The sequence below is a fragment of the Polyodon spathula genome, chromosome 3 (assembly GCF_017654505.1).
Source record: "Polyodon spathula isolate WHYD16114869_AA chromosome 3, ASM1765450v1, whole genome shotgun sequence".
Lineage (NCBI taxonomy): Eukaryota > Metazoa > Chordata > Actinopteri > Acipenseriformes > Polyodontidae > Polyodon > Polyodon spathula.
In genome coordinates, this window is record NC_054536.1 from 35,231,633 (window position 1) to 35,303,721 (window position 72,089).

A 72,089-nucleotide genomic window follows, 5' to 3' on the forward strand; every position below is an offset into this window, starting at 1 on the left:
GATGGATGGTCACAAGCCATCAAACAAAGCCGAGCTGCTTGAATTTTTGCACCAGGAGTGGCATAAAGTTACCCAACATCAATGTGAAAGACTGGTGGAGACCAGACATGAAAGCTGTGACTGAAAATCAGGGTTATTCCACCAAATATTGATTTCTGAACTCTTCCTAAGTTAAAACATTAGTATTGTGTTGTTTAAAAATGAATATGAACTTATTTTCTTTGCATTATTCGAGGTCTGACAACACTGCATCTTTTTTATTATTTTGACCAGTTGTCATTTTCTGCAAATAAATGCTCTAAATGACAATATTTTTATTTGGAATTTGGGAGAAATGTTGTCAGTAGTTTATAGAATAAACAAAAATGTTCATTTTACCCAAACACATACCTATAAATAGTAAAACCAGAGAAACTGATAATTTTGCAGTGGTCTCTTAATTTTTTTCAGAGGTGTATATATATAGGCGGACCAGAATGATGCCAGATTTGCTTTGTTAATGAATTCAGTTTTCAGGAACGACGGTGCCTGCAGATATACTGCTAGTTCTAGTTGCTGTTTCGTCGATTGCAGGAAGCACTTGCTTTGCATGGGATGAGAAGTATTTTAAGTGGCCCGCTCTGTGGCTGCCCACGGGTCATTTGGCCCGCCGTCAAATTTAATTGCTGACCACTGCTGTACACCATTCCCTCCTACTGAATCGTCTTGAAAGCACAGTAGGACTGTCTGGCCTTGTCCTATCCTGGTTCAAATCTTATCTTTCTGATAGGTTTCAGTTCGTCTAACTGAGGAGGTAAAATCGGCATTATCGGAAGGTCTATGGTGTTCCACAGGGCTCCACTCTAGGTGCCTTGCTGTTTTCATTATATATGCTACCATTAGGTGACATTATCCAAAGACAGAAGGAACTTCCATGCTGATGATAACCAGCTACATTTGTCCCTAAAACTAGAAATATCTTCTGCCTAGATATTATTAGCTACTTGCCTTACATATATCAAGCATTGGATGTCACAGAATTTTCTAATGTTGAATTCAGATAAAACAGAGGTTATACTAGTGCAGAGGTGGCTAAACCGTGCCTTGCAAGCCACACGCGGCTCTTGCAGTTCAAGTGCGGCTCCTGGTGAAATGCTGGGTGACGCACACTTTGCAGCTCGAATGAACGTTTATTATTTGTGTTCTCTGTATTCATTTGTGTTAATTATTCTTTCTTCTCTTTCTCCTATTTCTTTGATCCTGCATGTTCACTGCAAGGATATTTTGTCTCTTGTTGACTCTCGACACCGCTCGCTGGCACATGCGTATTTCGAAGCCAGATGTGCAGTTGAAAGTAAATTTCATAATTTTGAATTAAGCGCTTGTTCGTTTCGTGGAGACAATGGCATTGAGAAAACCATCCATGAGTAATAAACAAAAGTAGGAAGCTTTAAACCAGAGAAAGAGTTCACTTTCACTGAAAACAGCGGTAAAACTGTGTCTCATCTGCAATAAATTGCACACACTGTAGTCTGTACAAGGCGAGTAACAAACTTCATTATGAAACACAAATCAAACCATTTTCATCTGACTATCCTCCTGGATCAGACTTATCACAGATGCTGCTTTCGGCGTTCAGTAGGGGCGTGCACAAGGAGGGGGGTGGGAAGCAGGGGTGCTGGCTTCTCCAATAATAATTTCCAAAATATTGATTTCTGCTTATCAATGTATTGTGTTTGCACTTTCTGTCACTGACACTCATAAACTGAACGTATTTCCTCAAAGCAAGCAGTTATGCATGCGTGTGTACTCAGTTTACACACCTTCCCCTATAACGTGCAGTTAAGGACTGGCACATGTGTCCCCTTAATGTCCCCATGTGGCCCCCTTAATTAAATTAACCTATTTTATGCTGAACTGAAAACTGTTAATATACTAAAGGGAAAGTGCTTGCAAAGCTGAATCAAGAATTTCAATGCAGAGTTTTTGAAATGCAGTACGATTTATTTTTTCTGATACAGCTTTCAAGTCAAGACTAAAAATGCACTTTTATAAAATGGCTCTTATCTTAGTGGGTTTTAATGTAACTTTAAAATTGATGCTTTTGTATTAAGTGTATACTATTATTTAAATGGTCTGACTGGGCAGGTGTATGTGTGACATGCTATACAAATGTGTTGTGGATTGTTCTTTTTTTCTGCTATGTACTGTACAGAGCTTTGCAATACTTTTGTATAAAAAGCGCTATATAAAAGCATGAGCAGCGCATTCATTACCCCAATTCTCCCTTGCCTGTGTGTTTCTTCCGGGTCTGTTACGTCATCCACCAGCCATCCAACTCACATGTGATGATCAGAAGTGGGATTACAGTGCCACGGTCACAGGCCAGGTGGGAGAAAGTACTGCGGGTACACTTTTTTATTTTTCTGGATTTTTGTGTGAGGAGTAGGGAAAAAAATATATGGACAACTGGATCTGGGGGAACCACGACACAGCCGAAATTATGAGGGATGACGGGCTGGAGGACCTCCTCCGTGGCCTTAAAGAGCGAGTATGGTGACTTGCATATAGCCAGTACAGGCACATGGTGATATGCTGCCCCCTCCAAGAGGAAGAGGAGCTACCAGCCCAGAAAAGAGGGGAGCATGAGCGTCCAGCACACAGAAGGGCAGAGCCCGAGCATCCAGTGCCCAGAAAGGGAAAACCGGAGCATCCACAGCCAAGGAGAGAGGAGGCAGGGCGTCCTCAGCCCAAGAGGGGTAAGCCCAAGTCTCCGGTGTCCAAGAGGGTGGCGGCCAAGTGTCCAAAGTCCAAGAATGGGAACCCCACATGTTCAGAGCCGCACCATTCTCCAGTAACCGAGGGAGAGCCGCATCAGTCTCCAAAGATAGAAAGAGACTAACCTGATGCTACCACCTCCAACGCTAGAGGACTACCTGCTGCTCCCATCTCCACTGCCAGAGGGAGACTACCTGCAGCTCCCATAACAATTGCTACAAGTTCTTGTTATACACCAGCACGATAAGCACAATACTTTTTGGTGTGTTCCGTGTCTGTTGTGTTTATATGTTTTGGCCATCGTGCCATTTATTATGAGTTTTGTTTTGTTAAAACCTTTTGTTTATTTATTATTAAACTCACGCACCAGCGCTTTCGTTTATTCCAGTGCTGTCTGTGTGTGCTGCTTCTTCTGGGTCTGACGTCACCCAGAGCCATCTTGTCACACACTGGAATCTGTATAGTCGAGATATTGACTGATTACTGTCGGAATTTCACATTGGGTTGAAAAATTCTAGTCAATATTTATATATTGTTCACTGCAACATGGAAAAAAGGGTATAAATATCCATACAGAAAATGCAGCATATTTTTATTCTCTACTAAAAGAAAAATACGGTATGCAATTACTGTACTCTTTACATCTACAATTAAAGCATACCCACAGAACAGATGCTTTAATGTATCACACGTTTCTCTGCCCTCCACTGACACAAAATAATGTATAACAACCTTCCCATGTTGGGTGTCCCTGTCTCCTAGGTAACCTGGCCATGTGGTGGCCATGTTTGAAGTTTTGGTAATTCTCTACAGTGTAGTTCGTTCTATTAATATTCTGTTAAACAATTATTTACAAAGCTTGGTTAGTGCTCTTTTAACACAATACAGTCTACTAATGCCACATGAATTTAATGTATAAGCAGTTCATAAAATGTCTATGCAAATGTGTGTAAGGTATTGCTTTTATTTTTGACATACAAATATCACATACTCAGGACACATTTACCATTTTCCAAAGGTGGTATATCATTTTTTTTGTGACACGTTTTTTTGTTTATTCAGATAAAGCAGAGGCAGAAATAGCTGATTAAATATAGTGAAAGAATAACAGAGTTTTACATTTGCAACAGTTATCCAATTCAGACCCTGCGTCAAAGACAGCCACATTTTGGTTATATAGCCTTTTCTCAGCATCCACTCTTGTGGTTCATACTAGACACTGTATTGTGCAATATTCTTGGTGAGGTTTTACTGATACACAACCTGTAAGTACCTAGTTTATCAGGAACTTAGTTGTTGGGTTCCTGAGGCATGGCCATTTTGAATAGATACACAAGTTTACAATAGCCCAACATCTGTACAAGCATTTGATATTGTTGCAATACAATGATGAAGGAAGCATATATAGATTTTACTCAAGTTTCTTTATACACCTAAGAAAATACCACACATTCAACAGTGTTGACCATCATCTTTAAAACTACTGTCAAAAGTGTCACCATACAGTACAGCATGCAGCACAGATTATCATTTTCCACTGTGTCACAATAATAGTCTTGAATCTAGCGAGTCACATTTATGGGTTTACTTTCAATCCCAAGCAGAGCGCCAACTCGTTCTTCTGGATTTTACCATCCTTGTTTACATCGCAGTGACGGAGCAGAATCTGGCGAAACTTATCCAAATCAATTCCACTGATACTGGGCTGTGAGGAAAAAAATAACATTACAGGAAAATCCATGTAACGTCTGCCTTATGCTACTATTGAAAAAGACCACTGCCTGATTCAACATAATTGATCAAAGGAAGCATAACAAAGAACCGATAAGCAGCAAAGCCAATTATGCCATGAATCAGTGGAATGTAGAGGGTTTTACAGCAATATGGATTAAGAAAGGAATATTAGTAATTGGAAGCCTCAGAACTTTCATCAGTGGATTAGAAAGATATATTCTAGGGCACTGTCACACAGTAGATGTCCTTGGATCAATCTGCCATATTTTGTTTTTTATTTTGACGGTAAATAAGTGGTTGACGTGCGTTACTGTTTGTGAAATCATTATTTTGAATTGACTAAGGAATTGAAAGTAATTCAAAGAGGTGTCAAAGGCACTGTACGGTTTTTCAAGCAGATAATGTCAACTATAACAGTATTGAGAATAAAGCACAATTAACACTCGATAAATAAGACATGCTTGTATAAAACAGTGTGCTATTTCCTTTTTTATTTTCGAACTTGGCTGTTACTGTTGTATTGTATTAAAGGCACAGTTGTTAAACAGACCTTAGAATGGTTCGACACTATATGAAGATGCTGATTTCTACTGTATAATGTTGCAGACGCAATACACTGACGGTGATCAATCACGTGAGCAGGTGAGTTTGTATTTTCTTTGGTGCTCTTGAAACATGCTAGTTAAGCAATAGAAGCCATAAATTAGGGCTTTACGGTTGTTAGATTAAATGGTTAACATAACGAGAAGGGCCTTACCAGACTTAAAGGGTTTTATTGCTATTAGAAAATGAATACTTAAAAAAACATTTAAAGTTTTTCAGGGTTTTTTTTTTTTTTTATGGTTTTATGAAGCACTAGGTTTTGTTGATAATGAATAAAAACATTTTCCTCAATATTCCACCAATAATGCGGTTTGCTCAGAATTTCATCTGTGGTCTGGTAGCCTTCAGCCTTAATTATTGCAGTGGTGGAGTATGTTGTGTCGTGGGTATTTCCAATAGACCTAAATATTACCTTCATACTAAAAAAAAAAAAAATCTTCTACTTGCATGAAGCTGTTCTTCAGTTCAGGTACCTTGTACACAAAATCGAACATGGGTTGTGAACAGTTTGTAAAACACGTAAAATAATAAAAGTACAGCTAACCATTTATTTTTCAATTAGGATTTGAGTGCAGGTTCATGTATTTGTGTTGGTTTCAGTATTTAAGTTACTGTTAGGTCCTAAAATATATTGGCGAAAGAAACAAATTAATTAGTTAGTAATTAAAAATATCTAGTAGTCTACATGTGTTAATGCTGATCATGCTTTTTGTTCAGTAACTTGTTCACATGACACTAGTTGCTATTGTGGTTACTGTATTGCCCATGACAGCAAACACTATTCTCTATATTTATTTATTTTTTGCTTTATTTACTATACTAAATTTAAATAGATAGATTGAGCATATAGGACAGCGAGGAGGCTAGAAAATATATTTTCTTTCATCAAGCAGATATTTTTATTTTGATATTGATATATGATTTGATATATGAATACCGTATTTATGTATTTTACAGCGTATTGATTTGGAACAGTTTGAACGATAACATTTGAGGACCTCATATTGACTAATTTGCACATTAAGAATCAATTTTCTGTTTAATAATTCCTGTTTAACCATACAGCATGGATAGCACAGGGTGTGGAAATGGAACCTTCATCCCCATACGCACCCATTTCTTGTTTAGACAGCCTATGTTGTATATTTTTGTGAGGACATCGATTAGAAGGCCATTACACTGAAATAACCCACAATCTCATCTCGCCCCTGAAGACCAACAGCTTTAACAAGTGATTTATGATTTATGAAAGTAAACAAAACCTACTCTGTGAAGTGGAATTTAAAGTATGATACGATAATGCCTGTTGTCGATATAAAGTCTGTCTGATAAAGAATAAACAGACAAGACATTGTTTCACATGTGTAGCTCAAATGTATTTATGTTTTACTGCTCAAGTTTTTGAAATACAGTAAGTCTCCTCTGAAAAATGTTTAATTTGTTTCTCCAGTAATGGCTTGAGGAGATACATTTGGGAGATATGAGAAGTCTGTGAAGTGAAAGAGATATACCTGTGGATGAGCAGTACATTTGCCCTGTTGTTCATTTACAAATGCTCCACCCTCAATCATTTTGCATTTACTCTTTTTGGTGTGTCGTGTACCAGGAACCAAATCCTTTTACTTACCTTTACTAATTCCATCATGTCTTTAACAAATCCATCTACTTCTGGCCCTTCTAAGGCACCTGTCTTACTCTTAAAACATAAGAAAGGATATTAGATATTTGATATTATCATTATTGTTATCAATTCTACTAAGTAGTTGTAGCTCACAAAATAATAAAACAAATGAATAAAACAAACTGTTTTTAAAAAGGAAAAAAACATGAAATAATTAGCCCTTTCTTTTCGGAACTTAATACATATTTGGTTAAAGCAGTTTAGTCTGACCCAATAACTATTGCAGTCTTTCCATTTGTAAAACATGTGGCATTAGATGACCCCTTACAACTAATTATAACTTTGTTACACGCCTTTGTAACAAATCTTTTTTGCTTTCTTTGCTCTTAACCTACTAGCTGCTAGCTATATCGACTGGCATGCTTTGATTTATGACATTATTTTACTAGATATTGCCACAATGCCCTCACAATATCATCAATTTAGACAAAAAAAAACCTCACTAAATGTTGTCTTTGTTTTTATTCTTAGAACGCAATCAGTTCACATTAACTTGTATAGAAATGTTTCTCTGTACACATAGGCCATTTGGCACTGTATTATTGTGATCTCGGAATCTGATTATTAGGCTCTAACCTTTTCAGAAATTCTAACAACATGGGCATTTAGCACTGGGCCCAGTGTCAAAATGATTCTGTATGCTAACATCCTAATAAAAAATGTCATTTGCTATAACTGTAAAAAGTAATAAGTCGATAGCAAAGGCTAAATAATAATAATAATAATAATAATAATAATAATAATAATAATAATAATAATAATAATTAAAACAGCTCTGCTTTACAGCGTGGAAAGTTTGATTCTGTGGGCTACATTCACAAAGCTTTACCTCATGACCCTGCCAAAAAAGTTCCACAGTATACTGTACCACTACTAAAACTATTTTTAGCAGCGAGTTGTTTAAAGAATGTTTTTTCAAACACTGTTCTATATCATTGTTAATGAACCTACAAACAGTCAACATTTTCAGTAATCTCCAACTTGATTTTAATTAAAACAATCCTAAATGACTAATGACAGCTAAAGCTTTGTGAATAGAGCCCTAAATTCCTCTCTAAAATAGGGAAATAACACAGGAACTTTATTTATTTTGTTGAATCTACCCCTTAGAAGTATTGTACTTACTCTCTCTTGAATACTGTACTTTCACCTTGGCTATTTCAGCATGGGATAAAAACAGATTATAAAATGGCAGGCAGAGATGAGACTCCCTGATTTGGTCAATGGCACATTCTACCCATTGAAAAATGTCACAACAACACCACGGCTGTAGCCTCATCACCAAATATTGGTAATGAAATGCTAATCCACTAAAGCGTAAAAAGAAACAAAGAGGAGGAAACTGAAGATAACGGGGACTCCATGCACCCCTCCCTTTACAGTAAAGCATGTCCTATAATTGACAGATTTTAAAAAACAGACGAGGCAGGGAAAGACATGCAACACTAAGAACAAAAATCACAGCTCCCAAAATGAAGCAAACAAAGAAATCGTAGAATGATGTACGATGGATTTAATGATTCATTACATCACAAAACCCTGTCATACTAGAATTCTTAATTGGAACATTCACCCATATGGTTCCATCTCACGAGCTTGAACATGTAGCTACACCTGTGTGCAGTGTGGTGCAATCTAAAATATGTATTAATTTAATACTTACAACATCATAGTGCGCAAACATTTTCTCAAAGTCCCGTTTCCGATCCTCCTTACTACAGGCCTGAAATGCAAAAACAACACAAGCTCACCAAGTCACTGCTGTTGGTGATTGTGCTGTATAAATATGCCTGCCACTAGGGAAAGTATACACTTACATCCATTTTAAACTGCAGCAGGAAGTTTTCTTGTAGAGCCAGTATTCTTGAAAAAGAAGACACAAAATACATATTTTTTAGAAAACTGCTGCCACTGAATTTACAATGCATTCGTTTTCTATGTAATATGTTTTTATAGGATACCTACCTTGCTAAATCATTTAAGTCCAAGCGTCCATCCTTATTTTTGTCAAAGATTTGCATCTAAAAGAAAACAAAACAAATATATAAATATCTTCAATAATAGTGTGGGGGTGAGGGGAGTTACATTAATTTTCTTCCTAATGGTGTCCCTTAAATTATACATTTGAGAAAGATTATTATTATTATTATTATTATTATTATTAACAACAACAGAAAAAGGGATTTGGATCATTTGCATCAACCATATGCTGTACTTTTATAATGCACTGAATTTCATGATCTCATCGGAAAAAAAGTATAAAAATCTAAATGGACCTGACTTACATCAATGCAGGACTGTTGTGCTGATTTGACATATAACTGATGTTACTGCTTTTTTTGTGCATATTTGTGCTGGAGTAGAAACAGTAAGATACACTTCTGGTCTCCTGTGAGCATGGACAGCTTTACAGAAAGAATCGCCTCTTCCAAATAAATGTCTGCTTGTTTCTATAAAAAATATTTGGTGTGAAAATTGAACTGGTCACTAAGGGCGCTAAAAATTAGCAAGTTATTTAGTGTCTTATTTACTATTGCAAACAGCGAGCACACTATTGCTTAACACGAGCGATAATTGGCATGCGTTACATTTAGTGCTTCACACTATGGTAATCAGAATGAATATGTGATTTATTATGATAATGTATTTAAATGATGCATCCAGTGTAGACTAATGAGATGAGCTGTATTCACATAGTATTTACTAAAGGGGGTTAATTTTGGTGTGTACCACAATTTGTGCTCATGGAAGCCAGATGTTAAGCATTGATAGGTGCACTATTCTATTTAAAGCTTTTTTCTGTGCTGAAAACCATTTGGCACCAGGCATTACTTGGATAAAAAGGCTGCATGCTTAGGCTTCAAAGAGCTGCAGAACATTAAATGCAATCAAATCAAATGGAATCAAATGTTATTTATCCAGCACCTTTCATACAAAAAGTATGAAAATCTCAAATCACTGTACAATACATGGCAAAGAAATTCACAATACATTTGTATAAGTCATCCAAAGTCTGTCACATACACAAAACTGCCAACAATTAGGCCATTACATGTAATAAAGAACATTTTGAAAACAGCAGTTAAAAAAGAAAATGTGGTTTTCATTGTAAAAACACTTGTTTGTATCATTAAAATAATACAATAATTGAAAACTAAAATGTTATAAAATTAGAATTTGAAAAAAGGGCAAAATTAAAATTCAGGTTAGATTGTATGTAAAACAGATACACTAAGATAGAAACGCTATTTTATAAAAATACATTTTCAATCTTGCCTTAAAAGTAAGGTGACCAGATTTAAGTCCTTAAACTGAGAAAGCATAGAAATATTGTGAATAACTTCCAATGTCCAAGCTACGGGGAAGATCTCGCGATTTTGTTAATGTGAAACTTTGTGAATAAATGATCTTGTCTTAATAATTCCATTTCTACACAGCAAGTATAGTTATTACATTACACAGCAGCAATTCAATTATATCAAATTCTGAGATTCTATTGTATTGCCAATTACTGCTGCAAATCTAGTTCCTTTTCTGCCTAAGAAACTGCATCTTCTCTCCTTGATTTCCAATTTCCATCTTGGGCTATCTCCATCTCTATGCTATCCTCCAGTGTACAGTCTACAAACCAGGCCCTTCCTGTATGAAAATGTTACATATCTCAATGCTCTATAAAGTAACGATTTATAAATAAACTTTATAGAATCAATTTCTCAAAATACACTTCTTCCCATTTAATATGACATGTATTAGTTCTGTATATTTTTTATATTGCAATCTCTGCTCGGATCATTAGTGTGCTTTCATTAAGATGTTAAGTAACCTGTCTTGACTGTGTGCAATAAATTTAATCTTCCTTAATATAAGCATAAGCATTAGCCTGTGTAAAATGCGCAGAGAAGTTTTCAGATTGTCAGGAGACGCTTTCTCATTATTATTGATTGGTACGGAAAAACTCCACAGACAAGGCAGGAAATGTCATCATACAATGAACACGTTTTTAACAGGTTCCTTTCTGTTTTAAGTCATAGCCGTCAGCTAAAACATGTTAAAAAGCAAAGTTTTTCTACAATACATTTAACACAGAAATAAAAATAAGGGGTCACCAAAGAAGAAAGAGATTTATCCTGCCTCTAGGCAGCTTATTTTGATATTTTTTTAAATGTCAAATGAAACAAGGACATGATTCTTTTTTGTAATTGTTTTAAACTATTTGTATCATATACAGTACTCAACTATCAATGTACTTTTTTAAAGAAATTAAATTGGCACGTGCAGACCTGAAACTATTGTATTTTATTATTGCTAAAAACATAAGATGTATACTTAAAGAAAGAAATATTCTGAAACTTGTAAAATGTTTTTACAACATGTATTTCACAAAATGTGAAAACAACTAGTTCATAAATGTTGTATTACTCACTAACACATGTTTCTTAGAGGGTTACCTGTGGTGAACTGAAAGTGAATATATTTCAATAGAAAATGTGCTTCCAAATACATTTGTCACATTATACAGCCCATCCTATTTTGTGATGGGCTATTTTGATGCACAAAGTGTTCAAACCATGACAAGCTTCAGTGCAGTGCGTTGTAAAACATGACACTGTGATGTGACATGACAGCGTTGATTTCCGCAATTGTAGCTTATAGATACACACAAAGCAAAACTGTTTGCACTCAGATATAAAATACTATGTTTGAAGAGAATAGTTCCAATTAAATGGTACCTGTACGAGCCATTATTGTTAGACTACAATAGTCGAACTTATTCAGGCAGCTAGTGATGATTCAGACGATAGCCGTCAGTTCATTTTAACAACATGGATAAACCCGCCCGCAATTCTCTGATTGGTTGCAAATATGAATGTTGACTGTTCAGTAATTCTCCAGATTTGCACGGCGCTGTACAGCCAATTTTTAATGCTACTGGTCGTTCAGCCTTCCCTTTAGTCACACCAAGTGTCACTGTATTGTAAGAGGTTATGGTAGTAACACAGCAGCCTGCATGAAAATACAATATTCTGTTACCGGCGCGACGATGCTCTGGGAAAGAAATTTCAACTAAGAAATAAGAAATCCCACAGACAAAAGGCTTAATTTCTTATATCCAGCAGGGGAATGTTTCAGGGAGAAATTTAGCACACAAACAATGGTATGTAAACTTGCCAAATACAGTAGTGTATAGATAGATTAGTGCCTTTTCTCTTAGTAAATGGATGGTAAATTTTGATTTAGTGCTCACGTCAGGCTCACTACTTCACACACGTGAAATATAAATTCAGCGCCCCTTAGTAAATGAGGCCCTATGAATTTTATTTTTTCAACTGGGACAAAGTCATTTTGTTGCACCATCAGTTTGATGCATGTGAATTCTCAAATAATGTTATTGTTTAAACCTATTAAAATAACATGGTTGAGGGTTGTTTTTATTAACACTGAAGTGACACCAATATGCTATACAGGTGACAAAAACAAAGATGTTCTCCAAAACCTTCCACCACTCATACTCTCTGTAGGGTGTTGCATTTAGTACATTCCCCCATTAATTCCCCATTTAAAAAAAAAAAAAAAACTCTTCAAAAACTATGTATTCATCCATAACTTCATTGTAAAATATAATTACCATCAATGCATTTTGTGTGTATTTCTGCCTGGTATATTTACTGACATTCTCATGACATATATGTTGATGCAGTTACTGATGCTTGTTGGTGGCTTATGTACTGGAAAGAGCCAGAGAAAACAAGGACAGGTGGCAACCTTAATTGTTGGTAGTCAAATGACTTTGGCATCCGCAGCTGAGTAATGACAAACGGCATTACAATATTGTGTTTAAAAATAAATTTAAACAATGTGCCATACAAAGCAACTGTTAGCAACTGTTAGCAATGAGATTATGATGGACATCAAAGTGTTTATTTAATTGAATTCAGTAATTAGAACCAACATCCCATACACACAAATAATAGCCTAGCCAAATTACGAGGAGGGATGACAAACAAAGCAGACACCTGCTCTTACCAGAAGTTTTTTTTTTCTTTTTTTTTAAAATGAAAAACAAAACCTGCAGTCAACTGCCATCTGTCTAAAACAGACCAAATAATTCCAGGTTTACTGTATTTACATAAGAGAAGAACGCTTGTGTTTAGTCCCTGGGAAGATTTTTTTATTATAGCTTCTTGAATTAACTAATATTATAGCGGCAGGCGTGAAAGGAGAGGAGAAGTTATTTGGCAGCTTTGGGTCTGTAAAGTACAGGGGAGATTTGAGAGAGTAGATATTTAAATCTTTAAATGGTCTTTCAAAATATAAAAATCACCCCTGCATAGAATACAAATTCATATTTTTAAGTAGCCCTGGAGAAAAAGCTGTAATAGCTTCAGCTATAGTACTTTGAGGTCAGAGGTATGAAAATGTATTTTCAAACCTTAGCAACACCTTTAACAAGGAAAAGTTCCACTAAACTATGATAAGGGTAGCATTGAGTCTTTTTAAAATTTTTAGCAACAATAAAAAGCAATAAGGATCATATTGTCCCATACGGAATAAAAATATATATTATATAATAAGAAATGTATGATACTTATATTTCCCACCATCATTCTTTAATTAAATTGAGTATGATAAAAAATATATTATCAATATGTTTTATACATTTTTAATACACCAAAATTGGCCCCTTTTCTAGATATGAAAAATATGAGATATATGCTAAATATATGTTTCATGTATTTAAAATATATAAATGTGTATATATGTTAAACATATTGTTAAAGCTTTTATAATCTAAATGAAATATATTTAGAAATACAACATTCATATGAGAAGTGCATTATGTATACATTTGAAATATGACATTTAATATACAGTATATACAAAAAACAAAGACAATGACTGACCACTCAGTAACACAAACACATCCACTAAGGCACCTCACCACTCTTGTGTGTGGATGCACACCCCTCTCAATACTTCCAAATACTCCCAAATACCACAAACATGTAAAACAATAACTTGAACAATTATCACAAAAACAGTAATCAAATATTTACAATAATCAAAAAAGAATCTCAGTCCCCAGCATCCTCTGAAAGCAACTAATTTACTTGAGTCTGCTTCGGCAAAATACATGTATAAAACGAGCAAGATGGGCTGAATGCCGGCCTCTCATTTGTAACCTTTCTTATGTTCTTATGTTCTAATGCTTTGTATAATAAATATATTGATTAATATTTAATTAAAAAGGTAAATACATGTTTCAATACAATTAAATATATAATGTATGTACTGTATGGTCCAGCGATGTATTGAATTGATCAGATCAGTCTGCAGCCCTTACATGAAACTGAATACAAGTATGGACTTTCCATTCCGCCAGGTCTAAAACATCAATTCCTTTTTTACTGTTTCCCCTGGAGAGCAGCAAGGGGGGGCAGGCAGTGTGGTCCTGTGGTTAAAAGTGAGGGCTTATAACCAGAAGGTCACCAGTTCTAATCACCCCTGTGCCACTGACTAACTGTGTGACCCTGAGCAAGCCACTTAACCTCCATGTGCTAAATCCTGAAAATGAGATTTTAAAACAATGTTTTACTGTACAGGAATCTGCATAAAATTCACAGCCAACCCCTGTAAAGTGCTTTGTGATGGTGCTCCACTATCAAAGGCACTATATAAATATATTATTATTATTACCTGTAGGAATACTCATTTCTGTTGTTTTTCATCATTTTGTGCAGTAGCGCTTTATGTAATATGTGTGTATATTGGTTGTGCAGATGCTTTATGTGACATGGCTCGATAAAACTACAACTTAAATCAGATTGTTTGCCCTTTCATTATTATAATTATATTGTTTTTAATATGGCCAGCATGCTCATGGAAGTTCTAGGTATGCCTATAACTCGACGGTTCTAGTGTTAATGTATTTTTATTCGGCTCCAAAATATTTACAATTTGTTGCTAAATATATTTTTTTATATATTTAAACAGCATCCATAAATAATGTTTTTAAAATGTATGACAAATGTAAGGCAAAAACATAATATATTTTAAATGTACGGTAAGTAAAATATATTTTTAGTCCATTAAATAAAATGAATTAGTAATGTATAAAAAATACATTAAAAATATCTGGTGCATTTGGAATATATTTGAAACATAATTTAATCTGTGAGCCATATATTTATTTTATATGTTGAAAATATATGGTAAGGTTATAAATATAGTGTTCATATATTTAACATGTTTCCATATATTAAAAATATATTTTATTTCCGTATGCCTACAAGGATGTAATTAACCCATTACAGGTATTGGCATAATTAATAAGTAGGTCACTATGACCTACATCAACACCATGTAGAATATATATAAAAGGCAGTTTACATTTTCACAGGCATAACAGAGCTTGTGGTTTTTGACATGAAAAAAAAGACAGTACCAGTTGCATGGTGCTTTTGTACCACAAGCCTCTTAAGTACACCTAACCTGAGGTAAAGAAAAGTATCTACTGTATAAAATTTTAAATAGCTAGCCAATTACTGAAAAGCTCCTACAAACCCAGTATAACAGATAAGGTTATGCATAATGCATACAGTAATGCATTTTACCATTATAAATAGCAAATGTACAGCAAGCACTTATATTTTCTATTTAGACACAAGAAGTTAAGGCTGTGGAAACAAGCAAACAAAAGATTGATTGAATCGTCTGGAGAAGCTTTTTGTTGTTGATATACAGAGACTTCATTAATATAATTACTTCAAGCAATTTGCATGTTTGATATACTGTATTGCAGCATACATAAATCACATATTAGTTTAATTATGGAAGCTGAGATGACACTTACCATTGCGTCAGTATACTCGTCCAGCTTGCTGGGTGAAATGACCTTCTTGTGCTGTAGGAACAGATCCTGCAGGAAGTTCTGTTAAGTAGAATGACAGGATAATATATCTTTTTGAATTAATTGATTCACTTTCCTAAATTAAAAAATATATATTTTAGTGTATAATTCTGTAGCGTATTAATCAAGTCACTGCACCGCTCGCCACCTGAATGTCATAGTTATTTCGATAAACAAGTTTTTAATTAGTTTCGGTTAGATTAGAAATATTATTAGTAGCATATTCTATGTAAATTGATGTAAATACTACTGTGAAATAGGACACTATATATTTTTACAGACTGTATATTTTTTTACTAATGCACATTCACATTTAGATACTTATTTTCATAACCTTATTTCAATGATCTTAATTAGTAAGAGGTGCCATTAACTTTAGATCAATTGAATAGACCCCTTATATGTTTAACAGCACTTTTCATTAGATTTTACACATTACACAATGTAGTACTCTCAGCTTTCTATGTGTTCTATCATCTATACCCCACTATACCTTTCAGCTAGCATGGGACATGTGACATGCCTTTATTTTTGAATGACCACTTTATTATTATTGTTGAAGCTGGTTGGATTTGGTGTAGAATATGATACGGTCACATTATCAGAACAAGAAGTTCCCCAGACACTTTCATTATTCATGGTTGATATTTCAGCAACCTTCGAAAAGCACATTTCATCGATTCAATTCTAGACTCACATATCAGCAAATATGCATGTTTGCAGATTCATGAATATGGCTTTCGGTAAGCATTTTTGCTTTCCTAAGATTGATGGTTAATTATTCTGTGACTCTAAACAGTGAGAACATGTGCAAGGACTGAGACATGTAGCTGTGTGCTACCATTTCTATTTGTAGGGTTTGACGACACACAGTACACACAGTACACATAGAAATATTAACTTCTGTCAATAACAGGGAAATGTACAGTATATAAAACTGTTACTGTATACATTAATATTATTGACAAAAATTCTGTGCAGTACACTGTGTATAAAAGAGAAAAGCTCATGCACGTTGTACTGTCAGATTATCAATTAAGAATACTGAACCATAGTACAGTACATAATTATTTCTGCTTTTGTGACACACATGCTGTATAATCATGTGTTTTTATAATCAGGTTTTCAATAATTGAATGGCTGCTGCAGTGCATTATACTGTATTAATTAAATATTTATGTATGGAACTGAAAATGAAAAAAAAAAAAAAAACAATACTGTACATGTACGTCACTACTAGCCAGATACTAAATTATTTACATGTTCAGTCTTTTTTTTTTATTTTACAAAGAAGGTCTTAAATAGAACCTGTAGACTGATGATTATTTTTGATCATCAGTTGCAGTCGCCTCTGTTTAGCAGAGCACAGATTGCTGTTAGCAGTGGGCAAATGAGCTTTCCACATTACACAGCATGCCTTAAGCCTACCACAGAGGCATCAGCCACTTTAGTGCTAAGGGAGCAGTTTCATACCTTGAGCTCTGCAGCTGAAATAAACCCACTGCTGTCAGCATCATATTTGCGCCAAATCTGTAAAGAATATAAGAAAGAAAAAAGTTAGGTATCGTTTTGAAGAACAGATTTTTTAAAAAGGCTATTTCCAATTTACACTTTATTGATAAACTTACTCAATATAATGCCTGTCAACAATGCTAACATATGCAGCACATACTCGTGTGTCTCTCACGTGATGGATTAATTTGCTATGTAAAAAACATCCCTGACATCTCCCTGTTGCATCAATTTCAGTCACAAGGAGCAATTATGGCATTGATAGATGATGAATAGTGGATGGTATTCTGTTGTTGTTTGGATAAATCAAGGGGTTTGGCACATCAGATTTGCGCAGGTGCCAGTGAATCATTTATGTTGCTTTTTTACAGGTATAGGAAGGAAAGCTTTGAGGCAAAAATAACTGGAAGGTATCCTTTATTAAAAAAAACAAAAAAGAAAACAGGTTTTAATCTTAAATGCTGAATAAATAAACTCTAATACAGTGGTGTAGTTGAGCCAGAACTTGCAGAATTAATAGGCAAGCTAAGTCAAATGACTTACATTTTCTGTACAACTGTGGTTCATTCAGTTGTCCTCTTGATGCAATGAAAAGAGCAATAAGAACCTCTCTTATTCAAACTACTTGTTTAAGAAGGCTAAAAATGCTGACAAAGACGACAACAACAGTGCATCGACTACCACTGTGGACACAAACAGAAATGAAGGTACTGACGCACAGGCAAGTACATAAAGTAAAGCATTCAAACAAGATAAAGACGCTGTGGAAATACTTGTAGAAGTTAGATAAATGCATTAACTATTCTAGGGCACAGGAAACGACTCTGAAGCACCCATAGGGAAAACTAAGCGGATAAGCAGATTCCCACCACCCTTTTTTTTTTCTTTTGCAATAAAGGTGATTAATGATCTGTCATGCTTCCCTGAAATCAAACTTTAAAGAATGGCTAAAATCTAAAGGTTGTACAGTTCAGTTAATCGATGTGGATTTTACTATTTTCACTTTATCGGCAGTAACAGTGTTGCAGTAAAGAGGAATATTTTCTGTCTGTAGCTTTCTAGTTAGAACGGAATTGCACTACGGTGATCTTGCTCCAATCTTTTTTCATTTAATTGTAAGCAAATTATTTATTTTTGAGTTACTTACTGTTAGATTAATTGAAATTTAGTCTTTAACAGTTCACTTTTTGGTTTCTGAAAAAAAAAAGATTTCCTTTACGCTTGCCATATTGATGTTATTTTAATCAATCAGTTGCATAAGTCTGATGGAACTTTTTATGAAAGTAAACATTCCCCATATTTAATATAAATGTTTAAATAAGAAAAAAATCTTTATCCTACTATTGACGGTATTTATTTTGTAGGAAAACTGTGTGTGTGTGTGTGTGTGTGTGTGTGTGTGTGTGTGTGTGAGATTGGTTAAAACCTCATTATAGGCGAAACAATAGATTGATTTATTGCCCTAACATCCTTACAGCACTGGGCAATAGTCTCCCTCTGACATGTGACTGGTTCACATCACTGTCAGTCCCGCCCCTTTTCAAAGGAACACTCTTCACTTACACTCCTAACAACAAGAGAAAGATGCTCCAGATACTAAAATGCTGATTAAAATGTCACTGTCACTGTTTTCTAACTTTCTGAAATTCAAACAAATTCAACTCGATGATGTAAACAAATATGACGGCCTGGGATACAAACTGGTTTATGCAGCAGTCAGCAAGCCAGACGGAAAGCTGCATGTCAAAAAAACGTTGATAACTATGCGGTATGAACTTCAAAAACATTTTCTGTTATTTATTTACTTATGCTGTATCAGATATATTTGTATATAAAATCATATTTACTATCCAACCTTGCTTCACTTATTTTCTTGACTCGTTCATATATTAAATATGTACTGCAGACTCAACCATAGTGGAAAATTAAATGCCCCTCGGGAAGACTTGTTACCTCCAGGGTGCCTGCAGCTTTGGGCATTATAGTTGGAACAGGTACCCATAAACCCGGGTTTTAAATTACCAGATGCTAGCCAGGTCTCTTTTTACTACACAGGTTTCGATTCATTAATTTGAGAATTTATAGAAAATTTAGCAAATATGATAATGCAGTTGTAAGCATGGGTCTTTGTCCAGTGTAATAAAGACAATGTTAAAACAAGCTTTGCATTATCGGCAAGTACACCACAATAATAATATCTGCAGTGACTATTCTGCTCATAAACAACATAACAACATCCTGTTGGGTTTATGTCAGTAATAACTCTGTGATCCATTAATAATAATAACTGTGTGGCTTCCAATATGGAATGCTTTATCATGCGCAGATATAGTTTCTTACCAAAAAGATCAAATAAGTAGCCTTTACTTAAAAATAAATAAACAAATAACTAAAGTACTGTGAGCGGTGTACCCCAGAAAACAGACTTAAACCATTAACATTTTTTTTTTTTATTTTAAAGCAGCAGATTTACTAAGAAAAAGCATACACACTCCAAAATGAATAAGGTGCAAAGTACAAAATGACATCAGTATGAGAAAAACATTACTCACACACTTATGAAACACCGACCTATTTAAATAAAAATATGTGTGGAGCACATTAGGAAAGTGTGCTAGTACTTCCTACTCTGAATGAAATATTTCCTTGGCAGAGTTTGCAAATTCCGTTTTCTCCTGCTTGGTAAAGTTCCACAAAGTGCTTTGCTTGGATGCCATGCCAACGTAAGACTGAAATATTTTATGTTTATTTATCAGTTTGGATTTGGAAGTCTGCACAATAAAGTTTGAACAAACAGGATATGACAAAAAGGGATACACAGGAAAAGAGAGAAAGAGAAGCAGCAGTGAAAACTACTCTGTGTTTTGTTTTAGACAATAAATAAAACCTCGATTATCGGAACCCTTGCATCGCCCTGAATATATATATATATATATATATATATATATATATATATATATATATATATATATATATATATATATATATATATATATATATACATACACACACACACACACACACACACACACACACACACACACACAGACAGACACACGGGAAAATTTTACCTGGACAGCAAGACTCACACCACAAGTAATGTGTTCTTCTGTCGAAAAGGTCCAGCAAGTGGCACCGTTCAGAATGGGACGAAACAGTGTCAAAAAATACGAACATACATCTTATATTGTTGTTGTCATTATTATTATAATTATAATATAGTTAGAGTAATATTATTATATATTATATTGGTAGTAGTATTAGTATTAGAATTGGTATTATTGTTATTAGTATTATTATGTATTAGTATTAGTATGTGTGTCCATTGTAGATTTTTTTTACCAGAGAAATTTCCCTCCTTTTTATTATAAAACCAAAAAAAACTTAATATAAAAAATAAGGGGGAGGCGTCTGGTTCAGTAAATACTTGTTCTTAAAGAAATGTAACTGATTGTAGTGACCATGGGAGGGGGAGGGAAACAGGCAGCAGCATTTGCTTACCCTCATAAACTCTACGCTGTTATCAAGTGGCGTCTCCCGTCTGAAAAGTAGCAGGAAGTTTTCCTCTTCTGGTAGCATCATATTTGCAAGCTACAGTAAAGGGAAAAAAGAAGAAACTTCAAATTGATACTTCAGTGAGGTTATATTTTGTAAAGCATGACCCATCAGACCAAATGTATGAGCACTACAACCGTATAAACTCTCTGCAATCTAAACATGAGTCCTAAATATACTCTCACTTGGGTGTGTAATTAACACTTGGGCAGTTTCCATGGAAAAGGAAAAATAAGTCTCACCTTTTTCTCATGCTATTTTGGTAGTACCTTTCGGCTTATGTGTGTTTCCATGTAGATTTCTTTTACCCAGAGAAATTCTCCTTTCAAATGCAAGTAACCTAACTAATATTAAAATAAGGGAGGGTCTGTTGAAATGTTTTTGTCTGACCTTGTTCTAATTTGGCCTTGTGTGACTGCTGACATTGTACAGCTTTCTTAAACTGGGTTTGCACAAAGTTTTTAGGTTGTGTTGAAGTACTGCAAAAACGCAATAAAAAAGCATAAACCTAGACACAGCTTTACAAAAAAAATCATAAAACAGCACTATCCTTGTATTACTTACTAAACATTTTTGTGTGCATATATATTTATTATAAACCTATTATGCATGTACGTATATAATATACAAGTTTTCCTACAAAACCATAGCTTCAGCAAATCTGATCCTTACTGTCTGCGAGTGGAGCTAAAATACCAGCACTTTAGGTTAACAATATAAAATTTACCCAGTCAAAATGTTTAGTACAGTACAGTTTTTAAATATTAGTAGTAAATCTACACTAAGCTACCCTACTTGCCCGCATTTCCCACTAAATATTATTATTATTATTATTATTATTATTATTATTATTATTATTATATACTGGATCCCAAATTCCACAGATAGAGAGCAAGGCTTTCACCAGTAGAATGTGCTTTTATATATTGTCAGCTCTTACCGTCAAGTAAAAGTTTTTTGTGTTTTTAATATTTCGTTAAGCAAAAGAAAAGTATAGTTTCTGCTATCAAAGTGTAGAACATATGAGTGTTTCTGATCAAATGTTTGTGTAATACTGATTTAATGCTAGCTAGTGCACCTAACCCACATGGTAACAGATGCAGACTCAGGTCTCATCCACAAGCTTCTATGTGAGTGGGTGAAACAGAAACAGAACTTCCAGATCCCACTCACACATACACTATAAAATGCAGGAACAAATGGTACTTTTATGAGGAAAGTAAATTTGTTGTTAATGATAAAAGAAAAGCAATCAAAATACATCTGGTCATTAGTCTGTGCTTAGCAACATTACATTAGTATGCATATAAAGAGAAATATATGGCTTGGAGTCCAAGTTAAAACATAATAAAACTGGTAATAAAAGAAAACGGTGGGTTTCAGAAATGTAATAAACTGCAAGGCCGAAAGACATTTCTTTGTACAGAGATTGGTGAGGGAAGGGGATACCTATTCATGTTGTTGATTCTGAAACATGTTGCTAAATAAGATACACTAAACATGATGTGTTAACTAACATTATTTATTTTCTATTATGCATAGTAAATTGTCTTGTGTACAAACATTTGAGGTTTTAGATAACAGGATAACAGATGGCTCCCTGTGCATAAACATTAACTAAAGGACACAAGAACAACTGTTTACCTCTTGGATTTGTAGTCGTCCGTCGGCAGTGGCATCGTAGGCTGACATAAATCTCTTTTTCAGTTTCTGAACCATCTCTTCAGTTATTTTGCCCTTGAAGAGAAATAAATATGTATTTTAATGGCAAAGCAATATCATAAATGTATTACACCGTCTTTTAGAAACACACTTTTTTTCCTCGCTCTAGTGAGACATGAGTCTTACTTTCTGCAATGATTCACCTAGTACACCAGGTGAATCATTGCAGAAAATATATCAAACTGAAAGGCATGCCAAAAAATTACAAATGCCCTTCTGAATTACTTCAGTAAGCTCTGTTATTTCTTTAGTTTACTTATGCCACATTCAAGTAAGTTAACAAAATATCCAATAAGGATTGACAACATTCACCACCACTTCAATCAGGCATTTCAGTTTATGTGTGAACTAGGTTCAGTTCTAGTAACATCACTAGAAAAAAATTATTGTGTGTGAGCTATGAGGACAAGTCAAAAGAATGAATCTTGGTTTGTGGTTGGATTTAACAGAAAATAGGTCAACATATATAAATCCATAATTCCAATATAACATTACAAACTAATCTGCTGTACAGTATTTTCATCTCACTTTAAAAAATCAAGCTGGAGGGAGATGTTCTTCGAAGTGCTGCCATCTTCTTGAGACAGACACTGTTGACCATGACACGATTCAGTTTGTAGTAAGAACTGAGTGGAAATGGCAAATGTAAGGTGACTTAATTGCATAATTTATTACACGTACTATTTCTTTAAATTATTGGCTCTTATTTAATATTCAGTGATCTGGTAGTTCAAATTATTACTATTTTTTAATAATTACAATTACAACATGTACTAAATTCAAATTAGAACGTATACTAAATATTTGAAATGTATACTAAACGTGTACCTGGATGGCCTTCCCTACAAAATCGCCACATACAGTATTTTGTGTTGATCCTTAACTTATTATACATGACACCATTTTCACCTGCTATGTATTGTGTAGAAACAAAAAACTTGTGTCAGCAATGTAAAAAGTGCATTTTACTTGGATAAACATGCCAGAATTTTTCATTCTGTCTTTTTGTCTTAAACCAATTCACATTAAAGACTTGGTCAATAATATGTTCCGTTTCATTCTTCAGTAGATTTATGACCCCAGGTACATGAATACAAAGATCAGTAATGCACATAACAAAGAAGACCACAATTGTAAGGTAAGCAGTTGTTGTAAACACTAAAGGTTGTCCAGTAACACTTTAAAATTTGAAAGGTACAGAAAAATAACTTGCTACCACAGTTATAAGGCCAATTCTGAAAATAAAGCCATATTTTTACACTCACTGCTTTCTCCTATTCAGTGTAAAGTCACTTTCAACATTAAGGCCAACACCTCTATTTAGGCCACCATATTCAGTCCTAGACATACCAAAATACTATTAAAACCCAGACTTTTTCAACACCAATAAAAAAGGATGCCAAACTTGCCAATAGCCTCAAAAAGATCAGGAAGATTGTATCAGTCACCCTGACTTAACACAACATAAAGGGTTCTAATGGAATGGATAAATGTGTTTCTTTTTGTCTGCACACCATTAAATAATCTATCGCTGGATTTTTCTCTCCTCATATTCTGTCCGTGCATCCATTTAAAAATGTTAAGTTTATCTTATTATCATGTTTAATCATGTGAAGAACTGTATTGCCCATTTTAATTAAGGCTTTGAAGGACTTTCTGTAGATGGCATAAAGTGTTTGCTGACATTAGTCCGTTCAACAGGAAAGGACACGTTTCAAATGTAATGATGGACAGGGGCCCTCATCTGGAAACAACAATAACAAACAGAATAATAAAAATAATATGCTATTTTTAAAGCTCTATTTTTTTAAAAGAGGCAAATAAAGAGAGAATACATTTTCTGAGGACCCCTCGTCTTTCTAACTAGGCCAATTTTTAATATATGTAAGAGCGGCTGGCAGAGCTTTGTTTGTTTTGTCCAAGTTTTGTGAAAATCTGTGCGGTAGTTTTTCAGTTACAGAATCGCTAAAAAAGTGAGTTTTGACAAATTGGTCAAGGATTATTTTTTTTGTGCTAAAATAACAAAAAGAAAAATGGCCACGTGTTTAAACACCATATCCTGCAGGCAGATACTCATTGTCTAGGAGTAGCTGTTTTTTTTTTTTTTTTTTGATATAGCAACAAATGAAATTATACCTCTTTTAAATATTTAAAGCCAAGATATTAGTCAGTGTATATTTAGTTAGCATGCATTATATACACTTTAAAACATATGCATAATATATATGCATAATATATATAAACTCTAACTTGAGTTTACTGGAGTTCCCCTGCTTTATTTTTGAAAAATATTGCTGGAAGTCGGCTTGCCACTTCTCCTGAATCAGTAACTCAGTTTTTGAACTGAGCTATAATTGTTAGCACAAGATATTATAGTAAGTCATGTGCACAAGATATTATGTTGTGCGCACGAGATAGTAGCCTCCCACTTTAATTTTTACACCATGTACCTTTAGGGATTCCATACATTACTTTACCACACATACATCACATTTCTTTTCCACCATATTAGACATGTTTTTGTGTCCTTCATAAACAAAAAAAAATCCCACAAAAAGAAGGAAATAAGCTGAAATGGTTGACATTTGTAAATATTTGTATACTTGGAAAAGTACACAATAAATAACTTGTCTCACTCCAGATGTGTTAATATCCCAACTATTCTCATTAGCTTTTCCAATTCACATAATTACATGACAACATGAAAACAACCACGGTTGCTATGGTTTTAGACGTCACCTGACCTGCCCAGTGGTGACTACACGTTGTCTGAAGTGAACCCAACTACTGTACCAGCCTTGTCAGAACACGGGTCAGGTAAGGGCGCAGTGCTGGCCATGCCTGACAATTTCCCATCTTTTTCGGAATTGTCAGCTCTTACCGTCAAGTAAAACGTAATTTGTTTGTGTTTTATGTACTTTATTATATGTGTGTATATATATGTGTGTGTGTGTGTATGTGTGTGTATATATATATTATGTATGTGTTACAGATATATATATATACAATGTATATGATATATAAATACATATATATATGTATATATATATATATATATATATATATATATATATATATATATATATATATATATATATATAAATATGTTGTTTATTGGCGAGTTTTATACACAATGTACACAATGGTACTTTATTATTTTTATTTGCCAGTCCGCAATGTAATTAGACATAATTAGATTAGTCTCTACTCTGCCTGAGTGAATGACTGACAGTGTTGTTTTTCAATCAGCCTTTTGAAAGGCTGACATCTGCTTGCCAGCTGCGCTGCTTTGGTCAGTTAATTAGCATTGGGACTAGTGAAAATACATACTAGAGACCGTGGAGTTTTACAACGCAACAAAATATGGAGTTGATGTTTTGGATCAGATGGCACGGAAGTATTCTGTGAAAGTTGGCTCCCGACAGTGGTCTGTTCAGGTGTTTTACAATATATTGGACCTAGCAGCCATCAACTCCTGGGTACTTTACAAAGAATGCATAGAGAAGAATTTACCAAGGAGAGAATATATTTTAAGGTTAGCATAGGAACTTTGTAAGAAGCATTTGGAAGAGAGAGAGACTGCCAAACGTGTACCCACAGCTGAAGCTGGCAACCCCGCTGACAGCCGCAAGAGACACCAAAGTCAGGTTGGCAAGTGCAATAAAAAAAAAAAAACTTCAGACAGCTGTGCCCTTTGCAGAAAGGTGGTGTGGAGAAGCGCATTATCTGTGTTGATTGTGAACAACCTTAGACTCAAGGTAAAGGAATACTCTTTTGTCATGGGGCAAGTACAGCATGGAAGAGGAGGCCTTGGTCTCAGTCCAGCTCCTCCTACATGGCACAAAGCAGCCCCAGCTCAATGGAGGAAGATGGTAGTCAACGAGGTGCAAAAACAGAAGGAGAGAAAGGCAATTAAAGACATAGCTCTGTGTAAGGAACATTATGTTTTTCTTAATAGTTAATGCACCCAATAGTGTTTTTGAGTTTCTAATTAAATATTTTAAAAACAATTTCCTACTAACTAACTAAACAGAACATGTCCACCTGTCCACTGATGCTGCCAAGAAATATTTGACTAGTAATTGTAAAAATTATTTAAGTATTGTAGTTCACTCTTTAAACGTATGTCCTGCACCAGTAATGGCTGGAATGGTTTGTTAGCTACTGGATGATAGCTCTTATTAAGCTTTACTGAAGCATGGTAAATCATGGTCATCTTTGGCATTATAACTGTGCTTCAAGTGGCACTCATTTGAAAGACCTTGGATTTTTGGAAACATTTGTTCTTCCTCTGCACAGTGTTTTGCACAATGTACAAGCGAATGGGGATAATCATTAATTTTAACCCATAGGTCAGTTTTTGTTAGAGGTGCAGAGGCTAACTATCTAATTGGCATACCTAAATGAAGCCAGGCAAAGCAGAATAATTGGATTACATAATTAAATATGTTACAATATCCTAATGCCTCCAGGATTTTATACCCCATTGGGACAATTGGTAATTTAAGATTGGAACATATCGCAATGGACAAAAAAAACCCTTAAAATTAGTTTTATTTATTTATTTTATTAACTACTATTTGGTTATTTAAATACCATGTATTTAGTCTGTATTTTTATTTATTTATTTATTTTTTTTTACAAACTTCTCAGACCATAACAAGATTAATTCTATCAAATGCTTATTAATGTAATACTACTTGTAAATTGACTAACCTACCTGGAGTTACTATCTGTCAGACATTTTATTTTGGGTCTGTCGAGGGCATTACCAGTATTTATGAAGAGTTTTTAGGATAGGATATGCTATACCAGACTCCTCCATTTTCAGATGTACTTTCTGAACAGCTTGTTGGCATTTTTTATGATGCAAGTCATTGTTGTCATACCTTTTTCCAGTTATTTCTGTTTTACATTAAAATTCACCGTTTTAAAATATAACAGATCCTTTTATAAGAACCATTCTCAAAGTTTCCAAACATACCAGTAGTCCAATGTCTAAATATTCACGGATGTAGTCAACTATCTATTACAGTAGGAACATACACAACACCAGTATGTAGCAAACATTTCTTTTTTTGTTTTTTTGCAAAAGGTATTTAATCTACATAAACTGTTACCCAATCTGGGGGTTTGTATAAAGAAATCAACATGAACTGATGTAAAAATCGGTTAGCAAAACCAAAATTTGCTGTCGCTGTCTTTGAGAAACCTATTGACAATGCCATATTTAAATTAGTTTATCTTGATACAATTTAACCCTGCGTGTAGTAAATCTCTAAATCAATTTATATTTCCCAGCTGCAGTGAAGTTTCAAAATGACTACAGAATTGTGCATAATGTAATAACCTATATAGACAGCTGGTGTCTGTTTTTTAAAAAGACATAGCCCTACCAGATCCCATGTCAGATATACTGTACAAACAAAGTAATATTGCTATTTACTTAGACACGGCAAGAAATGTGTATGTTCATTTAGCACAAATATAGTAGCATTCTAGGCTCGTTTGTACCAAAGCTCGTTTATACCACAAATACTATACAATCAAACTCGGTTTATCGTGGTCCTGAGATATTATAAACAGGGCAGCAATACATCCAGAAACACATAAATAGGCTAATAATATAGTACATCATAGTGTAAACTTAATATAAGCTTTTCAATTATGCAGTCTTGCTAGATGAGAACAAGCATCACTGTTTACAGTAGGGTAAAGGTAACAGATTGCATACAGTGCTTAATTTGTACCGGGGCTTGCCGGGGCACAGCCCCGGAACCTCTCGGCGTGCAGAGTCATATTCCAGGTACCCAGTTAAAAATCTCATAAAATGCTTTCTTTTTAAATTCTCAGCACAGTTATATCAAGTCTACAAGTTCTTGCGTGCGCGCTGATGAGAGACTAGTCCACTGCCATGTTTGTAGCCTACTTTTAAATTACTTTTTTATGATTTCAGCTTGAGTGCCTTTAAGATGACACTGGCTGCAACTCCATTATCGGTTTTATATATATATATATATATATATATATATATATATATATATATATATATATATATATATATATACACAAATAAGCTTACTTGATTTGAAAAACGTCACGAACGATACAAGCAACTTGTTACACTACTTGGTTTGATTAAATGAGTAGTACACAACAACATATGAAAGCTGAACATTAATTTCAACAATGAACAACAGAGACCACTTTTTTTATATATATATATATATATATATATATATATATATATATATATATATATATATATATATATACCTCGGATGAAGGATGCATCATCCTGTAGTCGGACGATACAATATAACCCAAGTGCCAAAAAAAAAAAAAAAAACAAACAAAACCATCTGGTTCTCTCGTCTTTTTCAATGAATATAATTCAATTAATAGATTATAAAAATATACTAAGCTAACTACCTAGCCTAAGTTTAATTAATCGGTTTTGTAATCTACCAGCGGCGTCTATTGCACACACATCGCTGATAATAGTGCAGACCGTGGGTCAAACCAATGTTCGCCTTGGGGCGCGTATTTTATCAATGTCGTCCTTCCGGAGTCCTGCTGAATGCCTTGTAATGTTTTTGTTTTTTAAACCATGTACATGCAAAACTATATAAAAAAAAAAAAAAAAAAAAAAAAAAAAAAAAAAAAAAACATGTATACAGGCTTTTTAAAATGTATTTATTTCCTGCGGTTGCCTTTAATTATTTTTTCCACTACTACTTTGTTTATGATTAATGATTGTCTTTTGCATTTACAAACAGAATTGTATGCTCCTCCTGAGTGTGTTGTAACTACACCAATGTCTGTGGGCGTCTTGTTTTGCCGAACAAAGAAATAAAAATGTCACATACTTTATTGTTGTTGGATGCTGGGAACCTACAGTGCAGAGAACCAATGCAAAACTGCCAAACACTGAATTGTTAACAACTGATAAATCAAAAAAGGAAAATGGTTCATTTTAAATAAAATAAAAAAAATAATAAATAATATTCGCCAGTAAATGAATGTCAAAAAAGTACAAAGCTTAGTTTGAAGTAAGATCAATATATTATCCATACTAAGACTTTCTCCATGTAAAAAGCAATACAAAAACTGTGCTCTTTGTTGCTAGGAGATAAATTGAACACCCCCAACTGGCATTTCCATTTGTACCCTTGGAGACATTATCCAGAAATTTTAGATTAGCTGAATGATGTTAAGCCAAATGAATATGGTTATAGTACTAAAAAAAAATACACAAAAATACTTACTTCATTACCGGTACTCAGTTTCATCAACAGGTGGCGAAAAAATGCATCCAGCTCTTTTCCTTCAATGTAACCATTATCTAAAACGCAGTAAACATGTTTCATGGAAACGCAGTTACTAACTTTAGAATGTGAAATACAGTTTCTCTCTAGAAATAATAAGTATAACTAGTCTGGAATTCAAACTAATTACTGAACAAGCGAAATTCTTAAAAAAAAAAAAAAAAAAAAAAACAAGCAAAAAAAACCACAATTGTTTACAATGTGCTTAATACAATACTATTAAAACGGTTATTAAAAATATAATTCGTTCATTTTTTTTTTTTTTTTAAACTATCACTGAAAAGCTGAGAGTCTAAACAAGTAATACTTTTCTTTAAATGATGTCACAGAAACAACTTTAAAACTGCTGGAAACTAAACTCAAATAAATGTCAGCCTTACCATCAGCATCAAAGTGCTGCCAGATTTCCAAAAAGCCAGATGCGTCCACGGTGTCAAAGGTGCTGTCCATGGTGATGAAGGCGGAACGTTAGAGCTGACAAAAAGAGTACGCTTAGGTACTGGTTGTTGAAAAAGTGGATTGTAGTTCGTTGGATGTAAGTGGTTCTATCTGTTAAGGGAGTTACAAGTTCTGCATTTGAAATCTAAACAAGAACTATTGGCAGTGTGAGTTTCTGCTCGGTACTTTAAAGAGGATAGCCCCTCCCCCTGGTGATGTGTCGAACGATTTCATTTGTCACGCCTGCGTACAGAGAAGAAATGAATTCACCTTTGTGCGCTTTCTCATTTAGGAGCTGAGAAACATCCCTGCAAAAGATGTATGATTTATATGGGTTTCAAGCAATATAGGCTACCTCATGTCGTCTTCAATTTAGCAATCAGGGATGTATAAAAAATGTTAAGTAGTATTCTGTATTGCTTACCTGCCAATAAATAAATAAATAAATAAAACCCACTGATATAACAAAGCTCAATATGCCACATATGCTAAATTTCCCCAAGCGACAACTTCAAATCAGTCATTAGAACTCATATTCAATATACCTGATATTTAGACTTTCTAAAAAAAAAAAAAAAAGAATCTTAAATGCATAGGTATCTTGCTAACCTGCAGGCCTACAATTATAAAGACATCTGAATCAAACAGAAAATAGAGAAAATAAAAATAAATCTAATGTAGATTTACTTAGAAGCTTGCGTGCTGAATACAATTTGAACAGAACACAATTACCTAATGTATTACTGGAATTATTCACGCTATTCTCAGAGCTGAAAGGAATTGTTTACCAAGGTGCAGAGTACATAGGCTAATTTGTACAGAACACAAACAGGGTTGGACAAAAGTTGGAAATGTCTGCCCTAGTAGACTGTATAGGGTCACCATCGGCAGCCAGGCCAGTTCTTCCTGTGCAGTTTATTTCTCTCCCTAGGTAATCTGTAAGTTTAACAAAATTCAGATCTAGAGACAGAACAGGCCAGGGTAGAATAAAGCCTGCTCCAAATAGTCATCGTGGTCTATTCAATTATTCTAAAAAACATGGCACATCTAAATACTGCCATCCCACACAATAAATCACAAATACACATTTTAATAGACAGACTCAGTCACCGTTAGCCCAGTTATTTAATTCATAACCATGATACACCAATTTTAATTATTTTAATTATTAACAACTTGCACTGTTTAGATCAATTTTATAGATAATAAAAAATATTAGTGGCTGACTGGCAACATCTGACACTCAGCTTGAGTCATGATTCTGCAGGGCTTTATATGGATAGAATAAGGCTGTAACCCTTTCCCAAATAATGTATTAGAAGCTAAATGTACCAATATTTTCCTACACTAAAGCATGAGGCAATTAAGGAGGCATCAGCTGACTAAGCAGTGTTGTCCTCGCTTGTTTGATACGTCGCAATATCTTTTTATCACTCTGCTTGGTGATATTAAAAATGTTTGTTAACGAGTTGAAACAAAAGATAACACAGTGTTTATATCATTTAGTGGATAATAGTTTGATAAGTAAATCATAATTATTTTGGAATCCTAGTGAATTAAAATAATGAACGTGACTGGATTTGTTGCTTGTAAAACCTGTCCTGATGTTTTTGTGAACGGCAGCCACAAAACTGGTAGGCCTACATCATCTCTGCGAAAGCACAGGTGTAGGTCCCTTTCAGCTGGTGGCACGAAAGGAATGGACAGGTATTTTATTGTAAAGTAAGTAGAGATCATTAATATGTTAGTGTTAAAATATATCCAGACCTCTAGAGCAAGCTACCATGCCGATTGTGAAAACTCATAACTCAATCTGTGGAGAATGGTAGAGATATCTGTGTGTGAATGTGAGAGCTTGAGAGAGTCAGTTGACTTAGGCAGTAGGTAAAGGTCAAACACATGTGGGTTTGGGTTGGGTTGCGGGTCGTAAAAATCTGAGCCGCGCAGGACTCTAATCTGTGCTACTCATATTAAGATGTAATCTTATGATAAATCCAAAATGTTTTATTGGTACAGCAATGGGTTCTGCTAGGTTATTGAAAATGTGTGTACATATAGCCTCGGTATATATATATATATATATATATATATATATATATATATATAGAGAGAGAGAGAGAGAGAGAGAGAGAGAGAGAGAGAGAGAGAGAGAGAGAGAGAGAGAGAGAGACAGAGAGAGTTTAGCTGGAGGAACAATTTGTTACAAGATCTGTGTCTAAATTTTGTATACAGAACAGATAGTTTAGTACCCCAAACTGAGGAACAATTTTAGACACAGATTTATTTTTTTTGTTTTTTGAAGGAATATGATTGTTATGGTCATAAACATGGTTTACATTTTTTATTTGCTCACCCTTCAAATATAGACCATATTTCTTGGGTTGCATAAACATCCCGAATAAAACCTAATAAGGCTGCCATATTGCATTCATGTGAAGCAAAATTTGCTTACAATTCACATTTGATACACAGTTGTATTCACTCCTGTGATCAAGTTCTGGTTTAGATAGCAAATACCTAAGTTTACCAGTTGTCGAGTGACTGTTTGGTTTCCAGGTGCAGAGGCCAAGCACTTTGTCATATTGGCTTCAGATTTTATATCCTACGAGTAGCAACCATGGTAGGGAAAGCGGTTTTTATTTGAAAGGGAATCTGGTATAGGGCCAGATATTAAAGCTCAGAATTCCCATGAGAAATAGATCAATAAAATGGCTCTTGTATTCTTTTAAGTGCTTTCTATTGGATCTAGCAATGCATTCTACAAGCTGGAAGGAGTTATACTGGAAGCATATTTAATTAACTGACAGAAACACAATTATTCTTGGTTGTAAATCTCCCTCCCGACCTGTAAGGGCTCTAAGCAATGAGAACAGAGTCCCTTGGACGGGCTGGTCTTTCCCAGGGTTCAAGGGAAGTCAGCCAGCCTGGAAGGGTGAGAGACTCCGTTCCACTAACACATTGACCCGGAAGGGAAACGACATGGCAGCCGCAGATTGGAAAGTCGGTTGCACTCGTTTACCAAGGGGTCGTGCGAGAAAGTAAAAAAAGGGTATGGAGAATCATAATCTGTTGCTTTGCATTGGTTTGTTTGGATAGAACCGAGAATGACTTTGAGAGACCCCGTAAAACCGTGAGACAGTATTGTGAGTGTTTTTTGTTTGTTTGTCTGTGTGTAATCATCTACACTAGGCAGCAAACACGATTCAGGAGCTGTCGCCGAGGGCCAGCACTAAAGCCGGAACAGCACTGCACTACTGTCACAAAAATAAACTATCACCCACCATGAGCCCTAATGCACTCACCCAAGACTGGTGACTGTGTATGTGCTATTGTGGGACATCTACGTGTTTATTATTATTGTTTGGGTCTGCAAACCCGTTATTGTTTATTATTGTTACTGGTCACTAAACCTGGATACAAAATAAAGAAACATTTCTAAATCGCATTATAAGGCTCTGTTTGTTCATTACCGCACTGTATCACTCCTGCACCTGTTTCCACGCAGCCACTTTGTTACAGTAACCCACAAGGATCAGCTTAAAATACAATAGAGGCTAACAGGTTTGATGTTTATTATTCTGTAGCACTGACCAGCACCTATTTAAAAGAATGATAGCGTGCATGATAAATTACGTAGAAACATGATAGCAGACAGTAGTCCAAGTTCACACTTCAGTGCACTACAGTAAATGTTTGTTTCTAAGGATACTTGTGTTGGCTGTAAATCATTACAATTATAGCACCTGTTGTTTGTCATGTCTACCTTAACACACAAACAGCAACACTGTACCATTTAAAAGTGTACAGACACATGTTTGGAATTGGAAAGAACAATGCAATGACCCATAAGTGGCAGATGGTTAGATTCATGTTGTGGTATATAACATTTACAGCCTGACCTTTTCAGATTTTTTAATGAAACTTTGAAACTTTTTGCAGTAAATTATGTCTGACCACTTTAGATTTGCTGCTGTTTCTTTGTGGAGCCTAATTGCTTCTCATCTTATAGGGCATGCGGATGGTCTAACTAAAATCAGTCCATGTTACCTAAAGCAAAGGAAATGATTATGTACTATGCTCTTTCAATTGTGTACCTTGTTCATTGTGTACATATTTTACTCCTGACTCAAATAAACAAATATTATCTCAACGCTATGGCCAGCGCTCCAGATAAGGTTTTGGGTCATTGAGTAATTTAGACACCATGGGCCTGATTTTCCAAAGTTGGCAAATTACTCAGTAAGGGTTAGAAAACCACGCTGAAAGTTGCGTATGTTCTTTACTTTGCAATTTTGCATTGATATTAGTGGCACTTTAGTGTTGTGTCTTCCATTTCAAAGTAAAATTTTCAGGAAGCACAAAAGTGTATATAGCTTGAAAACAACTTCCCCTGAGCTCACTGAAATTGATGAATCAAGAAAATACTAAAAAGAGGAACAAATGGAACTAAAACTACATAACTTCACAAGCCCATATGCTTTTAGATAACATTATAAAAAATAGAGTGTATTTGGTGAAGGAAAAGAAAGTTGGGCATTTCAATTTAATTAATTTGAGAAATGTTTTTTGTAAGACACTAATGCATATATTGTAATTTAAAGAAAAATGATGAGCAAATGGGTTGTTTGTGTAGGTTTCATTTGTGCATCTCTGATAAGTGCTTTTTATGAAAATACATGTTCTATTGATTTGTGTGGCTTTTGTCTGATTGATTTGTCTGATTTGTGTGGCTTGCATGGGTGGCTGATATCTGTTAGGCTGAACATCTGGGTCCTTGTCACAAAGACGGCTGTAGTGGGTGATATCAGACCAGAAACAGGAACCAACGCAGAAGAGACAGAGAGACATGGAGTTTGGTGAAGCTGAGCGCTTGGTTGCGCTCAGCATTTAATAACTGAACAAACAGAAAATAAAAGTTTGCAAGAGAAACAAAACACAGGACACGGCACTGGTAGCCAAAACAAAGAGATGAAACAAAACGGACTAACACTAAACAAACAGACGACTAACAGACAAACAAACACAGTGAGTCAAGGCAGTTTTATTTATTTTAAGCAAAGCGGGCACCCTTGGGCGATGCGAGGCGGGCATCCTTGAGAGATGATGTGAAGGCATCCTTGGGCGGTGTCATGCAGTGGAGGTGGCGGAGGCAGAGGCAGCTCCTGCTGCTCTGCTCCTGGCGGTGGAGGTGGTGTTGGTAGAGGCAGCTTCTGCTGCTCTGCTCCTGGTGTTGGCGGAGGCAGATGCAACTCCTGCTGCTCTGCTCCTGGCAGTGGACATGGTGGAGGTGGGAGCAGAGTGTAGCCTCCTGTTGACGGCGGTAGGAGCGGCATGTTGTCTCCTGTCGACAGAGATGGGAGCGGCGTGTAGTCTCCTGGTGACGGAGGTCGGAGCAGCGTGTAGTCTACCCATGTTACAGGGGACTGGTGCGGCTCTCCCTCACTTGCAGGGGACTGGTGCGGCTCTCCTTCCTGCCACGGAGACAGCGGTGGGACTTCTCCCTCTGGCGCTGGAGGCGAAACCAGCAGGCATTCTTCCTCTGCTGGTGGAGATGGGAGCTGCAAGTAGTCTCCCTTCAGCCCAATGAGGGTGCAGGTAGGCGTGGCTCCTCCTACTTGGAATGCAACCTGCTGGGGCAGTCCCATATCGGCAGCCAAGTAGTTGATCACCACGGCTGCCGGGTTCACAAAGGGCACTGAGTAGTACTGTTGTTCCCAGCATTCCCAACGTTCCCCATCTCTGGCCCACAGCAGGTCAACAACCAGTGGGAGGTCCTTCCCACTCCACTCCGGGTCCGACACCCAGTCCAGCATCTCCTCAGAGGACGGGAAAGTGCTGGTAATCGCACTTCTCACATCACGTGTCACAAAGACGGCTGTAGTGGGTGACATTAGATCAGAAACAGGAACTAAGACAGAAGAGACAGAGAGATGTGGAGTTTGGTGAAACTGAGCACTTGGTTGTGCTCAGCATTTAATAACTGAACAAGCAGAAAATAAAAGGTTGCAAGACAAACAAAACACAGGACACGGCACTGGTAGCCAAAACAAAGAGATGAAACAAAACAGACTAAAACTAAACAGTGTACTAACAGACAAACACAGTGAGTCAAGACAGTTCTATTTACGTTACTTTGTTTACTCTCCTTCTCCACACCATTTCTCCACTCACCGAACACACAACCCAGAGTGAGTGAAAACATGTTGCTTTTATGCAGCTGTACCAAGACTCGATTGCTAATCAATCATTCAATTGGAGTCTCGGTACAACTGCACGTGAATTAATAAAATGCAATTCCCCATGCTCATACATTATTACATTACTTGCACGTGAAGTGCTGTGCAATCCTAGTACCTAAATACAAATATACATTTTAAACCACTCGTGTTACACAGACCCACTATATCCTATGTACCAATGACTATACACCAACATTAACACACTACACATAACACCGAAATACACACTGTGTGACAACATTGCCACAGTCCTCCAAAGCTGGTATTTGTCTTCTGTTCCTCTGCAAAATGTGTGGGACATTTCTAATTATTGCTATATTGTGCAACATAGCATACACCGGAATTATTTTGCAACATTTTTCTGGTGGGTATTGTAGGTTCTGTTCTCTTTTTAGGCAACCGAAGCGGTTCTTAAGCATACCAAAGGTACTTTCTATTTTGCTTCCTGTTTTTCTATGTGCCTGTGACAGGGTCTTCCTCGGGTCACACGCGTGGGTAGCCGCTGTTCAAGCATACAGAGAGACATAGGTTGGTGTTGAAATGCCGGCACAGGCGCGCAGGATTTATTAACAACAAACAGAAAACGAAAGTAAAATAAAGGCGGTCATGTGACGTTACCAGCGATGGTAACGCACAGAGGACAAATACAGCAAACTGTACAAAAAGTGCAAAATAAAACACAATACCCCAAACTATAACTCAAAAGGTGCCGTGAAAACGGCAGGCCTTGCAGCAGCCCCGATCACAGCGGTCGCCATGCTTTTATCTTGACGCTCTGTTGAGACACGCCCACCTGCCTGCTGGAACAGCTGATTGCTTTCAGCTGCTGCTCCACGCAGACGGGTAATCGTCCCCAGCGGAGCGCCACAGCAGCTAAACAATTAAATCAATTGTAACAATTAACACAAAAACATACAATAAACTACATATTTCACTGTGCAAGGCTTACGCTTTGCCACAGTGCCTCATTACATATTTCTTCTGCTCTTGTAGGAGCAGTCACTGGAGTCAGAAGCCACTTTTTTACAAGGATAACCACTGTCACCTGCAACAGATAACATGCATTATGTTGCAGAACTGTTAAGCCACTTGCCTTTCTCTGATCAAAAATCCCAGTTTTAGCAAGAGCTTAAATAAGTGTTAATTTAACTTCAATGGTATAAATTTACAAATTGAAATTATGTGAAAATTGATCTTTACAAGCTTGAAAATTCACTTTGTAAGTTTAGTAAAATGTAAATGTACTCAAATGAAAATTTACTTGGTGTAAGGAAGTAGTTAGTGAAGTACATTTTACTTAAATGAATGTAAAGTATACATTTACTTACCTTGAAGTTTACTCAAAACAGCCCTTCATTATGAGTAAATACCTTTACTAACTTTGGAAAATTTGACCCTATGTGTAATGTTTTTTGGGTGAGTAAAATGCAGCATTACCTTGAAGTCATGAATACTTTCAGCAAACACTGTGCATATGGCTTTCCTTGTATTTTACTAATTTCGCCTGTTTTCCATTGTTTTCATTTATGTAACTACTGGATAGTTTGTGCTGCACGCATGTAACGTATGTGATAGCCCCTTGCATCACAGAGATAACATGGACATAAAGGAGATAGAGTTTGGTGATAAAACAAATGATCAGGAGATGATTTATCAGTATCTATGTCTATAAAGAGGTATGTGAAAAATACAGCGAACAAGGGGTGGGGCTTGGCTGGAGATGCAGGACTGTCCTTTTGCGATTCAATAACTTTTAAACCTGCTTTACTCTGGAAACAAAATATTTAAAACAATGCATGTGAAAATAAATTGGACCTGACATGCCTGACAAACGCTGAATAAATGGACTGCTAAGGGTTAATTTCTGCATCGTCCCAGTTGCTACCTCTTAAAACCGACATTGTTTGATCTACTATGCCGACCTAGTAGGGGAGTGGTTTGAACTACGTCACCGCATTGATGCATTAAGGCCGTCCCAGGGCCTGAGTTGGGTTCACACATACAGATAGGCCGGCCCTGAGTCGGCCTAAACCGCAAGTGTGAACGGGGTGAAAGACCATAAAACCAGTCTTTGGAAAATAAAGGACATTATTTTAAATGATATTGCTCTGATTTAAACTAAATTGCAATTAAATATTTTATAGCCTACAAAGAGTGTGTTGGTATCGGGGGAATTATTTTTTCGCTTTTCTTTGAAGTTTGAATTTTTAAGACCAAAATATATTTGTCATGTAAAATTGATGGGGGTCTTATGACCTTTTTGGCGACTATCAAAATTGGACTGCACCACTTGCTCCTGGAAGGTTCAATCACCCCAAGTTCGAGCACTGACCGTACCTCTTTGCTAACATCACCTCGTCGACTTTCTGGGATCGGGTAAGGTCTCTCTTGCACCATGACATCTGGGGCAATTATAAGAGCGTATTCAACAAGGACAGTTCTAATGGGCAAGTCAGAAAAAAACATAATTGAACTCCTCAATTAACTTACGCAGCTCTCTTTGCTGATCTGGAAGTAACTCTTCCCCCATTGGAATGTCTCTGGTACTAGGCGGACAGGGGCCTAAATCATCCTCCATTTTGCCTGGGGCTATACATAAGGCCTCCATTGCCTGCCAGGGTTTAACAAATTAACATGATAAATGTTGCATTCATTACTCCGATTGGACTGCTTAATTTCATGATTTACCTTTCCTATAGCCTGAATCATCTCATATGGCCCCTGTTATTTAACACACAGTTTCGATTCTGATGAGGGAAGGGGCAGCATTACTTTGTCTCCCTGGTTGAAAGGTCAGAATTTGTGCGTTTTTATTGTAATGCTGCTGTTGCTGGTGCTAAACTGATTTTTGAGATTGTCCTGGGCCAAACAACTAACCAAATCCAGGCGATTTCTTAGTAGAAGCACATGTTGCACTACATTTTTGGACAAGCCTTTGTGCTCCTCCCAACCCTCTCTCAACAGATCAAGGGTGCCTTGAGTCTGTCGGCAGTACAAGAGCTCAAAGGGGGAGAATCCTGTTGAACTCTGCTGCACCTCTCTCACTGCAAAAAGGAGGTAGGGGAGAAACGATGCCCAATGTTTTTGCTCTTGGCTCACAAATAACCTTAGTATCTGCTTTTAAGGTCTGATTTAAATCGCTCCACCAAACCATCTGTCTGTGGATGATAAACAGATGTCCTGATGGGACGTATTTTGAATACCATATTATTTCAATTTGGCACCACCCTTAAATTAAAGATGCCCTTGTATTGATGCAGCAGTCATATATCAGCTTTATGATAGAGGCCGCCCTCGAATAAATGCCGCTATCAATAAAGAAACATGAAAGTGTTTTTTCCTCCCCCCACTAAAAAAAAACACACACAGTAAACAAATAAACATGCAACACTGACTATGTACATGTAACGCCCCCGAAGAGACGGGAGCCTCAATCTAGCACGTACATTACAAACTAATGTACACACACATAGTAAGCACATTTTATTTTATGATAGTACAGTTCTGAAAGAAAATACAAGATCAACTACGTACAGAACAGCAGTCCTTCTGAAGTTATAGGTGGTATGGAAGGGTCGTGGGTGATTCACGGACACACAGGAGACAGACAGATGTATTTGAAACACTGCACTGGTGCCCAGTTTTATTATTTGTTGCTTTGGCGCAATGATTTGTTTTAGCCCATAGAGGGCGCTGTTGTCTATGGCCTGACTATCAGCAATGATAGCCAGGACCACAGAAATACCAATGCTGGTAAATGGTCCAAAGCCACGCACTGGCAGGTGCTCAAATAATAATAACAAAAGGAGAAAGAAAAAGGGAAAATAAAACACAGTAATAAAACTACAAATGAAAGGTGCTGAAATCGGCAGCGTTACCCCGGTCATTGTTACCCTCACGACCCGGGTCACCGACCTACACTCTCGGCTCCCTCAGCCTGCTAAACACAATATATTGGGGATTTGCCCAAGGTTTCCCCACTACCCCTGTTATTCTCTATGCGTTCGGGTCTCTCTCTCCCGTCTGTTCTCAGTCCTGGACCAGTGCTTCCACACGCTCCACACGTCTAAAAGGGCAGACCTGAGGGAACAGCAGAGTGTTATCTTATAGGGCTAACAATTCCCCCGAAGACCCGCCTCTCAGCCACTCAGAGAGAGGGAAGGTCCACACACCCTCTCTCCCACCTCTCCGTGTCACTGCCATGACCCACAGGCGGGTGTTGGACAATTGCTGCCCTCTTCCTGCAGCGCCATGAACACGCCAGCAGAGTCAGCACAGATCTCCCCCTGATACAGGTGGTTTTGTTGTTTTGTTTTCAATTCAATTGTAATTCCCGTACTCAATCCCCTACAAAATAAAAACAATGTGCTTACTATCTATGAAAATAATCTTGCAGAGAAATTACAAACAAGCAAGTTACAGTGAGAAAAAAAAAAAATAACCGAGTAGGATTTATTGGGTTTTTACAGAAGTCAAGCTGATATTCTGAGGCAATTTTTGGTGCAGAAAAACATGTGCGTCACACTCTTGGACTTATCTGCCATGCAGCATTGTCCCGCCCCTTAACAACCAATACACACTCTTGATTCACTGGTACAGTACTCCCCTAACCTCCCAACTCCCACTTAATAGGCTCTTAACTGTCAATAAATGTACTACAGTCAAGCCCCCAAAACACACAAGAGTATAGTGCTGCAGATCGGAGCCTCTCACAGCGCCTCTTCTAAAATGCCTTAAATCGTGTAAAAAAATATTACAGCATTTGTAAAGCATAATATTATTGATAAAGGCCGCCCTCGTTTAAGGACCGCAGTCATTTTGATCAATTTAAAATAAACACTGCCAAATTGAATTAATACAGTATTTTATATACTTGCTGTAATGTATTAGACAGGAAGTTGGTTCCGTGATCAGTCAGTATCTCTTTGGGTATCCCTACTCTCGACATAATCTGCACTAGGTCCAAAATAAGGGAGAGTCCCGATGAATATGGGAGAGTTGACAGGTCTGGTTATAGCAAGGGAGCACTGTATAAAGTTTTTTTTAATTTTTTTTATTTTGTCTTATAAAAACAATTTTGAATGTTTTGGTGCATTTTTAAAAGTTTCCTTAAGATACACTTTGATTCAATGCAAATGAAATACTGAAATAAAGCTTTCAGTCAAGTACATTAAACAGTACTTTGCAATAGATAATATATTTAGAAGTAAGGGGTCCCTATTTATCCCCCACCTCCCCCCTAAACACTACCACGCCCTCTGCCATCCCCGTTTCCCCACACATTCAACAAAACCGCAGTTTATCACTCTACAGTAGTTGCATAACTTAACTCACGAGTCGCAACGGTGAATAGTAATGGATTAAATCTCTAACTTTAGCTATATTAAGAAATGCACAGTATTATTGTGCTGTTTGAGTGGGGGATTATGAAGCAAAATAACATCACTTATACAATTATACACGATCTTCACACAACTTCAGTGGCGACGCTTGGAGGATGGGCATGCCTGGTCACCTGCCCACAAGATTTCTGCCAGGCAGTGGCTTAGCCACTGCGTTACAGGAAAAAAAAAAAAACTGCTGAAAAGATGGTTTTTTTGGTGGCCTCAATACACTTCAATCAGTACCGCTTTCAATTAGTATACACATGAACCAACACTCACAACTTGACCAATGACATGCTTGCTGTCTGCCAAAGCAAGAGTTTCAAATTTCTGTTTGTGATTGGGCTCTTTATTTACTGTCATTTGTGAGAGGTTCAACCTTGAACTCTTCTGATTGGACAATGCACACAGCTTTTACACTTTACAGTCTAAACGGACGCGCAGGTGGCATAACACTGAGCGAGAGATGGAAAAACTTAGAATACATTGTGCCCCACCAGTTTTTCAAGCCACGAGTCGTCACTGCACATCTTATTAACTTAAACATTAAATATAACGATTAAATATTGAAATGATTATTATTATTATTATTATTATTATTATTATTATTATTATTATTAATAGACAGACTTGTCCCTCTCGGTTTTGACAGCCTGCTGCAGGAATTACTAAAGCCATCCAGTTGTTGAGCCAGAACATGGTCCTAGCGAAACTCGTTCAGTTTTGGCTTGTTTACATACCTGGGGTTCTATGGAAGTGTCACGCAAGCTGTGGCTTTTTTTCTGTTATACTTTTTCAGCTGAGACTGTCTGAAGCCTATATCTCGCAGAACTATCATAAGTGTAAATGATCAAGTACATGGTCCTGCATGTAGTGCGATTCATTGAGTGTGACATCACGGGACCCTACACAAATTAATTACACATTGCATAGGATGATGGGTAATCTGTAATTGGCATAAAGGGGTAAATAAACGTTGGGGGGCTGTTATAAATGTGAGGAGAGTCCGGGGGGGATTGGCATGCTTGTGTAAACATAGGGGACACTAGGTGGCAGTAGCTTGGGGGTGAGGGTCGGTGGTCACTGTGAGAGGGGGACGCTTCCCTGTAGTGACCCCCCTCTGCTTTTTACTGTGTTTACCCTTACGGAAAACTCAGATCTGAAAATTTTTAAAAATCCCATGGGATTCCTGTGATAAATTGGGACCCATGAAAATGCCATGAATTTAAATTTCAGTTACCCAATGGGATTTTAATGGGGTTCAAAAAAGAAGCATTTATTTATTTTTTTCATTGTTGATGTTTTCTCCAGCCGCGCTTGGTCCACCGTAACGCTTCCGCTAGCTTATATTCTCTAGAGAGGGCAGCCTGAGGGAACACAACGTAATCTTTATAGGGCCAGCAATCCCCAAGGCCCGTCTCTAAGCCACTCAGAGAGGGAAAGCTTCACACATTTTTTGCCCACCTCTCCATGTCACTGCTATGCCTGACAGGCGGATCTATGAGCTGCTGCCCCCTACCTGCAGTACCATACATGCGCCAGACAGTCAGTACAGGTCTCTCCTGTTACAAGCCTTGTCACAAACAGCCTCCTGTTACAAACTGCTGAAAAACAAACTGGTATACGGCAGCTAACTAGTTAAGCCAAATAAATATTCTTACTCTTATCCTCCACACTACTGAAAGTGTAAGAGCCATAATTAATTAAAAAAGGGAAAGGGGACATTTTCTAAATTATTCTTGTTCATGTACATATTTGTATTCATGTTAAATGTAAGAGAATATTTGTGTATATTTGGACATTTGTTTAGAAACCCCTATAAAATGCTCCCTTAGTTTAGTCTGCGTGATGTACAGCCATGACATCACTGCTTAACTCAGTAGGCAAGAAGGAGTCTAGGGAGTAAGACAGTTTTTGAACGTGTAAATTATATTTGTATTGCTTTTATTTTTCAAGTAAACAGTCAAACGAAGAACCTTGTGGATATGTTTTTATTAGTGTCAGACTCATTACTTCACATAGACAGCTGTGGTTGCATTTTTTTTAAAGAAAGCTGCGCCACTACAGAAAGAGTTGCAGGTGTCATCATTGGACATTGCACCATGTCAAGATGCTGCGATTTCTGATAAAAACAAACAAACAAACAAAACCTTATTTAAAAAAAAAAAAAAAAAAACTATAGTCAGTGTACTTTCTTTCACTATTGCAATTTATGTAAGTGTGATTGCTTCCAGGGAATTTTTCTAAGGGCTGTCTCGTTGCAATATTCTTTTTTTCTTTTTAAACTTCATTTTTAATACGCATTTTTAATTCCATGTGCAGTTGTCATTGTATTGCATTTATAGCTGCTTTGTATTCATGAAGAATCACTGTGGTGCGAAATGCTTAAGATTTTCCCTCTCCCGCGATAATTTAAATAACATGTTCTTTGCAGTGATTTATCTGCATTTATTTTAATTGGTAAGCTCTTAATTGCTTGCTTCTACAATGGGTTGCACCTTGTAAAGTTTTTGGAGGGTCAGCAATTGCCCAAGTGCAGCGCAAAATCCTTACATATCATTGTAATGTTTGCGACCGCTAGTATCAAGATCGTCGCACAATTCCGTGCTAGTTTCGTCATTTGAATAGATTATATAGCAAAATGCTAATTTGACAGCTGCTGGAGAACGCCAAGTGAAAATCATTCTTTACATACACTGTATGGCCATATTTTTAATGGCCGCTCCAACTTCTGCCATCTAAAAAAGGTTTTTGGCAGGAATATCGGTGTTTTGCTTCCACAAATCACTTTACATGTCTCCTTACATCGGTCCCAATATACTTTATGTGATTATGTCTGAAACTATTAAACAGCCTTGAAAACAAATACATCTATAAAACTGATTTTCCATAAGATGGCGCCAAATATCTATATACTACCTGTTTATATTGTCATTTTGAAATGTTTTAATGTTTATTATTTAGGCCTGTATGCATGCTGCTTTTGTATGTTATTTAAATAAATAAATAATCGGCAGATAGTGTTGAATCTGATCTTTTATTCTTTTCCGAAATGTATTTTACCTGATTAGCCCACTGTGAAAATATCAACTTTATCGTGTAAAACGTTTTGAATGCATTGTTATGTAATATAAGCAAAGTACTTCGTGTATTATACACACACACACACACACACATATATATGAAGTTTTGTTTTATATTTTTAAAACGTAAAATATAACAAAATAAGGGTAATAGATAAGATTCCTGGCATACTGTTGAAACATCCGAGACCATTTTAGAAAAAATAAGATTATGCTTTTTCGTCGTTACTTTCATGGTAACCCCCCGCCCGCAAATAAATAAATACAAAAAAAAAAAAAACTAGATTTCGCTGGATTGTGCCTTGACCTTTTATGTAAGGCATCTGGGAGTTGTAGTTTGTAATGATTTCCGGTTTCATTTGAAGGTGAAAGTTGAGGACAGAATAGATATGGCTGCGTCCAGGGGAGGAGTCGTGCTGAAAACAGTGAAGAAAGTGGTTGTGAAGTTTTGTCCGTTTGAAAGTAATGTTCGGTCTACAAGGTATGTAATAAGAAATATATGTTTGTATTTGTCTCCAACCGTATCCCTATGGTAGCAATGACAAAGCCAGCACAGGTTAACAGAGAGGTTGGTCATTCCATGTTCGCAGTGATACAAAATGTTTGAGACTTTCCAGAACATTATGCACATCCCTTACGAAGGTTTCAGGAACGAAAATGCTATATGTATTGTTCTAGTGGGATTGTTTTTAACTTTAGATTTGATTTATTCAAATATCATCTTCCATGTCCTAAACTATTTCGGACTATTTAGCTGCGCGTGCAACGAAACATGCAAACGGGGAAACCCCTGGTTAGTTTGTGATTTTAAAAAAAAGGAAACATAGCTATTCTGTATTTGTCAAATTATGGGACATGTTTCATAAAAGCGGTTTATGCTGAGTCGCAGGCACTTCGCAGATTTAAAGGTGGGATGGGTTCTCATATCCCAAGCGTGCTGCACTTACTGCGCGTGACTGCTCTCTGTTTGTAAATACACACAGTAACGTGACATTGTACAACTTTCTAACGTGAACAATCTTATATGAATTGTTTTATGTGCAAATGAATGAAAAAAAAAAAAAAAAAACATAAGGTATTGTGAACTTTGTAGGGTGACTGCTTTAATGATTGAGTGGTACCGCGTTTGCATGTTAGCGCAAAGCTTTAAGTGTGTGTTTAATATATATATATATATATATATATATATATATATATATATATATATATATATATATATATAGTGTTATATGTGTCGTATACTATAGCTCTATATATATATATATATATATATATATATATATATATATATATATATAAATATAAAATAAAATGTTACTATCAAACGCCAAAGTGTTCAAGATTACCATTTTAATGAACCAACATTTCAGAAGATATGACGCCTCATGAAATGTTTGCGATTCAAGTGTGTCAGGGATAGATAAGGCTTCAGGCAATTCAGATGGTTTGTTGTTTTACTGGGGCTTCAGATGATTCCAATGGGAAATACATGAATTCTGCTTTTCTCCATTTATTATGATGAATTTATTACACTGAAATATACATACATACTGAAAATCTATATAGTGATTTTTGGTGAAGCAATGGTTCAAAGGGCTCAGTGATTCACAAGGCTTCACTTTTCCCATCACTAGAAATCTGTAACTCCTCTCAAACTTAAGGCTCAAATTTACCAACGTTTACCTGCACTACACAGGATGAGTCGTATATGGTTAGTCACGTGACTTGTGGTTTACCGATGTTCGCCTGCCGAGGCATCTTCATTTGTTTGCTTTATATGAAGATTTAAACACTAACCATTTGATTCACTTGAAGCCTGAATCAATCACTGTACCATTGGAATTGACTGACGCCTTTCATGAGGTTATAATATGCAATGTTTGACAGCAAGTGACTGTACAAGTTAATGTCACATTGTGGCAAAGTAGTTTGCAGTGCGCAGGTGTAGAGGTGATGCAGTGCTCAATAATAACAAACAGCACAGTTCATGGTGAAAAACAGCTCTTTATCTGTGCTGCAAATAACTGGCTCTACACAACAATGTATATAGCACAGTTAAAACCTATGGGGTTCAGTCCAAAATAATACCATCACACTCTACACAGTCACAAAATCCATCAGTGAGTGCTCCTTGTGCAAGATTCCAGAACCTTGGTTTTGTTGTTCTTTAGCAATTGTGAAGTAGATTTTGATTTGTGCTTTGGATCATTGTCATGTTGGAACATCCAGTTGCTGTTTTAAACAAAGTTTTGTAGCGGAGAGTCTCAGATGATTGGCAGAGAGATTGGTTTACTTCTGGTGGTACCAAGTATTTGAGGGGCCCCTGTTCGTATTGTATTTTGTGTTGTTTGTTATATGTATTGTTGTAGTGGTGCACGAAGCGTGGTTCATTGGCACAGGTAAAATTAGTATTTGTATTTAGGCATGGGGGAAGCACATCCACTTCACGTGCAGATTACAATGGTTATTTATATGGGGGCACGGGAAGTGTACAGTTAGTCCACATGCAGACTGTGGACTAAACCACTTTGCCACTGTGACATTTACTTGTATAGTCACTATAAATCCCCAGTGTTTTTTGTTCATAGAAACAAAGATTTTAATCTGAATTGAATCCAAGACAGTGGAGGAAAACAATAATTCTCTGAAAAATGGGGAGAAAAAGCTCAAATGAAATATAAAAATGCAAAACAAGACAGAAGTAATCAAGCATATATATATATATATATATATATATATATATATATATATATATATATATATATATATATATATATATATATATAAATATATATATATAATAAAAATTCATGTTTTTCGTGAGGGAAATTACTTTTCAGGGCTACTTTTCAGAAGTTTTCAGCTATTACAAAGATGAATTGCTTGGTAGGCAACCTTTTTATTGCTAAAATAAATTGCACAATGTTTAATCACTAATCAGATCCTAACCACAAAAGTCTTGTGAACATATGGAACCTCTGCCTTTCAAGCATGACTACTTTTGGATCAAGCTCTGGGAGTGCTTGGCGCTCTCTCTAATATATGTATATGTGTATCCTCTCATTCTCTCATGCCTATAGAATGTCTACACCCCCTTGAACTTTTTTCACATTTTGTTCTGTCAGAGTTTCATGCATGTAAATGAGGATTTTTTCCACTTATCTACACACCATACTCCACTCTGTTAAGGGGAAAAAAGTTTTTATTGAGAAAAAAATGATATTAAAAATACAAAACTGAAAGATCATAATTGGATAAGTCTCCATCCACCCTGAGTTAATACTTGGTGGAAGCACCTTTGACAGCAATTACAGCTGTGAGTCTGTTGGGATAGGTCTCTATCAACTTTGCATACCTAGATTTGGCAATATTTGATCATTCTTTACAAAACTGTTCAAGCTCTGTCAAGTTCCTTGGGGAGCGTTGATGGACAGCAATCAAGTCATGCCACAAATTTTTGATTGGATTTAGGTTGGCACTCTGACATGGACCACTCAGCCAGGTTTGTGGAGTGCTTGGGATATTGTTGTCACGTGCACATTTTGACCAATCTTGGCCATAAAAGCCTGTAGCTCTTGCAGAGTTGCCATTGGCCTCTTGGTAGTTTCTTTGATCAGTCTCCTTGATCGATCATCCAGTTTGGAGGGACGGCCTGATCTAGGCAGGGTCTTGGTGGTGCCATACACCTTCCACTTCTTAATAGTCATCTTGACCATTACTTGCTAGTCACAACTCGAGTTGTTTTACTAATGGCTAATATTTATATTTGGTGGTGTTTTGCCTATTCATTTTGTAGTTTACTGTGTTATACACATCTAATATAACCTATGTATTATCATTTTTATTTATTTAACTTACACATTTCTTTCAGGGAATTCCTTGCAGTTGTAGGAACTGAAAAAGCCAGGTCATCAAACCTCAGCTGTGAAGTAACATCAGATGTGAGGCATGATAAATCGGATCCTATTGTAGACATTACCTTTGGTAAGCTGGATGTACCTGCTGCATCGGTTAATTAGTCAATACACTAATAAAGTGTCTCCATGTTTTTTTGTCTTTTAAAGGTATTTCCATCTTAACGATTTCAGTACTTAGGTAGCACCATAAGGACAAACCTGGTGGTATCCTGTTTGGTATATAATATATAGATATAATATTTATATAATATATATATGATAGCCCCCCCCTATATATATACATATATATATATATTTTTTTTTTTTTTTTTTTTACTGACGATTATAGTCGTAATTTCATAATTGTAATTAACGGAGGACAGACCTTCTTGGTTAGAGGGTCCACAGCCCGGCCAACTGAACTTGGCAATAGATTTTCATAATAAATTAGACTAAGATGTTGCTGTAAGTGCATAGGGAGGGCAAGCCACTTACTTTGTTTTTTGGATTAGTTCCAGTTAGATAAGCTAGTGTATGTAGGATGAAGTTGTCATCCTGAAACTAAATGATGAACTTGCTATCAGTGTGCACTATTACTGAGTATTTTGTGCGGAAAAGAAAATCTGTCAAGACACCTCTGTTGAAAATAACAAAATGCACAATGATAAACTAGGTGACTGCAAGAATGAAATGCAATTAGGATCCGCGATGAGCTATTAACGTAATTTGTCTGTTTGAAATAAAAATTAAGCTGGAATTTAATGACAGAATCAGGCTCATTCAAGACATGAAGGTGAAAACAAGTGACATTGTTTTGTAATTAACTGCTTTTTCAAAGTTTAATTAGGCGATGAATTGGCTCAAAATAAGTTATTTGATCAAAAATAAAACCTGAAAACTTCAAGCCAATGGTTATCTATCAGGATGGTTATGGAGTGAATGCCATTTTGTATGTTCATGAAAAACATACTGTTTTTTCATGTGGCTTGGCATTCATTTTTCTGGTCCGGCATTGTCACCTATTCTTGAAAAATATTAAATCTGTTTGTCCATCAAGGTGGCCTGTGACCACAGGGATCATGTCAACTGCTTGTGTTGCTTACTGTAATTACAGGGCGTGATCTGTGTATTTTTTATATTTATATTTGTGTATTTTATTATGTTAAATAGGATTTTTTTTTTTCCTTTTCAGCTGATGGAGAAAGGCTTGTAATGAAAGGCGCAAACCTGACTAGCAAAGAGATGCTGTCAGCCTTTACAGCCAGATGTACAGCAAAAGATCCCCAGGCACAAGATGGAAAGAAGAAGTAGAATAGTTGTATCTGTTTATGTATGTCTGTATAAAACAATGTTTAAACTCAAGTGAACAATAGATAGGCCTATTATATATTAAAATAATAGTGAAATGGCTACTGGTATTATGTTTTGTTTTTGCTTCTTGTTGCTTCCAGAGACAGTTATTTTATTCTTATACATTTCCATGGTTATTTTATTAATCCATCCATAACTCATACATTACTCAGTTTTTCTAAGGTAAACCTGTTTTGTTTTTTTAAGTTAAAGGTAAATTCTTCACAATAAGGTCATTTATTACAAAAAACAGAACCGGTTGGGATCTATTTTTACAAACCTATTGAAATTTAAAATGCTACATCTTGGAAAACACTTAAGCTTGAGATTAGGCTTTTATGAGTTGGTGCTGTTTTTAAGTGAAATCATGAAGACCTTCATACCACTGTACAGAACACCCCTCTAGAAGGAAGAAAAATAATTCACCACATTAAAGGGAAATAACAAAATCATAAAGGGACCTGGATCTAAAGTTGTTTTTGGGTACTCTAACGTTCCCTGCTATTTGTGCACATATTAGTATCCCCTTCCTATTCAGAACCACGTTATGGAACATGTTTCTTACCTTGTCTGAACTCCACACAGTGAACTCCATGCAGCTTGGTCGGAGATCACTAATATAATCTTTTTCAACGCTAAAGCCCATGGCACTGCCAATTGTTGTCAAAATATCTCCTGCATTTGCTTGGGTGGAGGCAGTATAGGCACTTGTGTTTTTGTTCATTGTTTTGTTTTAGCAAAGAGTTTTATATATATATATATATATATATATATATATATATATATATATATATATATATATATATGTTGCATTTTTTTTCTACTCTGATGCATTATGAGCATCAACAATTTACTCAAAGCTTCCACTAGTGTTTTCTACTATTATAACAACCTTGATTTGCGTAAAGAAGGGAGAACATTGAATGAAATAGCTTGCACCACTTGATTTTCAAGGGGTGGTATCCAAAGCAAAATTAGCAAGTACAGAAAAACATCAGTAATTGACAAACCCAGGACTGGAAGTCCCAAAAAACTGTCTAACAAGGATGAGCAATACTTGAAGATAATATCCTTAAGGAATAGAAAGAAGACATGTGTTGAATTGACAACAGGACTGGCAGAAGCACAGGTGTCATTGTTCATCCATCAACAGTCCAAAGCACCTCTGACCATTGTTCCATAGTCCATATTTCTGTGTTCTTGTGCATATTTTAGCCTTTTAGTCTTGTTCCCCATTCTTAACACAGGTATTCTTACAGCAACACATCCTTTAAGCCCTGATTTCAAGAGTGACCTTCGTCCTATTGATTTGTCAATTGTTTGCATGCTATTATTTCTAAGGAAATAAAAACACAAAATGTAGAAAGTAAAATTAAAAACCTGATATTAAAAATACATATAAAAATAAACAAAATACAATTTATATTCAATTGTATCTCCTACCTTCTACTGTGATTTAGTATTGCATATTATTTAAATTCCAACACATTTAATCCTAGAGAGATGTGCACCTATACTGCAAATTGACAGACTGAGCTCACATTAAGATAATTAAGATATATGCCCTGCATTTACTCTTTTTGAGATTCTAGATTAATCGGTTATTGAAATGTTGCATCCTCGTTTGCATGCAGTTTCTTCATTCTGCACGCACTAAAACACTTACATTAAACAAATGTTACTACTAAATGGCTAGCAGGGATCACTCCCATTCTTAAAGGGGAAGAAAAGGAGAATAATACTAACCTTAAATATAATAATAATTTAAATTATGTTAACTAATCCTTAAAAATGTCATATTTAATATATTAGAAAGCTACTTGTTAACAGTTAGTGCAAAAATTATCCCTTAAAATGTGGCACGATAAAGAGTAACTCCCTTATAAATGGCTTATTTCGAAATAAAAAAATACAGCTTTTTATTCATGCTGATATTTTTCAGTTTCCATTGTACAGTGCATTTGAAAATAAGTAATTTGATAGAGCACATCTTTAAACAGTGAAAGTAAATAATAATAACAGTAATTTTATATAGCGCCTTTCATAGTGGACCACCATCACAATGCGCTTTACAAGATACGAGACTAGTAAAAGCTCTGGTTTCTTCAAGGTCAATTCAGAAGCAGGAAACTGAACTACACCTCCCCAGCTCCAAGCCAGCAATAGCCTGTAGCAGGTCAGCAGGAAAAGCATTTTTTTTTTTTTTCAAGGCCTACACTTCCATCTGTTCCATTGGATATCGCTGCTGGGTGAAGTACAGATAGGGTGACCAGATAGCAGAAGAATGAAAAGAAAAATCTGGACACTTTCAGTTGGTGAGGGGAGGAAAGAAACCTTGTGAACTCCTACGCAACACAAGCGACGCAAACTACTTATCTTTCTTCTCTAGATAGGCTTTTTTTTTATTCCTTCACCTTCATGTCTGCATTGCAGTTATGTAAAAACAAAAACTTAGAGAAATGTAATTAAAAAATATTCCAAAGCAGTTAACTTTCTTGTTTACTGTTCAGATGATAACGATGTTTTAATCAGCCTATCAGTGCGCCTGTACTGGCTTTTCTGTGACCTGCTGTACTCTGCGTAGCAGATAAGACAAAGGCAGTGCTCCATTGTTTTGATTTAGGTTGCTAAAATCTAGTTTTCACCATTAGACTTAAAATACCAAAAATGGACGACAAAGCAAAACAAGCAAAGTATATTTCGGCTGAGGATCGTGACAAGACATTTCCCAAAGAAACTGTACATGCAGGTGGAGGCAATTGTTTTGCACATCTTGTGATATGACTTAAAGAAAATACGATCGATCGCTCACTTCAGAATCACACATTAAACAAAAGGCTACTACAGAGGCTGCTGAACAGAACAAACAACAGCTTTCAGAAAACAAACTGGAAAGTCAGCGCAGACAAAAAAGTATTCCTGTGTCGGTTGTACCCAAGTTAAATCAGCACTACAGGTACAATCAAGCACAGCTACCTCGGTTCAAACAACCTGCTGTTTATGTTTTAAACACAGTTAGAATTTTAGACCCAAACAGGCACGTTTTCTTTGTTTTGACTCGGTACTGATAAAATAAATTCCTGGATGGGACAAATGACAACGAATGTGCTGCATATATGGACTTTATTAAAAAAAATGCCAGATACCTTTGGGTAACCGAGTTTTGGGACTATTTCTAATTGATGTCCACATCTGTATAACTTGGCAAAGCTTTGCCTTACACTTCCAACCAATTCAGTGGATCCAGACGTGTAGTCTCAGTGTATGGGCAAATCCACACCAGAGAACATGGGCAGCAACTGCTGGGAGATGTTGCTTACATAGATGCAATGCAAACAACTCACTCAAACAACACGCCCTAAACCAGTAGAGTATGCTGTTGCACCGTGAGACAATACAGCAACCACATATACAAAATCCCCTGATATCAGGACGTCTGGTCACCCTAAGTACATACATATATTAGATGATTTGAACAGGACTCTGTTTAAGCTTTTAATAATATATTTTGTACAAGCTATGCAATGCTTATCATGTAGGATGTTTATTGTTGTTAGCTGTTTGAATATGACAGTTGCTTCATCTGTGAAAAATGTAAGCTCAACCAAATTAGAGAAAATATGTTCACTTGAATAGCGCGTATCCATCCTCAGAGATATCAATAAGACTGAGAAATGGATTGATGATAGCTTTCAATTAAAAAAAAAACAGTACATGCAGGCCCCTCTAATTCCCCTGGTGATGATATAAAAGGGATCTAAGTCATAGCAAATACTCAGTGCTCCAGGGTTTCTGCACCTGTACCATGTAATATTGAGACTAGGAATAGATTTAACCCTCTTATCCACCATGAGAAAAATGAAACTACTTTTAGCAAGGTGATCTTGGTGGGTGACTCTAGTGTTAGAGAGGTCAGCCCAGTACTTTTAAACGCACAAAAGGTCTGTTGAATGCTGTCCAGGTGCTAGAGTCCTTGATGTTGCTGCACAATTGGAAAACCTGGTTGGAAACCATGGTCAAGTGTCTGGGTTGATTGTCCATGTGGCCACTAGTAATATTAGAATTAGAAAATCTGAGTTGTCATGGGAGGGGAGTAATAAAAAATGAAGATTCACAGAAGCGTAAGTTATTTTCCCTCACAGTCAGGTAACATTGACCCCTCTCTGGAGCTACCATGCAAGCTGTGTGGTGAGCATGCAATAAGAGGTATTACAATTGCATATATGGCAGCTGGTTTTTTTTTGTTTTTTTTTCCAGTATAAATATTTTTGCACATCCTCAGGGAGCTCAGCAGCACCTGCATCAATAAATTTTGGGGACGCTCAAGCACCCACACCACCCATGGAGCTGGCGCCTATGACCACAGACAGCAATTGTCTTTGAAACCTCTCACTTTATACCAGCCTGGCTTGTTAAATTACATATAGGTGTAGCTGAACTGATTGCCAGTCAGTCAGTGTTCTTGGATAGCAATGGCGTTCTGGGAGATGTAGTTTTTCATTCCTCTAAACTGGAAGAACTATTTTTTTTTCAGGAAAAAAAAGCAATTTCTTCATCACTTTGTAAACCTCCATCAATTACACAGACGTTAGTTAGATTTAAACTCTGCTTTTGCGTTTCCTTCCAGGCTTTAACTTCTGTTCAAACAAACTTACAGCTCACTTAAGTAGTTCTCAAAAACTGGTTGCTGGCAACGACATTTAGGTCTGCTTCTGTTTTAGGTTTGGCAAAGCTGTCAATAACTTTACTCTCTGTTCCTGGTTCACATTATTTATTTATTTATTTGTTTATTTGTTTATTTTTGCATTTCAATTTTTCTAATGCCACTTTCATGTTTAAAATCTACTATCTTCACTTGCAACAGACATTTTTGTCTGTGTTGGTGGGATTTCGGGTACGGTACACTTCACTCACATACTGGAAAAAAAAATTCTACCAAATTTCTCATTCTTGACCTTTATTATATAAATGCGGGGAAAAAAATAATCTAAACGAATGTAGCAGGTGAGATCATTTTAGTAATCACTACCAATAATCCAATTATTGCCGGGCGTTCCTATCAATTTGCGTACCTCTATATAATACACAAAGTTTCATTTAGTGAGTCACAACTGCTGTGGTTTGTGTCTGGTCTCCCCCCTGCTCCTGCTCCTGCTCCTGCTCCTGCTCCTGCTCCTGCTCCTGCTCCTGCTGCTGTGAACGGTAAGATAAAGATTTCTTTCTCCCGCTTTGTTTATTTCTGGCTGATCTGCCCTGTTTCTAAATGCTTTTATCCTTTATTTTGTTTTATTTGGTATTTAGTAGGGTGAACGAGTCGGGAAGAGACTGTTTGTTTCGGTTCACTCAAGGTAATGTATGGTTTGTTTTCTTGTGTTTTAAATTTTTAGACAGTTTACTTGGTTTTTAACATGTATAATAAAATAAAGTTATTTGGTTAAGTAAACTGAATTGTATGCTTTTGTTTGTGGTCACACATATGTTTGTTTCTCTTTTGTTGGAGACGTGTTGGCCACTGTTTTGGTTCTATTTTATTTTGGCTGTTTTTGTTGAGCTTTTTATTTCTCTATTTGCCCCTTCCTGTAGTGTTTGCTTTGCTTTGACTGTGTTCCTGTAGCCTATCGTATCTCGTGTTTAGTGCTTGTTTCTAAAAAAAGAAACTGCACAACTCGACTATATTACACTAGTATTTAATATATTGTATGCTAACAAATCTGGGTGGTAAAAACCCTCTGTGGTTTAAAAAAAAAAAAAAAAAAAAAAAAAAAAAAGCTATGTAACGTTACAATATTAGATTTGTGAAGATAATCTGAACGAAAGTTTGGTCTATATATTCAGCCTCCCTCAGATCACACTGCCCCTTGGCGTTTGTGTAGTGTTAGTTATTTACGATTTGTTTTCAGAGCACAATTCAGATTTGTTGGCACTTGTATTGTTTTATTATTTTGTTGTATTTTTGAAACATGTATTCTTCGTTTTTGAGCACTTCTCAGGCGCATTAACATCTGAGAGAGGCTGCCCTGATGTTCTTGTATTTTACCAAACTTTTGCTTTCTATTAGGCTGGATCTACTGTAGATTATAACTGCTGTTAGTTGGCAAAGAAGATACATGTACTGCAAAGCAAACATTAATTTGTTTGACAATGTCTAATAAAAATGAATTCCTATGAGGCAGGGTGTAAACCATATGTACGTAGTAAATCAGGAAAATGCGGAAATTATTTTTCTTAATTACATTTTAAAGCTTAACGATGAAAAAAAAAAACAAACTGGCAGAATCTTCCATTTGAGTGTGTGAGTTAAGTATACCGTAACCAGGATTTCAAATTCAACCTCCCGAGGAACTCCTAAAAACATTCAATGTGAGGGCCAAAAGTTTGAACCAAGCGTATAAAGGAGTGAAAAACAAATCCAGTTACCAAATTAACAATCAACTGAATCTCGTTACTGAACAAGTATCAATTCGGAACTTGCAACAGTGAATTTTTTTTCCAATTCAATACTTATCGTTGTTTGTCATACATAATGATATTAATTCACTGTACTGTAGAAAGGACTAGCGTTGCTCAGATGAGTGTTTATGCATCCTGTTCCAAAGGAGATGTCTGAGTGTACACAATCAGACTCTGAATGAGGTGACTCGGGATGATAATGTTCAGAGCAAAAAACGGACAGACTAAAGCATCGCAATGCCATGTCTTGAGCAGAAGCCTATTTTGTGATGACTGGAACAAGGACTGCTGTGTTTACATTACAAAGAACTAAACTGCCTCAACAGTGGCCTGTATAAATGGGGTAATGTGACCACATAGCTGGATTATAAGGCAATGTAAATGGGAGCTTGTGATGGGGTCCACCCTGCCCCTGCATTTATTTTGTATTAATATTATTACAAAACACTGTTTGATTATTTTAATGTGGGGTGGCAGGGACGAGGTTTTGTGCAGCTAATGAGTTTTTGACAAATTGGCTGTTGATAACACATGAGAAACCCCATACAGAATGTGGTTGAGAGACTAGGTAAATCCTTCGACCACTATACAAAAAGCAAGAAGCTTTTCTTGACTGGGGTGGAGGGTTGTTGAGAGGAGGACCTTAAGAAAAATAAGAACTGAAACTATAAATAAAATTGCTACTTGTGCTGGATTTCGAACAGCACGGTACTTGTTTTGTTTGCCTTATTGTACCTATTTATTTTGGCCACTGTGCCGTTTATTTAGGGAAGACTTTTGGTTCTGTTTCACTGTTTGATTTGATTAATAAATACGAGCACATTTGCGTCTCAACCCTGCAGTACTGGTGTATGTTTCCTCCTGGTCTGACATCACCACCAAGCCATCCTGCCACAGAGATCCAATACATTTAAAAGGAGGAAGCGCTCACTCTGTCTCCTGAACCAGAGCAAGGTTAAAATAATATTTAATAAATTTTAAGATTCAATTATCTATTCATGGATACCAAAATAGAGTGGGTAAAATGGTCAATAAATCCCCCATCCCCTGTTTTTCTTTGTTTCTAGCAAAATAATAACATTTTAGGGAAGCACTGTGAAATATGAAGAGGCTATGATCTGTTCAGATATGAAGAGGCTACAGTGACAGTGGCTCTCAAAAAGTATTCACCCCCCTTGGACTTTTCCACATTTTATTGTGTTACAAGATGGAATCAAAATGGATTTAATTAGGAGTTTTTCAAGGATACCAAGATATTTAGGAAGCAAAGGGGTTGAGATGCCCTTCTCCATTTATTAATCTGTCCCAATACTTGTTGGAGCATACTGCCTCCATCTTAAAGTGTAATTTGTTCATTTGACCAGAAGAGGTCTGCCTACATCCCTCTAAATCAGCTTTTTGCAACAGGATAATTGAATAAAAGGCTGGATTTACTAAGTTTTAGTTCTGTGTGCAGTAGCATAAGCCAAAATGTTTGGCTATTACAGTTTGACTTATGTACACCTGAATGAGTGTACACCTTAATAAGTTTACACCTGAATAAGTGTACATAACAGTCAAAACTGGAACAAATTTACTGGAGTAAAAGAGGTCTATAATATTTAAATATTTTATCATATAGGTTAACACATGGTAAAGGTAAAATAACTAACCCATGCAATTGTGTATCTAGATTGACTTTTTGTGGTAATCAAAGTATGAATCATGGCCACTAACTGATGATTTTTTGATCTGGCCTCTGGTCCCACATCTCGTGGCATAAGGATAAACCATCCTATGAAACGGTAAGTGTTGTGACAATCCACTATAGCAGGATGGACACTGACAAAGCCATGCACTTTCCCCACTCAAGGGGGAAGTTTGAGTTTGGGAAGACATATCAATTATAAAAGCAACTTGAATTCAATTCATGCATTCAATATACATTACAGCAGTCTATTTGGTTGTGAAAGTGTATGAAAGTAGGAATAATTTCATCATACCTTTCCTAGAACAACTTAATATACAATGAATTGTCAATCTTTCCCATTCAGGCCCTAGAATATTATTAACTTGGCAACTGTATGGGATGTAATTGTTATTCTACAATTTTGACTACATAGTACAACATTACATAATTTTCCACTTTCCATAATGGTCAGATACATTTTCCTGAATAATAAAAAGGTTCCCTTTCAATTCAAATGACAACCATTACCCAGCCATCTCCATTGGGCAGGTCATGGTGGGAGTCTCCTTAACGCCCTTGCCATACGTGTCGCAGAGGGAAGAGTTCTGCGCCTAATGCAGCATGCAGCTGCAGCCACGGACGTTCCCTGGCCAGCAGAACAAGAGGGAAAGGGGAACCGCTTCTGCCAACGGAAAGGGCACCCACAGCATGCTCTCCCCCTATGCCAAGACTTCCTGGAACTGGTGCGCTCCTCCTGGAGCAACCCAGCGTCTGCACCCTCAGCCTCCAGAACAACAAAGTCTCTGCTTCTTACTGCAGGAGCCCAAGAAGCGGGCCTCAGTGTATTCCCCACTATCGGTGACATGGTCACGGTTTTGGTGCAAGGTTCCACCTTCGCCAAGGGGGATAAGAACCCAACCTGTCCATCCAAGCCTTGCAGAACGACAGACGCGATGCTCAAAAAAGCTTACGCATCAGCAGCGCTGTTGGCCCGAGCAGCAAATGCCATGGCCATACTGGTGCTCTACCAGAATCAGTTGGCAGAGAGACTGCAGGTGAGGGCTACACAAGCGGACACGGGGGAGCTCCAGGCGGTGGCTAAGGTGATGACCGACCTAATAGAGGAGTTAGGTTAGGCACCAGGGAGGTCGCTGGTGGCCGCCCACCGGCATTTGTGGCTGACACATGCCAAGGTCGTGGAGACCGAGAAGGTGGAGCTACTGGATGCCCCTTTACACCGGGGGATACATTTGGGGTGACCATTGATGTGAGCCTTGAGAGGTCCCACAAGGCCACAGAGGTTGCCTCCAAGTTTTCGCACCTCCCGGCTTACCGTCAGCGCTCAAGGTGGCACGGGCAGCCTGCCGGGGTGAAAGGGTCTGAACATCTGGGGACCACTGCAGGCCAGGGGTAACCAGTTCTCTGGCTGGAGACCGAGGCCAGGGCCTAAGAAAGTCCCGCCCCCTCTCAAGCCCAAGGGAAACCGCCCCTGAGGGACCCCGGCTGCCACCAAACCCCCGCACAGCCGGACCCATGGCAAGGCTGCACCCAGGACTCCTGGGTGCTATCGACTATGAGACATGGATACGTTTACAATTCCGCATAGGTCAGCCACCCTTCAAGAGTGTGCTCCCCACCACCATCGAACCAGTGAGGGCAATACTCCTTCAACAGGAGATCGCCAATCTTCAAAGGAAGAACTCTGTACGCTTGGTAAGCCCAAGCGATGCCCTCAGCGACTTTTACTCCAGGTACATCAACAGAAGAGCAACTTCATACCTTCTTAGTCCACAGTGTTCCTGGGGATCAAACTGAACTCTGTGAGCATGCTTGCCTCACTGTCGGAAGACAGGATTCGGTCGTTGGAGGCCACACTCTCCCTATTCAGACAGAACGCTCTCCTACAGGTCAGAATATATCAAAGTTTTGTTGGGGCTGATGGCAGCCACCTTGAGAATCCTTCCACTAGGGCTGCTGAGAATGCACCCGATTCAAGCCTGGGTAAATACACTCAAGGTGCACCCGGTCCGAGATCGGTACCAGCTGGTGCGAGTGTCCAGATAATGCCGGAAGACACTGGAGTTGTGGCTCCGTCCTGGCAATCTACGCCTCGGGTCTCCCCTCAGAGCACCTCACAGAAGGGAAGCGATCACTACAGACACCTCCAGCCTGGGCTGAGGAGCGGTCTGGAATTTGAGAGGAATAAGATGTCAATGAAAGGGACATTTGGCAGCAAGTGCACATAAATGCGCAAGAGCTGCAAGCAGTGAACATGGCATTATCTCATTTTCACCAGCAGTTAGTGCACAAACATGTGCTGGTCCGGATGGACAATACCACAGTGGTAGCCCAAATAAACCACCAAGGCGGCCTGCGCTCGCCAGGCCTTCACCACGCAGTGCACAGACTCCTGTCCTGGACGCACAGAAACTTGCTTTCCATCAGGGCAGTTCACCTCCCCGGTGTGGACTACAAGGTACCAGACCTCCTGTCCAGAAGAGCTCCAGACAGCTCGGAGTGGAGGCTGCATCCTCAAGTGGTGAAGCAATTTTGGGAGAGGTTTCGACCGGCACAACTTGACCTCTTCGACACAGCCGAGTCCGCTCATTGCCCATTAGGGTTCTCCATGGATAGAGACAGGGGCCCCCTGGGAGTAGACGGTCTAGCTCACCCCTGGCCACAGTGGCTATTGTATGCATTTCCTCCACTACCATTATTACCCCTGACACTAGAGAGGATCAGGGTGGAGAGAGCACAGGTTTTGCTGGTTGCACCCAGATGGCCGAGCTGCCCCTGGTTTGCTCTCCTCTCCGACATGTTGTCAGATCAGCCGTGGCAGCTCCCGCTGCACAAGGACCTCCTGAGCCAAGTGGAGGGGCTATTATGGCACCCGAACCCAGCCCAGCTCCAACTCTGGGTCTGACTATTGAACGGAGCCATCTATTCAGACGAGGTTTGCCAGATGCAGTAGTAGAAACACTACAGTCTGCTAGGGCGTCGAGCACTAGAGCCCAGTACTCATAAAAATGGTGACGGGTGCCTTGCCAAAAGTCATGATCCTGTGACTTGAGATGATATTAACCTTCTTACAACACTTGTTTGATGCAGGAAAATCAGCGTCCACTTTGAATGTATATCTCACAGCAATATCAGTGTGCCATGACAAAATTGACTCAATGTCTCCTGGGGCACATTTCCTGGCAGTGCAATTTCTTAAAGGGGCTCAGAGGCTTCGTCCTCCCATAAAAAGTATGGTCCCCAAGTGGAATCTAAAACTAGTACTGCGGGCCCTTATGGGTCCCCCATCTGAACCGATGGCGTCAGCAGAACTGCGTCCTGTTTAATTGAAAGTGGCATTTTTAATAGCCATTACATCTGCCAGACGAGTAAGTGAGCTTCATGCACCGTCCATCAATGACACATGTATGGTTTTCACTGGGAATGACTCGCGGGTAACATTAAGAAGAAATCCATCCTTTTTGTCAAAGGTGGTATCCTCATTCCATATTAACCAATCAGTGGTTTTGGAAACTTTCAAACCTCCCCCGCACGAGTCAGAGGAGAATCGTAGACAACACACGCTATGCTCAGTTCGGGCTCTGCGCTGTTATTTGGATAGGACGGCACCAACCGGTCCAACCGGCTGTTTGTCTGCTACGCGTCCCGCTCTAGAGGTCAGGTCGAAGCAACGTCTAGCGCACCGGGTGACAGATGCGATACGCTTGGCATTACCGGGGGACATTACCGCCAATTCTACCAGGGGCCAGGCAAAAGCCATGGGCTTTCCTTCATGGCGCTTCCTTAGATGAGTTATGCAATGCTGCTGCATGGACAGGTAGTCAGACATTTGTGCGTTTTTACCGCCTTGATGTGACCAACCGAACGAGACTGGAGCCATGACAGCTTTGGTACAGCTTTCCCATTCAGTAATGGTTGTCATTCGAATTGAAAGGGAATGTTAGGTTATTACCATAACCCTGGTTCCCTGAAAAGAGAATGACAACCATTACCCTTTGAGGTTATGTCCTCAGCTGACCTCTGTTTTCGAAAGAAAATGGCGATGTGCTACTGTGAGGACGTCCCTCTTCAACGGGAGGTGGGCGGGACTTCCCCCTCACAGCAGGGCCCTGATAGGGCAGCTTTTGTATATAATTCCTCAGTGATTGATGGTCAGAGAGGCTCTTCCCATTCGGTAATGGTTGTCATTCTCTTTTCAGGGAACCAGGATTATGGTAATAACCTAATGTTATAATTCTACTTTGGGCTTTTGAAGAAAAGTGTAAGTTTAGCAACAAGCAAGTCCTCAAGAGTCAGCCTCATATATCTCAAGAGACCTACTGTTTGATTGTACTGACATAATATCCAATATGTTTTCGTATCACATATCAATCTGAAATTGAAATTGTTGTGCTCACTTCGGCAGCATGTATACTAACTTTAATCTCCAAACCTTAGACAAACAAAATAGACACAAAGGAAATTCCTGGAGCAGTATATGTAAACACAATGCCCCTGTAAAATGCAGCTGTGTCAATTCTTTATCAGTTTCCTCACGTGGCAGTGTCAGCAATATACATCTCTGTATTAACTTATTTGAATCTTAAACAATGGAATGGAGATGGCCACAATTAAACAACTATAAGCCCAAAATATTATTTTTAATACAGCTATTTTAACCATTAGATTAAACTATTAGGTTCCACTCAAACCTAATGTATACATTTTGGAAGCGTAAGTAACGCTTTTGAGTAAACTAAATATAAACTGCATTGCTACAAAATTCTACTATTATGCATCATACACTTTACTTGTTTGTGTCCAATAGCTTTTCTATATTAAAATAATGTAGCATTACTTTAGGTAAGATAATCCAAGAGTAGTGCTACCAGGCATTCAGGCAAACAGTTATTTCAGTATTCTACACATTTTACAACTGAATGTTTTATAATCATGTGCACATTACAGAACATATTAATATCCTAATGTTTTTCTAGTTAGTACATATGCTGTAAGTAGTTAGGAAAAAACACATACAATGAATTAAAAGATACACACATAACTGTGTGTGTGTATATATATATATATATATATATATATATATATATATATATATATATATATATATATAATATATATATATATATATAATTTGTTGAAATCAAGATTTGTGACACAATTTTTGTTTACACAAAACTTCCACAAAAAGGTGAATTAATGTCCGGTGGGGGTATAAAAAGGGGGATCCCATTTGTTTACATTGCTCATATGCCTCCCTGCATTACAGTTATAATCTCCTGCATGTAAAAGCAAACGTATTTTAAGTTCACCATGTGCCAGAGTAGGCTTTTGTGCAAGCAGAAACATCTAGGGAAGGTATAGAAAACGGGAAACCACAAGTTGATTAATAGTGCAAGGTGACCAACAGAATATACCAAAATGAATCATATTTTATTATTTAACATGATTGTGGGGTGCTGCAGCTCTACATACATTGCAAATATAATGTTCCATAATATTATATAAATATAATGACTAAAGTGTCAATAAATAATGACTCCCCTTTGACTTGCTGATGTGAATAAATTCTACACGATTCTACATGATAATCTGATGTCTTACAAAATATTAGTATTGAGCATCAAACACAATTATATTCATAATCATTCCTCTGTAATTATATTTTGCAGCGGTTATGTAAAAGTAACATGTAAAAATACCGCATACAACTAATGTTATACCGTACTACTATACAAGCAATTACTGCAAAATGCAAGTTTATGTCATAGAATGCTTACCTTAATACTGTTTCTATATCGTTATTAGACATTTGTTGCATGTCGTTTTAAAACAGAAGCCACGGCAAAGGTACAGTGGAAACAAATTTCTGTCAGTGTATCTAGTGCCTGGAGACAACAAGACAACACAAAACTAGAGAAATGGCATTGAGGGAAACACATACTTGAAACTGATATTCAACCTCGAGTAATGAACTCTCTTTTTTTTTTTTTTTTTTTGTTACACCCCCCTTTGCTGTCTTTTTTCCCCATTGTCCAGCTCCCGGTCCCTCTGGGTTTGCTTGCACTCCCTGACGTTTTATTCCTCCATTGGTTTGCTGAAATCGGCACGTGCTTTTGGATTGCCTTAAATACCACAAACTAGAAACAACGGTATCTGCGGCAGCCTGGCAGGCGATTTTGTTATCTGTTACATTGGGGTATTATTATTGTGATACAGAAAACGTGCAATTAAAAACACAGCCAAAATGGTAGATAAGTTTTTAGGAACGTGGAAAATGGTCACCAGTGAAAATTTCGATGATTATATGAAAGCTTTGGGTAAGGATTTTTTTTTTTTTTTTTCTATGCGCATCGACTCTAATATTGTGACAATAAGGAATTACATAGCAAATGTGAAACCTTTATTTTCCTTTATATTTAGCAATACAATTACATATAGCGTGTATGGATACATTTGCATAGATAGATAAATTATGTTATTTTGCATGTGCATTCATGTATTATATCCTCTCTTTTTTTTTTTAAGGTGTCGGTTTTGCTACCAGGCAGATGGGTAACATGGCAAAGCCCAGCCTGATCTTTAGTGTAGAAAACGGCATTCTATGTATGAAATCACAAAGCACTTTTAAGACCTCAGAAGTCAAATTCAAATTGGGTGAGGAGTTCGATGAAACGACAGCCGACGACAGAAAAGCAAAGGTGGGTGTAATAATGTACATTCACGTTTTGAATCGGAGCCAGTTGAAGCAGAGTCCGTGGTTAATACGATGTATAAAATGAATCTGATGAAACTGTACAAACCTGTACTGATTATTTTTATTTACTCTTTCAGACTACAGTTACATTGGAAAATGGCAAACTGGTGCAGAAACAGTTGTGGGATGGCAAGCAGACAGTAATAGAAAGGGAACTGAAAGATGGAAAATTAATAGCGGTATGTGTCATGAGAATTAAGATATTTTATCGGGGTAGATCCAACTCGGTCCCATGGATGACTTGGGACCATTACAATTTTCGGGGGATTGAAGCCAGACCACAATTGTATTGACATGTAATAGAATTTATCCAGGACATAGGACTTTTATGTGTGTGTGTAGAGTGGGGTAAAAATACAATTATAAAAATAGAGAACCACAGTGTATATATTTTTCTAAAACCACAATAAATAATTTAAACTTCGTAATTATTAGATGGCGCATAATACTGTATCATAGCTAAAGTGTGTTACTTCCCCTTGCCTTTTAGTTTTACCTATACTTAACAGATCTTTACATACTTTATATCTTCAATATTGCTATAATATTTATTTTAATAGTTAATCCAAATTTGATTTACATTACTATTACCTTATGGCTCCTGCAACATTGTTCTTTAGGACTGGTACCATAGAACATACTAATATCGAAATCTTACTGGGTGCGTTTTAAAGTTGCGTGACCTTTTTGTACAGTTGCAGGGCAGTCAGTAGGGAGGTAGACAGGCTTGTACAGTATGAAAGGATAAACAGTTAGGGCTACAAATAATGTCTTCTGACTGAAACGTTTACCTAAACAGTACTGTAATTTTGTCTTGGCACTTTTTAAATGTTTATATTGCATTTAACTATTCATTTATTTTTTTATGTAGAGATGCATCATGGGGGATGTTGTTGCCACAAGGATTTATGAGAAAGAAGCATAATGATTCAGTCTTCTGAGAGGTCTGGATTTTGAAAACACCAGGCTCAGCTGAATGAGCAAAAGGCCAAAATGCTGCTTGTTTTCCTCCTTGTTTTTGTAACACCAAAGCAAATCAACTTGACAGTTTTGAGAAGTGATTCATTCAGTATTACCTGCTCTGGTGCTTAAATAAAACCCAGTTGACTGCATCGCATGTAAGGTGTTGTATTTATTTACCCTAAAATCCGTAGTTTAAATGTTTATATGCTACTTCTTTTGTGTTCTTTTCTTTATTTTAGAGAGGAGAGGCACTAACATTAAGTTGGCATTACTCCAATAAAATGTAGGAATATGTAGAGATGTGTAAATTAAGTATTGTAAATCCCATAATAGTGTTTTGGGATACACTTGTCCTTATCAAAATCCTTTTAGCCTGCAATTAACATGATGCATAAACTTCACAAAGGATGCAAGTGTCAGCAGCCTGTGGCCGAGCTGGTCAGACTGACAGTGCACATTTAGTACTTATGTTTTGATTTTACTTGCTCTTTTAAAAAACATTTATCTTAAAACTCTTTCTTCTTACTTTAATTTAATTTGTTGATTGAGATACAAACTATGGTATTCTGTTTACAGCTGAAACTGGTGATAGGGTGACTTCATAATGTAATGCCATAATACTGGGAAATACTGTTTCCATTTTCGTGGTAGCATACAATATATAATGCACCTTGAGAAATACTGGCAATTGATTGGTTTGCAACATTCCATAAGTGTGTAATTAGTTTGGTTCAAACATATAGTAGTGCACTGTTGTTTCACCTTTATAATGCCTCAAAGTGCACAGAAGTATCTCAGTACTCCATGGAGTGTGCTATTGTTTACATAGGCATTGACTTTTTAATGTGTGCGTTATGGAAGTCAGTGAGCCTTTCAGAGTGAGAACTTCTTTGCTGTGATGAAAAACTAGCACTCAGCGCTGCTCAGGAGGAGTGGGCCATTAGTGTGTTCTTTCACTGAGCTGCTCAGATACTTATTGCAAACACTGTAATATTCAAGGCCACCGTGATGCCATAAATATTCTCAAGAGCATGACATCACACTCCACAGGAACATCTCAAGGAAAAATGGTATAGAGGAAAAACTCCAATTGGATGTTATACTTCCCCAAGGTTCAAAGCTTCAACAGAGCAAGTCAAAACTAACATGTTGAACACACTTTATATCATCTTGCTAAATGTCAGAGGAGGGAACGAGTGGGTTCGAGAGCTGGATCAACAAATATTTCAAGCTGCAGCCTGACCAAACCGAAAAAAAAGATCTCTGTAAAATAAACTGCCTGTGAAGTAACTATTTTTAACTGTAACTAGTTCATTCAAAGTAATAAGTTACTGTAACTAGTTACAATTGTCTTCAAATAATTTGTAACTAACAGCTTTACATTTTGAAAGTAACTCCCCAAACACTGCGTGAGGGCTGTGCAGTATTAGTAGCCACACACTTTAACAGTGTTGAAGATCACTGTTTACAAACAAAAAGCCCAGAGTGGTTTAATATTATTTGTTTGCAAAATATCACATAATTCTGACATCTCCTGTCAGCCTTGGTGGACATATGTTTACTTAAGAAATACTGGCATGGAACATAACAGACGACTATACAAAACAATCTTAATGTTGTTAGAGCTGAAGAAATAAACTTCCAAACTGTGAAATCTTTTTATTTGAGGTTTGTGCATTTACACAGTATCAAATTATTTAGCATGTGTATTTAAAAACAAGGGGCTAGATTCTCAAAGCTCTTTACACCAAATTGTCATTTATTAAGGAGGGTTTATAGTCATAATCTTTTGCTTGTTTTAGAATCGTAGTTGGTTTTTATTCCTTCCTGAAAAAAAAAGCAAATTGCATTTATTTATTGAAAAGGTGCCATTTTTTCCTTTTCCCACTAGATTCCCACAAGTAATTGAATCTAAAAAAAATGTAATAATGTAAACCATTATATTATACAAGACAGCAAAACTGTATTTAAAAGTAAATATAACTGAACACATCAGTAAGTCCATGACAGGATAGCCATGCAGTGACATACCCAGGCCAGACAGCTGACAGATACCTTGTTTCCATGACTACTGTTTCCATATCGTGTCAGCATGGTACTTAAACTGCACAGTAACGAAGCAGGCCAAGTTGTCCCCATGAAATATATAAATCTGTGTAGATAACAGAAATTACACAATACGTACAATGGTAACCATGTTAATGAAGATGCGTCAAGACAGATAGGATGACTCGTTTGTTTTTTTTTTGTTTGTTTTTTTAAGCGATGGTTTGAAATTTTTTTTATATTAAAAACACAGAAAAAAAAAATCTTAAAAGACAACGTAAAGCCTGCTATACAAGATTTACATTATCACTCAGAACAATATTAAGTTATATAAAGTTATATTGTAAATTCACATTGATTTTGCATAAACACTCTTTGACAATAATGGTTTGTTTAAAATTGAATTTAATTGATCTTATTTACAGACAATGTATGAATTATTGAATTATTGAACTTCATGAACAAAAAATAAAAATGACTGAAAGCAGAATAAAAATATCAATGAACTATTTACATAAAAGGTAGCAGTGTCATGGACAGTATTGCGTGACAAACAAGCAAATCTACAAATAATCGCTGGTTTTTAGCTAATGCAAATCTGTAACTTTAACTCTATGTCTCTGCCATTTCAATATAAGCCTTGTGAATGGCTTATATGGTATATGGTTTTTTTCTTCTTCGGGAAACATGTATTTCTATTCTGATAGGCTATGAAATAAAATGACACATTATTATTATTATTATTATTATTATTATTATTATTATTATTATTATTATTATTATTATTATTATTAATAATAATAATAATAATAATAATAATAATAATAATAATTTCTTAGCAGACACCCTTAACCAGTGTAACTTACAGTTGTATGCATAAAGGCAGTATTTAGTTGCTTTTGAATGTTATATTCTCAACATGTAAATCCTCCCACAGAGTTCTTTATTTGTTTACTGACATTTTTTCTGTTTCATTACACATTCTTGCAATCACTCCCCTGGCTCTGGGCAGCTACCGTGCCATGCCAGACAGGTACAGGTAACAAAAGCATTGCTCACAGAGCTAAATAAAAGGTTAAAACAAAAACAGTCTTGCACAATACAAAACAAAATAACAACAAGTACCGTGCCGGTGATTTCCAGCACATGCAGCATTTATTAACTTTTTACTTTTGTTTTCAATGTTCCCATCTCTCTCTCTCTCTCTCACACCTGTCAAGTCTCCCATTTTGACCAGGACTCTCCCATTTTCAAGACCAATCTCACGGCCAGAAAAAATCTTATTTGATTACGTCACCTACCGCCCTGCTGCTGCCTACCCCAGTGCACGCTACACTCTCCCCTGCCAGCCTGAAGTCCGCCCCCGACTTGCTCACCAGGCTACAGTCCAACGAGTAGAAAAAAAGAAACAAGGACCAGGGGTCACAAATGGAGTTTAGAAAAAGGGGCATTCAGAACAGAAAATAGGAGACACTTTTTTACACAGAGAATTGTGAGGGTCTGGAATCAACTCCCCAGTAATGTTGTTGAAGCTGACACCCTGGGATCCTTCAAGAAGCTGCTTGATGAGATTTTGGGATCAATAAGCTACTAACAACCAAACGAGCAAGATGGGCCGAATGGCCTCCTCTCGTTTGTAAACTTTCTTATGTTCTTATGTTCTTATGAGTATGTGCCGGGGTACCTGCATCCCACCTTTTACACCAATGTAGTGAACTAGGTTAATGAAGGCAACCACATCACACAGGGTGAGGCAATCCACACACAGGCAGTATATATCAGCCACTTGGGCATATAACAACATGCACCCCAAAACACACCCTTGATTCAACACAATCATCTCTAAAGCTACACTAAAGGACTCCTATAATAAATTCTAGTTTAGTTTCTGAACATCTATCTTTAAAAAGGAATTGCAAACCAATCTCTGCAGGAGAGGGTTAACATCCTTGCCCTGTGCTGCTTCGCTCACTTAAAATATCCCTTACTAAAATCCTGGGACAGATATGCTCTCCCCCCTACCGTCCCGATGCATAGGAGGAAGGTCCCGATATTTACCCATAGAATTTTTTTTTCATTATTCTGCACAGCAGAGTTAGTGAAAACCACACGCTGTGCTCTTTGTGCGGCTGACATATCTAACTTATACCAAGGTAAGAATGCTTCATTATGTCTATTTTTACTGTCTGATGGTCATGTGGTGTTGAGTTGGGGGGGATATGTCTATTATATGATAAAGAGTGTTTTTTGCGTATGACTCCTCCCATGTGTATGGGCTTTGCCCTGCCCCCTCTAATTATGTGCAGGGTTCTTCTTCTGCCCGGCCACACTCCCTGTACACTGGCGGTTTCAATTTAGATTGGCAATAAGCCCCAGGCTTTATCTCAAGGTAATCTTCTTAAAAACTGGCAATATCATATCTGAAACTTCATGCATCATTTATTATTGACTTTTCACATATGTAATGCTGTTTTCCACTGCTTCTGGGAGCATCTTAAACAAACTACACAAAACATTTATATTTACAGCACCCCAAAGCCTAGCCTAAAAAGACTAGACCCTAAAGGGCACCCCAAAATGTATGCGTGGAAGATTGAGACAATATCATTTAAAGTGATAGAGCACTAAAACATTCCTTGCAGTTTAGACTCTTGTTCTAAGCATGCTTTATTGAAGTGAGCAGTCCAGAGCCTTGTACCAACTAGGTTTTTAACCATCTAATTAACCCTAGGTGTTGGAATGGTTTGAAAGACACAAATCTTAACAACAAAATCATATAGATGCCCTTTATTTATTACTATATAACAGCCGCACACTAATCTCCTATTGTTTTTTTTATTGAGATTGGCCATTCTGTTATTAGGCAATAACAGAACAGCAGTTAAAGCATGTCTGAGGGATTAAATGACATAATGATAAATCCTCAGAATCCACTGCGTACTGATGAAACACTGCATACAAACTCTTAATCCCTTCTCTTCTGGTTTGGTGGAAAAATATTAATCTGCTCCTGAGTTATAGGGATTTGAAATTTAGGTTCTGACCATGCTCAGTACAGCTCTTGCAGTTAGATGTTTGATCTCGAAAAAGGAATTGGCTCACAACAAAATATGCTTTATCATGAGGGTCTAATCTTCTTTCGTCAGAAAAAAATCTTTGTTCGTGAGGCGGACATTTTTTTTCAGTTTAAAAAAAAATGAAACTGCCTGAAAATCATACATCTAGTAAACCATGATATTTCCGCATATAACTGGGATACCGTAAGATTAAGTATAACATTGTCTTTTCATTTGGTAAGTGGGAAATGTGTTTATGTGTTTAATTCTGCCTTAACAGCCACCACAAGTCCTCGGGAGAGGTTTACCTGAGGCAGACAGCACTTCCCTGGGCAGCAGTGTGAGGTTCCTCCCTTACATTTTGTTACTCTGCTCTCCCTCTATTGGAACATGGAACTGATTTGTTTTGCTTTTCCGAAAATACAACCATAACTGCTACCGGGTCCTTTGCTAGTAATAAGGGGCAGCATGAAGCTGGAGGTTAGCACGTTTACTAGCACGCCAAAAACCACTAAATTGAAAACTTAAAAAAAAATATATTAATTATACATTTATACTAGCATTTTTTGTTCATGAATGCGAACATCTAAAATTCTAACAGTGTATTATATTTTATATAATATTTTAATGGTTATGGTAAAATTAAATGTCCACAACTATTATGTTTTTATATATTATTTATTTATTTTGCTGAGAGAGATGGTACAGCTATGGCCACAATTTTTGCATCACATACTTTTTATTTTTTTGGATTGAAACAAAAGCCCAGATTAACGTAATTTAGATGTTTTATTTAACATTGTGTAATCAAAGAAACTACAGAACGATATCGCAAAAGTCTACCGGAAGCCATAATATTTGCACAGTAGCTTTTAAGGCATGTTGGACTATGAATTGTCACATTTTTTAATGTCAAAGTTTTTTTGTTACATATGGAACACAA

General features: G+C 36.9%; 3 protein-coding genes across 3 annotated transcripts; 2 read left to right on the top strand and 1 right to left on the bottom strand.

Moving 5' to 3' along the window:
- Positions 1-3,701: 3,701 nt before the first annotated feature.
- LOC121313031 (secretagogin-like) lies at positions 3,702-30,411 on the bottom strand. Its single transcript, XM_041245143.1, has 11 exons — positions 30,181-30,411; positions 29,741-29,817; positions 22,395-22,487; positions 20,697-20,786; positions 17,157-17,213; positions 15,627-15,704; positions 8,741-8,796; positions 8,593-8,638; positions 8,439-8,498; positions 6,722-6,790; positions 3,702-4,462 (listed from the first exon to the last, which is right to left on the bottom strand). The coding sequence occupies exons 1-11, from the start codon at positions 30,248-30,250 to the stop codon at positions 4,334-4,336; spliced, it is 825 nt and encodes a 274-aa protein (XP_041101077.1). The 5' UTR covers positions 30,251-30,411; the 3' UTR covers positions 3,702-4,333.
- A 14,904-nt stretch (positions 30,412-45,315) lies between these two features.
- Positions 45,316-50,250, top strand: mrpl53 (mitochondrial ribosomal protein L53). Its single transcript, XM_041245144.1, has 3 exons — positions 45,316-45,425; positions 48,816-48,928; positions 50,033-50,250. The coding sequence occupies exons 1-3, from the start codon at positions 45,334-45,336 to the stop codon at positions 50,149-50,151; spliced, it is 324 nt and encodes a 107-aa protein (XP_041101078.1). The 5' UTR covers positions 45,316-45,333; the 3' UTR covers positions 50,152-50,250.
- A 14,223-nt stretch (positions 50,251-64,473) lies between these two features.
- On the top strand, positions 64,474-66,193 carry fabp4a (fatty acid binding protein 4a). Its single transcript, XM_041245145.1, has 4 exons — positions 64,474-64,644; positions 64,853-65,025; positions 65,159-65,260; positions 65,953-66,193. The coding sequence occupies exons 1-4, from the start codon at positions 64,572-64,574 to the stop codon at positions 66,004-66,006; spliced, it is 402 nt and encodes a 133-aa protein (XP_041101079.1). The 5' UTR covers positions 64,474-64,571; the 3' UTR covers positions 66,007-66,193.
- The last annotated feature ends 5,896 nt before the right edge of the window (positions 66,194-72,089 follow it).

Excerpts from the sequence above, each read along its gene's own strand:
- LOC121313031 (XM_041245143.1), bottom strand. The coding sequence starts at position 30,250 with ATGGACAGCACCTTTGACACCGTGGACGCATCTGGCTTTTTGGAAATC. Across the intron at positions 20,787-22,394 it reads GACGACTACAAATCCAAGAG|CTTGCAAATATGATGCTACC; the intron begins GTAAACAGTTGT and ends CCTTTACTGTAG. Across the intron at positions 15,705-17,156 it reads TTTCAGCTGCAGAGCTCAAG|AACTTCCTGCAGGATCTGTT; the intron begins GTATGAAACTGC and ends TCTACTTAACAG.
- mrpl53 (XM_041245144.1), top strand. The coding sequence starts at position 45,334 with ATGGCTGCGTCCAGGGGAGGAGTCGTGCTGAAAACAGTGAAGAAAGTG. Across the intron at positions 45,426-48,815 it reads AGTAATGTTCGGTCTACAAG|GGAATTCCTTGCAGTTGTAG; the intron begins GTATGTAATAAG and ends CATTTCTTTCAG. Across the intron at positions 48,929-50,032 it reads TATTGTAGACATTACCTTTG|CTGATGGAGAAAGGCTTGTA; the intron begins GTAAGCTGGATG and ends TTTCCTTTTCAG.
- fabp4a (XM_041245145.1), top strand. The coding sequence starts at position 64,572 with ATGGTAGATAAGTTTTTAGGAACGTGGAAAATGGTCACCAGTGAAAAT. Across the intron at positions 64,645-64,852 it reads TGATTATATGAAAGCTTTGG|GTGTCGGTTTTGCTACCAGG; the intron begins GTAAGGATTTTT and ends TTTTTTTTTAAG. Across the intron at positions 65,261-65,952 it reads AAGATGGAAAATTAATAGCG|AGATGCATCATGGGGGATGT; the intron begins GTATGTGTCATG and ends TTTTTTATGTAG.